General features: G+C 30.2%; 7 protein-coding genes across 8 annotated transcripts; 3 read left to right on the plus strand and 4 right to left on the minus strand.

Moving 5' to 3' along the window:
- The first annotated feature begins 7,001 nt into the window (after positions 1-7,001).
- Positions 7,002-9,091, plus strand: LOC129883137 (transcription factor MYB4-like). The gene is made up of 3 exons (XM_055957730.1): positions 7,002-7,241; positions 7,507-7,636; positions 8,433-9,091. The coding sequence occupies exons 1-3, from the start codon at positions 7,109-7,111 to the stop codon at positions 8,968-8,970; spliced, it is 801 nt and encodes a 266-aa protein (XP_055813705.1). The 5' UTR covers positions 7,002-7,108; the 3' UTR covers positions 8,971-9,091.
- An 8,542-nt stretch (positions 9,092-17,633) lies between these two features.
- LOC129883139 (malate dehydrogenase) lies at positions 17,634-21,499 on the minus strand. Its single transcript, XM_055957731.1, has 7 exons — positions 21,357-21,499; positions 20,300-20,458; positions 20,027-20,202; positions 19,359-19,636; positions 19,129-19,264; positions 18,664-18,775; positions 17,634-17,998 (listed from the first exon to the last, which is right to left on the minus strand). Exons 1-7 carry the CDS (start codon positions 21,397-21,399, stop codon positions 17,904-17,906), a joined length of 999 nt encoding a protein of 332 aa, XP_055813706.1. The 5' UTR covers positions 21,400-21,499; the 3' UTR covers positions 17,634-17,903.
- A 2,966-nt stretch (positions 21,500-24,465) lies between these two features.
- Positions 24,466-25,809, minus strand: LOC129881860 (uncharacterized). Its single transcript, XM_055955970.1, has 2 exons — positions 25,087-25,809; positions 24,466-25,005 (listed from the first exon to the last, which is right to left on the minus strand). The coding sequence occupies exons 1-2, from the start codon at positions 25,565-25,567 to the stop codon at positions 24,881-24,883; spliced, it is 606 nt and encodes a 201-aa protein (XP_055811945.1). The 5' UTR covers positions 25,568-25,809; the 3' UTR covers positions 24,466-24,880.
- A 1,256-nt stretch (positions 25,810-27,065) lies between these two features.
- LOC129881861 (11S globulin seed storage protein Ana o 2.0101-like) lies at positions 27,066-30,458 on the minus strand. The gene is made up of 4 exons (XM_055955971.1): positions 30,109-30,458; positions 29,067-29,350; positions 28,254-28,727; positions 27,066-27,607 (listed from the first exon to the last, which is right to left on the minus strand). The coding sequence occupies exons 1-4, from the start codon at positions 30,440-30,442 to the stop codon at positions 27,179-27,181; spliced, it is 1,521 nt and encodes a 506-aa protein (XP_055811946.1). The 5' UTR covers positions 30,443-30,458; the 3' UTR covers positions 27,066-27,178.
- A 3,830-nt stretch (positions 30,459-34,288) lies between these two features.
- On the plus strand, positions 34,289-42,344 carry LOC129883141 (putative E3 ubiquitin-protein ligase XBAT35). 2 transcript variants are annotated; one of them, XM_055957733.1, is made up of 11 exons: positions 34,289-34,469; positions 35,086-35,200; positions 37,141-37,221; positions 37,321-37,409; positions 37,530-37,621; positions 37,962-38,043; positions 38,666-38,768; positions 38,858-38,932; positions 40,231-40,316; positions 40,518-41,234; positions 42,091-42,344. In XM_055957733.1, exons 1-10 carry the CDS (start codon positions 34,368-34,370, stop codon positions 41,199-41,201), a joined length of 1,509 nt encoding a protein of 502 aa, XP_055813708.1. In that variant the 5' UTR covers positions 34,289-34,367; the 3' UTR covers positions 41,202-41,234; positions 42,091-42,344. The 2 variants fall into 2 exon arrangements, with proteins under 2 accessions (XP_055813708.1, XP_055813709.1); XM_055957734.1 differs by lacking the exon at positions 38,858-38,932.
- Positions 42,345-43,530: 1,186 nt separating this feature from the next.
- On the plus strand, positions 43,531-45,715 carry LOC129883142 (AMSH-like ubiquitin thioesterase 3). Its single transcript, XM_055957736.1, has 5 exons — positions 43,531-43,750; positions 44,510-44,574; positions 44,680-44,755; positions 44,856-45,020; positions 45,198-45,715. Exons 1-5 carry the CDS (start codon positions 43,637-43,639, stop codon positions 45,570-45,572), a joined length of 795 nt encoding a protein of 264 aa, XP_055813711.1. The 5' UTR covers positions 43,531-43,636; the 3' UTR covers positions 45,573-45,715.
- Positions 45,716-57,763: 12,048 nt separating this feature from the next.
- On the minus strand, positions 57,764-59,071 carry LOC129883143 (protein LIGHT-DEPENDENT SHORT HYPOCOTYLS 4-like). The gene has a single exon (XM_055957737.1). The coding sequence runs from the start codon at positions 58,773-58,775 to the stop codon at positions 58,164-58,166; it is 612 nt and encodes a 203-aa protein (XP_055813712.1). The 5' UTR covers positions 58,776-59,071; the 3' UTR covers positions 57,764-58,163.
- Between the last annotated feature and the right edge of the window lie 12,791 nt (positions 59,072-71,862).

The raw sequence follows: 71,862 nt of genomic DNA on the forward strand, positions 1-71,862 counted from the left end.
CCTTAGTCCTCTTGTTTTGTCGTTTGTACTCCTTTTGACATTTGATTTATTTTATTGGTTATGTTTTTTTGTCACATTATTTAAAAAAATTAATTAAAAAGATAATTTAATAAAATTATTTTTATTTATTAGTTGATCTTGATATAATATTACTCTATTCTTTCATTATATTAATCTCTTTATATTTATTGAATAAATAAAGCGAAAATTAATAATTAAATTTATCTTAAGAATGACAATTATTTTAAACCAATTAGCACAACAATTCTTCCAAATAATATCTTACATATATTAAATAAATAGAAGTATAAAAACGTGACAAAAAGGATGTAGACACCTTTCCGCCCATTTCCTTTGATCCTATTCAATATGCTTCGTAAATCGTAATCATTTCGCTTTTGGTTCAAATTTACTTAAAATATATTAATTTCCAATATTGACTGTTGATTTGTTTTCTAAAAATATCGACCCATTTTAGTCTTTTTAACTTAATTTGGTTGTCATTTGACTTTTTTTCTTTCCAATTAACTCTGATTTCACTCTACTTTTATGTATGAATATCCTTTAAATTTAGTTCATATTGTTTTCACACGCACTATTCGATACTCATTTTAAAGCACGGCTAATATCAATAAAGATAATTTAATATATTAAATCAAATCCTTTTTTTTAGAGTATTAACCAAATTAAACACGTTTTACCACTACATAATTTGATTAGACATCAAAAAAATGTTTTGAAAGCAAATAAAAGGGCAATACAACGCAATAAAAGAAATTGAAACAGAGTTTTATAATTACTCTACATAAATATTTTGAATAAATTAACTTACTTTTTATTTTTCACGATCATCTGGAAAATGGAGCTCAAATTGAGAAATAAAAAATGAAACGTAATTTTATTGCACCTTAATAGATTAAAAATGTGCTTAACAATCCACTTCAATCTAACTTAAGTGGTAACATTTCAAGTAAATAAGTAATTAATCTTGCACAATCTTATAAGGATATAAAGACATAAAGTTTATTTTTGAATTTACTTAAATACCCCTAACACGGTGGGGTAGATTTATCCAGGGAGAGATACGCGTGAGTGAAAGAAATATTTAAGTACTCAACTTTTATTATGTATATTTATATGATTAAATCCTAATTAGCCATAAGAAAGGATTAAAAAAAAAAAAGCAAAAGGTATGGATTCAAAGGTGAGAGAAATGGCAATATCTAAGTTGGTTGGTTATTTAATATTCATTTTATTGATAAGACTCGATTTTCGATCGTGTAATTTTCTCCCCTTTTTTCTTTAGTGGAGCAAAAAAAAAAAAATTATGAAAAAAGAAGAAGGTGTATTTGGTACCAAGAGAAATGTTTTCGTGAAAAATATTTATTATTGACCAATAAAAAAAATTCTTACTTATTTCTTGTGTTTGATGAATGAAAAATAAAAAATTATCCAAAAATCCTTACATGTAATTTAACAACACACTATATGAATGGAATGAGGTTGAGAGAGGAGATTCGACGATGGCAAGGGTGGAAGGGTTGAGGGTGAGCTGTGATTGAGTTAAGATTTTTACTAAGAAGATTCAAAATATAAAAAATAAACACATGAAAAAATTAAGAGAGATTCAATGTCTATTATATATACGTGAAAAATAATTTACATACCATATAAATAGTGTGATATTACATTGAAGAAAATGCGAGTCTATCTAACTCTACCTTGGAAATGAGAAGGATGCAATAAACTTGGAATATCACTCTTATAAACTTATTTTTCATACTTCTACCGTAAAATTCATTTACTCATTTCAAAAATAAATTAAATTTTTTTTAATCAATCTGTTAGTGTGAGCATTTTAACATTTTATTAAATTGCAATTTTAGCAATTGTCCATTGATGACATTTAATGTCATCTTTATTATTCTTTCTTTAGTGCATAAAAATGTCTTTCATTATCATCTTTATTTAGTGCAAGACTAAATCATTCCATTATGTATTTTTAATCTAATTATCACTAATAAGTGGTACACTAAATCATATTATTATGTATTTTTAATCTAATTATCACTAATAAGTGGTGCACTAAATCATAATGGTACACTAAATGATGATAATGATGGCATTCTATTATTTTTTTATCTTTGAATGATTTTCTCTCCTATAAATAGAGAGGTCTTCTTTGTTTTGAAATGGAAGATAAGATAAGAAAAAATTGAGAAAGTTAAGTTTATATATAAAAAAAAGAGTTCTTATTAGTTGAAAGGAGGTATTCTTTGTGAAGAGCTTTAAACTCAACTTTTGTCCAGAGTTTGTTGAGTTACATTTTTGTGATAAGGTTGTTGTATCTTGGAGGGGACAAGTCAAGAGGACTACTTCTGAACCAATGAAACGATTTACTGAGTGTGCTTGAATCTCCTTAAAGAGAGCGAGATATCCTCGCCTCAGCCAAGAAGTGAAGTTAATTTCTTCATTTTATTTTTCAATTATAATTTGTAATCTTATAATTTCATTAACACAATCAAATATGAACAAATCGACAAATATTTTAGCACTAAACATACCCTAAATCCAAAAAAAAAAGAAGATGTTTATCGATAGAAGTGAGGAAAACACGTGGTTTGACTCTGATAGGACCATCACGTGCACTATTATTTTAAGAATGTAATTTGCAACTTGGAGCCACTAAAGTCTATCCATTGTTACTTTCAAACAGTATTAGTTTTGCAACTTGGGTTTGTGGTCCCTCTATGTTATTTTAAGGAGAAATTAAGAAATTTTATCCATTTATAAAATAAATAAAAGAAAATAATTTTTAAGTTTTAGTCATTTTTCGAGTTATCGAAGATATAAACTGTGTTTAGTTAGTTTTCACAAGGATGAAAAATTTCTAATAATTGAGAGACCAAAATTATTATCAGACCATCGCTGTTTTATTTTTATTTTTTTCGAAAAAGTAAGAAACTAACACCAATACAACTTCACGTGCCTGTTTGAATGACTTATAGCTTATTATTTATAAGTAATCATAATTTAAAAATTTTAATTTATGACTTTTGATTTTATTTTTATTATTTTGGATTAAAAATAAATATCTAAAAACACTTTGTTAGGGAGTGGTAAGTACTATTTCATCTTTAACTAGTGGTCTCGAGTTCAACTCTCAATGAGTATAGAGTCGTCTTTATTAGGAAGAGTTATACCCCTTAGTGAGACTTTCCAGCATAAATTTAAATTTCGTGGGACTTTGTGACATATATGTATCGGACATCGAATGAAAATCAAGCAAAAGTTATTTTAACTTAAAAACATTCAAAATAAGTCAATTCAAACAAAATAGAGTTAAAACAACTGACATAAAAAATATATTAAGTCGACGAAAGAATTAAAAAGAATATATATAGCTGTTTACCAAATTAATGAACGGAATGGTTGAATTTAATCTTTTTGTTTAATAAATTATCTAGAGGTAATTAATAGGCCAATCAAAGGAGAGGTCTTAATCTTACACAGACATGGCGGCTAATTAAAGCAAAACAGTTGTATTATGTTTGAAAAGACAAGCCTCATCCAATGATGACTTTTCTTGAATTTATAGTCTCGTTTATTTTAATTGTGAAATTTTATTTTATTTTTTCATTTTTTCTAAAACATGAGAAAAAGTTGTCTTCAGATTAATAAGGTGAATTATGCGGATATTAAATTTTGTACTATATTTAGTACCTGGTTTTTTCGCTAAGACTAAAATACAAAGTTAAAAATATTTTTCTTCAAATGTGTTTTGAATTAGGTTGTAGCATATCTCACTTGATGCTCGATATTTATATTGAGTCCAACTAAATTTAAATTTATGCATTATAAGACTCATTTTTGAGAACAACGTTCACCATCTAGATTTTCCGATAATGAATAAATCCTTTTGAAAACGAACATCTCTAATGTTATAAGCTTTTTAAAAAAATAGACCAAGTAGTTTTTGAAAAAAAACTTTGAAAAATATTTGGAAACTTGTATTTGTTCATACAATTTGTCATTACTTGGCAAAATCCCCAAGTTCTAAAAAAAGTAGAATTTGGAAACTTGAAAAGTTTTAAAAATTTAAAAATAACCCTAAACTTTTATATTTTATAAAACACCAATCATTTATTTATTTCAACTAAATATTTATCTACCAATTTACTCCATTAATATGATCAACCAAGAATTTATAAAAGAATAGCTTGGTATTATCTCATCTGGAAAAAAATAGTTTGAGTGATAAGATTTAAAAAAAAATATAATTTATTTTAATTCGATTAATATATTGCTCTAGCCTATAATGCTATTTTGTTGTTCTTGATTGTTATCAATTATATTAGAAGTTTTTTTTTAACGAAACATATTCATTATAAAATGATAACACAAAATTATGGCTTTTTAAAATAATTTTTAGAACTTACTGATACAAAATAATATTTTTTGAAATTTCACCAAACTTGAGAAAACTTGGGCCAAACGCATGATGCAATTTTACCAAAATTTCTCTCAAGAATATGTGGATTCTTGGGGCCAAACGGGGCCTTATTGTCATGTGGTGATGATAAGTTTTGTTTAATTTCTTTCTCTCAAGGCAGAAGCCACCGGTGGCCTAAAATTGGCACCAAATTTAACTTAGACACCTTAACTAAGCTTTATTCATTTTAGACACTTCAAGTAAGATTCCGATGTGTCATTTTGCACTTTGTGCTGACTTTGCATATTGCGTGTGCTGCACCCATTTTGAGTGCGTGAAGATTGTTTTTATTTTTTTTGAAAAAATATTTTTTTATTTTTTTTCTTGTTCTTATTCTTCTCCATTTTCTAGTTATCGTTTTTTATCTATGGTGAAATAGATTTGATAATGTCAAGTATAAAGTAAATTCGAATGCCACGAGATTTCCACAAGCTTAAACACATTTTCTTGTTTTGTTGCCTTCTTCCTCCTCGAAATAATTTGAAAAACATCGACAAAGATTATTAAAATTCTCCAAATTATTTTAAAGCCATATTCATATAATCAATTTATTTTAGTAGATTTAGTAACTTATAGATCTACAAATCATTCTTCACGAATCGTGATTCCTTTGCACATGTGAGAAAAAATAAATAAATTTAGAAGTAAAGAAGAAAAAGTTGTGCTTTTATAAAAAAAAAATTCAAAATAGTTAAAACATCTTTAAAGTGTGTCTCAAGATGATATGAGTAAGGTTGGGGTGGGTGGGGGTTTAGATAAAGGTCTGGTGGGGTGGGGTAGGGGTTGGGGTTGGAGAAAGCGGGAGGGCTGGGTGGGGCTGGAGAGACGACTAGGAAGGTGAGAGGGGGGGGTTAATAGAAGTTATTAAAATTTTTTAATTATTATTTGGATTAAAAAATGAAACATGTTATTAAGTTATTGACCATTTTTTCTACTCAAAAGTTATTATTTGAGAATTATTTTTGATATATATAACGTATCTTCATTTAATTCGTCACTTTGACATAACAAGTGTACTACACATATTTTATATATTTAAGTGATTGTCAAAAAAATATCAAAATGACATATCAAAACCTTGTTCATGTCTAAAATGAATAAAAATTATATGAAATGTCTAAAAAAAAAAAATTGGTGCCAACTTCTGCTTTTCTCAGTCAATACGACGACAAATTTTTCAACTTTGATTAATGACAAAATACGAATATATTCATGAATTTTTCATGCAAAATTAAAATTTGATCCCACGCATTCATTGGGGCCCTACATAAGCATCTCTCGTGTTGTTTTACCAAATCACTTCATGACAGATTCTTATATCAATTTAATTAATTAACACATACTTTCAAAGCAAATTAATCACTTTTACAAAGTCCACACACTTAACGTAAAATATTCAAACATGATTTGTTCAAATTTTTGTCAAACCTATTTTTGGAAACACTTTTGTTCTTGATCAGTTATGATTTATTGAAAATATTTTTTCTATTTTATATAAAGATAAAAGTAAAATTTGCGTATACATTAGTTTTTTTTATAATCCATGTTGGATATATATGTTGTTGTTATTGTTCAAATTATTCTTTTTTGTCTTTTTTTAATTTTGTGAGTTGCGCGATTAATTATATTTTTGTCTAAATTAAATACTTTTGATGATCTAGAATTTGATGTAACATTTTATGTGAAAAAACTTGATTAAACACGAAATTTAAGAAATAAAGAGGAGTTTTTACTTAGAAGTAAATTATATGCAAATTATTAGAATTATTCTTTCAAATGAATAGTAACGAAAGTTTCGTGTGTCTTTTCACTTTGTGATATTTTATAAAGTATGAACTAATTTTATATCAAACAAGTCCAATAAATCATGTCATTAAGGATAAAAATATTAAATTTTTTTTAAAAATATATTATTCTTATTATGATAGACTATAAAAAAATATATCACATAAAATCAGACAACTTGGGTAAAAGTTTTTTTCTTAATTAGCTATCGTTTGACAACAAATAATAGTTCATATTTGAAAATTTATCTCTAAATATTTATTTAACCGTGAAATTTGATCTCAAAATGATCAATTTTGATGAGATATTTACTTTCACTCATAAATCTTTAAAAATTTTCCCTAATAAAATTTATACTCTAACACAATTTAAAATTTTAATATTCAAATTTTAATTTTAAAATCTATGACCAAACATGATCTTGTTTAATATCATACCATTCATTTTGGTAAAGTGAACCGAGTAATTGATTTGGCAAAGTTATTGTCATATACACTTGTCGTACAATTTGCAAAAAAAAATATTAACACCATTCATAATTATTTTCCCTTTTATTATTATTTTCTGAGAGAGAGAAACTAATCCAACTTCGAGGAAATCGCAAGCCATGACTTTTTTGAAAATGAGACGATGGTCTTGGACTTTTTTTTTGTTAAATTATTTTTCCTTTTTCTAAAAATAATAGAGTAACTCAAAAGCATAAATACTCACACATCCACACCATTTGCTTCCACTCATATTGAGAGCCTTTGCCCATTTTCTCTCTAAAAACACATCCAAAACTACAACTTTTGAAGAATATCAAAATTAACTGATTAAAGTAAAAAGAAAATGGTTAGAGCTCCTTGTTGTGAGAAGATGGGGTTGAAGAAAGGGCCATGGACTCCAGAAGAAGATCAAATTCTCATATCTTATATTCAATCAAATGGTCATGGCAATTGGAGAGCCCTCCCTAAACTAGCCGGTAATTAGTTGCTTCAAATTCTGACTCTGCTTCTTTATTTAGTCCTTATTCGGGCCACTCAAAGCCCGTTCAAGAGGAACAGGTTCTTTGTCAGGAGCATTTTTGCTCCTTGGACAATCATTTTGTTTCCATTTTCGGCCTAATAAGTTTGTTTCGGGCTTTGTGAAGCCCGGTAAAAGCAAACGGGCTTTTACTTAATGTGGCATTATTTTTGTTGATTTTTTAAAAAATTAGTAAAAATTAATTATTTTTTATTAATTATCAGGACTATTGAGATGTGGGAAGAGTTGCAGACTCCGTTGGACAAATTATTTGCGTCCAGATATTAAAAGGGGAAATTTCACAAGAGAAGAAGAAGATAGCATTATTCAATTACATGAAATGCTTGGCAATAGGTACATTTTCAATTTTCATTTATTATTTTTTTTAAATGATTATTTTCTAATTTTAGTAAATTGGTTTTCTCGAATATTCTTTTCTTTTAGATCTATCACATTCGTATAATATAATCCCTTTAATTTTTTTTTTCTTATTTAAACAAAACAAAAAGAAGAAATAAATTAAAGGACTTTTAAAAAGAGTGAAACGGCAAGAAGAATAATGATCATAGCTCTAAAAAAAGCTGATTTTTTAAAAGAGTATTGTCTTTATCACATTCAGTAATGCATTGCAGGCTCATAATCATTATTCACAAAAATAACTAATTAATCAAATTTTGTCCTTTTTATTTTAAATTTATTTCCTTTTTTCTAAAGCCTATATTATCAAGCATTCTGTTAAATCATACCTATGGAATTACGTTGAGTATGTATGCCTACTACATTACCTAGCATGTTGATCATTTTGTTCAAAGAGTATTAAGCATTTAATTATTTTGTCTTTTTGTTCAGAACTATTTAAATATCTAATTATTTTGTTTGTATCAAGGAATAATCCAAAGATATGTGTAAAAGATTCCTTTAGACATGTTTTCAGTTGCATTAATAAATCTCATTTGCAAATCTAATTGCATTTAATTACAAGGTAAACAAATCAAGTCATGTGGTGCATATCTCCATAGATTCTTGTGACACAATAATTAAAGTTTTAAGCACCACTATAATGCTTGTCCACTTTTTAATAAATTAAATTACAAAAGATTTGTTTAGATTTGTACTAATTAAATTTTCTTTAATTATTTTTTTTTTCCAGATGGTCTGCAATAGCAGCTAGATTACCTGGACGAACCGACAACGAAATTAAAAATGTATGGCACACTCACTTGAAAAAAAGGCTTAAAGATTATCAGCCTCCTCACAACTCCAAAAGACAATCAAAAAACAACAATGATTCCAAAGCTCCTAGTACTTGTCAAATTACCTTGAAAAGTTCAAACAATTTTAGCAACATCCAAGAAGACGGGCCCGGCCCGAACTCGCCACAATTGTCGTCTAGCGAGATGTCAACTGTCACGGCCGATTCACTAGCCGCGACTATATGCGTCACAAATGATGGTGATCAGATGGACTCGTATGAAAATTTTATCCCGGAGATCGACGAAAGTTTCTGGACAGATGATTTATCCACGGCTACTAATTCGAATTTCGATATGACGGGTGAAGAATTGCAACTTCAATTTCCGCAACAAAGTGTGGAGATGGACGTTGGAGTTAAATTAGAGGATGATATGGACTTTTGGTACAATGTTTTTATAAAGTCTGGGGACTTATTAGAGTTACCAGAATTTTGAGGGGTCAATTTGGATGTACTATAAAACTTGGAAGTAGTGGAATGCCAACTAATTATTGGTATTTTGGGATTTTTCGGAGTCGACAAGTTTGAAAATTCTTGTTTGTTTATTGACTTTAAGTGCTTGAGAGGACCAGCAAAAAGTTCCTAGTAGATCTTTTTTTTTTTTTTTTTAGCTAGGATAAATCTTTTTTCTCTTTTCCTACTTTTATTTTCCTATTTTTATTTTGAACCTTTTAAATTTAATTTAATTAGGGAAAAAGTATAGTAAATGGTGATATGTGAAAAAAGAAGAAGATTGGCAATAAAATTTTTGCTATGCAGAGATTTGCAAAAGGGCCCAACCACAAGAATAGGGAAAAAGAAATATTAGAGAAAAGTATATTCAAGAAACTCTTATTCAGATCCTCCTAACTTAATTAGATTTAATTGTATGTGAAGCATATCCTTTATTCCTTTGTAGCATGACATTACCCAAAAAAAAATTAATAAAAGGAATTTGTTATTCTTCTTATCCTCTAGTCATGGAATGAATTGTTGTATCCTTAATTTACCAATTCATTTTTTCTTTTTATGATCATATATGATAGAAATAAGTATCAAAAATATATTTAAATTATCTCTTTTTTTTATATATGATTATAAGAGATTCACATCGTATCAAATATTTCAATAAAGGTGGATATATGTTTGTTGCTAGAAATACGACTATACGAGATTCACATTGTGTCAAATATTTAGGAGGTATGTTTTTTGTTCGAAATTTTTGATAAAGAATGGAAGAGTCTAGCTGATTTATCCCTTTACACCATTAAATTTGTTCAACTCACTTGTAAATTACCTATGATATATTTGGTTTTCGATTTTTTATCTATCAACATGAGACTACATTCTCTTACATCTTAATTTGAGCTTCACCATATTTCTTTTTTAAATTTGTAATACTTCACCGTGCAATAATTTTAATTTCAACAAGTAATCTATTGATTGTGAATATGAGTTTTTTTTGTTTTTGATTTTTTGAGGGGGTATAGGGGTGGAGGCGGGGTGGGAGAGTGATGTCTACATTAATTCAATTAATTTATTGTGATAGAGGAAAAAAATAGTGCACAAACAAAATATGTCTACATCAAATATGCTCAACACAGAGTGATCACCCAAAGGACAAAGACTGTAGCAAAGATTCTAGTGGTTGAGGGTTATTCTGGAGTTTTCAAAAATATAGATTATATTATATCAATATTTGTTTAAAGAACTTTTGTCGGCTGAAGATCATCTTTTTAAAAAAATAAAAATAAAAAAAAAATGTTGATTGTTGTTTGGTTTTAAACATTGATGTGCAGGTACAAATGATACATCAAAATAATTTTGATGTGTGATTTAATTTTGATCATGAAAGTTTAAATAGATTGCATGTCAATCGAGTGAAAGCAAAATATATGCTATGGTAAAATGACACATCACTTCTTAAATTTGGTGGGTTTGGTACGAAGAAAAATGTTTTTCCTGAAAATATTTTTTTAAAAAATAAGTGTAATTTTTGTGTGTCCACTATATATTAAGCAAAATATATTTATGTATAATTTAGATAAATATTATGAACGGCGGATATTGTAAGGGTGTGGGATGGTAAGGATGAGGGTGAAGATGCCCACTTCTAAGGGTGAGAATGATTCAATCAAGACGGAATCCCATTGTGAAACTTTTTTTTTCTATTACTTTCACTTATTGAGTCATTTTCTTTATTTTCAAGAAATTTGGAGAATTTTTTTAATTTTTTTTTTATCAATCAAACATAAAAAAAAAAAAGGAAAAATTATGCGGTATGGAAAATCTTAATTTTATCAATCAAACATAAAAAAAAGGGGAAATTATGCGGTATGGCAAACCTTACTACTATATTACGCGATTAGGGTATAGTTTAAAATAATTACGGCTTGCAGCAAACATAACTACCTATTTACGCCATGACAATCCTCCCTCTCTCAATCTCGCTCGCCTCTCTCCTCTTCCCTCTCAATCTCGATTGTCATATGTACAAATACATATGTATACCAGTTACATATATATAATTTTCTGACAAAATATACATATACAATTCGCCTCTCTCCTCCCTCTCTCGATCTCGCTCGCCTCTCTCCTCCTCTCTCTCAATCTCGCTTGTCAGATATACAAATACATATGTATATCAGTGTTTGTATATTTTAGTATACAAATAATTCATGGGTATAACGTTTGTATAATTCGCTACAGCGTTTGTATTGCAGATTGGAATGTACGGGCGTAGGTTAGCGTCTCGTCTAGCCTGGGGCAGCCTTTCACTGTTGGAACCTTTGATTTAGATCGAAACCTTGTGGGGTTAGGAGTAAAGCACAGTGAAAGGTGACTAAAATACCAGAAACGGGGACTACCCGAGCTAATGATAGAGGCAAATTCCTTGAATGGATTTCTCTGAGCACGAAATAGAGTGTTTAGTTGAATATTCGTTGGTGTCGAAATGGAGCCCTTTCACTCGTAGTGTGGGGAAGGAGTGGACTCTAGGGGTCCTACTAATTGAGTTAAGGAAGCAAACTAAGACGAAAGAACTCCTTTGCTATCAAAATATCCAATATTTCGAAAAAAATTTCCTAATTACCTATAGTCAGGAATAGAATAATTAAGGGAAAGATATTAGGATGATAAAAAAAAATGACTAACAAAGGATAAATTGGCTAGTTCTCATTATTTAAGTAAGAAATTCAATTGTTGGTCATTAAAGAATACAAAAGAAAGAATTTCAAATTTACAAGATGCGATCTATCGGATCTAAAATGACAAATTTATGTTTGATATTATAAGTAATTAGGGAAACTACACCCATATAAAATAATAATGCTTAAAATGTTTGCCATATTGAAAATTCTCCAAAAAAATTTGAAAAATAATTTTCTCTGCACCGACCCACCCAAATGAACTTAAGACAATTCCAAATCACAGAAAAAATGTGTTTCACACAGTTTTCCTTTTCCACACTGAAAAATTACCAGAGAGTTGATCACGGACGTGGAAGTTATTATTGAGTTTTTTTTAATTTTATTTTTTTATGAAAATAATACTGAAATTTACCATATATGGTTAGGGCGTATCACCTGATATTCCGTATTAGTTTTGACGATTAATTAATTTAGATTCGTGCTAGAAATTCAACTATTAGATTAAAGGTATTTTTTTAATTGAAAATGACTTCTTTTTTAAGACTTGAATCTCAATTTTTAATTAAGAATGAATGAGTATTTAATTAGAGGCGGATTGAGATTTATAAAATTTGCATGAGAAAAACAAGATGACCAGTATTATTGAAAGATAAAGTATATATACTTTGTGAAAAAAGAAATTTGTATGAGAAAAATAAGGTGTACATACATAATATTATTGAAAAACACGCTGTACCAAATTTTCTGACAAATTTCCACATCAAAATTACATTTACTTTAGACCTAATTTATCTACAATAATTATTGCATAACGTTAAGGGGCGGACTCATTCAAATTTGATAGTTTTAGCTCAAATTTTTGTATATATTTTAAAAGTTTATTAAATTAATATTAAAAAAAATAGATTTTCATACCTAATAAATCAACTAAATATATGGTAAAATCTCAAACTTGAACATGTGAAATGATAAATTTTGATCCGCTTTTGTTTGTCCTACCTGAAGATCGATCTTTAAAAGTATAGATTGATGCACTAAGTTTTCGCTATAACAAAATTCAAAAAATGATCGAATTACAGGAGTTTATTACATGCGGTCTTACCTTGTATGTTCCATCTTCTAGTCTATAATTTGTCAAATGATATGTCGCAATTTTGACAGTCAAATGTTTTTTTTTCTTAATTATAATTGTCAAATTGTGATTCGTACTATCGAAAAAGTTTCGGTAACCAGCAAGCAATAGAGTCAACTTATGCGTCGCTGCGTTCCGATCGATAAAATCGTACTCTTTCTATAATTGCTAAAATATATGTAATAAGAAATGGAAAAGGGGGATGATCGATTTGGACTATTATTTTCATATTTATCATAAATCATAATGCATAAAGGAAATTTAGCTCCAAGTTATTCGAGAATAGTAATGTTTAAATTATCATAAGCTCTGAAGTGCCTTTTTATTTGAATTTTTGGAGAGTAAAAGGTTTTATATATAATTACAACGAAATCTTCAATCTCTATCTACCAAAATATCATATTAAATTATGCAAACAACGTACGTTGTATACAAGTGAAGAGTTCGTAGAGATAGGATATAATATGTAAGTTTGACAGAATTTAATAGCGTTAATCTAAATTTTATGTGTTATAAAATCAGTAAATATTTACTCTATCCGTCCCATATTAGATGGACACTTCTAACTTTACACGGTGATTAAGAAATCATTAATATGTTGGAAGATTTTAACATTTTGCCCTTTGTTTATATCAATGCAATATACATAGAGTATAGAAATAGCTAGTATTGAGAATTATTTATATTCAAAAGGTTGAAAATTTTAACTAATTGTATCTTAATTTAGTAAGTTATCAAGTAATATAGAACAAATATTTTTAATAAAATGACATCTAATATGGAACGAAGAGAGTACAAAATTAGATTCAAAAATCAATTAATTACTAGCATTTGTGATTGTCCTAGAATTCAGAACTCAAATTTAATGCCTCGCTCCGTACTAGTCACATGACAACTAACATACTACAAGACAATTTTTTATAACTATATAAGAAATAAAAATTTATTTATACCCGATATTTATATTAATTCTATAAATATATGTACATGATACATCATGCATGCTAGGGTTGTACAGGACAAATTGATAAACCGCACCAAATCGATAAATCGAATCAAATCGGAAAAAAAAACCCGACTAGTGGTTTGGTTTGACTTGATTTGGTATTTGGAAAAAAAACTCAACCATTATAGGGTTGGTTTGGTTTTAACTAAAAAAAGTCAAACCGAACCCATACCGACCCGATTATAGATATACCACTTTTAAATTATGTTATACATAAAAATAATTATTAAATTATAATTTATAAATATTTTTTTAAAAAAATTCATAATTTTTGTGTTCTTTCTTACATTTAGATTTGGACTTGAGAAGCCCATCTAAATAATATACAAAAAAAGTCTATCTTATAAAGTTATATTATAAAGCTAAAACTTCAAACAGTTTTCTGTCTCCATCTTATATGTTGATATTTTGTACTAAAACTCTTTTTAAGAAGCACTCATATGTATTTTTTATTAGATACTTTGAAAAATCCGAGAAACCCAAAAAAAACCCGAAAAACCCGACTTTTATTGGTTTGGTTTGATTTATAGATTTAATAAACCAACACAAATAATTTGATTTGGTTTATAAAAAATTCGAACCAACCCGGTTCATGTACACACTCTTAATGCATGCATTCACATACACTTTAAAGGACAACCTAATTATTATTTTTTCAATATATAGTGTCGGAAAAAGATTTAACATGTGGAAACATAAAGAGAGAAAACCCCATGAAAGGAACAAAGAAAATTATGGTGGAAAAAATGAGGTTTTTACTTGTCAAATGTGATTATAATTTATAATTATAAAAAAAGAAAAAAGAAACAACAATCAAAGACATTAAATCAGGTGAAAATTTCTACTGAAAATGACATGATTTTTTGTTACTATCTGGAAAATAACCGTAAATTCTCAGATAGACCTTTGATGGTCTTCCTAACTAGTCAACATGGAATTAATGAATCATTAATATGTTGAATCTAGAATTTAGAAAAGGTGTCCAAGTTAATTGAATACGAAAAATTTTAAATGAGATATTTTTCTTGTTCGAAATTTCAGCTATGTTTTCTTAATTGAGCTTGTCCTACTCAAATGACTTTTCAGTTTCTTCTTTCTTCAATTCATAGGCACTAGAGAGTCTAAGTTTGGATTGTTGTGATAGTTACCGAAGGAGTCTACTTTATTTTAATTCGATCTAAGAAGAAAAAAAAATTACGAATTTAAACCTATGTCTTGTTTTGGAGACCTATGATTTACGCATATATAGGATTTTCACTAAGTTGGTCTGAAAAGATTCGAAAAAAATAAAAATATATTGCATGAGATTTGAACTTGAAATCTCATGGTAAAATTTAAAACTCTCAAAATTTAAAAACTTATATATGTACAATGTAGTATTTTATCAAGGAGGTTCAGGTGAACACCCTTGCCCCTAATGACAATTTGCATAGTACAATTTATCTCTCTTATATAATTTACAGACTATTACAACTAAATGATCTCCCGTAGAATAATATTGTTCTTAGTATTTTATTTTGTCTTTAATTCTTCATCTATCTCATTAATAATGATTTCGACTACTCTTTCACCGAATTCCACATTATATGGAATCAAAATGACTAGTAGCCTGTTTGGATTCACTTTTTTATTTTTATTTTTTAAACAGCTTATAAGTTGAAAACTGCTTATAAGTTTTCAATAAAAGTAAGTGCAGGCCAATTTATTTATTTTGATTTATAAGCTGTTTTCAACTTATAAACTGCTTAAAATAAGTTCATCCAAATAAATCCAACTATTTATTGAGGCTTATTTTAAGCACAAAATGACTTTAAGTTTGTCAGTCAAACACTCAAAAAAAATTGAAAACAACTTATAAGCAGCTTATAAGTCAATCCAAACGACCTGCAGAAAAAGTAGTTCAAATACCTTTTAGGATTAGTCAAAAGGCAACAACATATAATTTGCTTACTTTTATACTTTTATAATTTTATAATATAATGTAGGATTTTTTTTGTTGTTGTTGGTGTTGTAGTTAGTAAGTTTCTTACCAATTAGTTAGAAACTAGTCATTCAACGTTAATCCCATACATTTTCAGGTTCTTAATGTTCTTTCGAAAACAATAACCTTAAAGGATATAAGAGTACAAATATATAGAAGAGAGATTAAAGAAAAATAATAATTAATACTTGCACTTTTTTTTTATTTCAATTTGTATGATATTATTTTCTTTTTAGTTAATTAATCCTCACTATAAAAATATATTTTAATATTTAATAATAATTATACTCTATACTTTCCATTTTATTTTTAGTTAGATGAATTATACCCACAAATATGTCTATGGCTTGTTGTAGACATGAATTTTCAAAAAACATTCTTTTTTTTTGGTAGAGAAATATGTCTCAAGAGAACTTCTAATAAATTATCTTTCAATTTTAAAAAAGAAAAGGCAAAACGGTAAAACAAATTGGCTTTTTCTCCGATCCTCCAATTCCCCCTTTGTAAGTTTCAAAATATAATATCATTTTAAAGTATTGCTGAGTATGGAATCGTTTTCTTTAGGAAGCGTTTGAGGGTATAACGTGAAACTTACTTTTCGGTTTGAATTTAAAAAATAGCTGGAATCGAATGTGGGTATCAAACATCGGATGAAATTTTTTTAAAAAAATAGAGATCATACTTCTCATTATTTTCACATATAATGGAGCAAATCATGAGTCATTCGAGCAGAAAAAATACTAAATATTATAGTAATTACATTAGAAATTCAATGGATTTCGTCCTTAATTTTTTGCATTTTCTCGTCAACATCTCTTACATTTCCCACCCTCACTTTTTTCTATAATTCTCCAAACTTTGATCTTTTTGCTATCATTTCCTTTTTGCTAACATAATTATGCATTTAGTTTCATTTGCAAATTCCAAGTAACTTCCGTTTAAAATGACTTCCTATGCATTGACTCACTTCGTTGTATTTTTATCTTCCCTTATATATCCGTAATTTATCCCCCATTATATTTTTTGGAACATATTAGGTTGTTTGATCGTAAGATACGCCTAAGAAATATCAAAAATTTCGACGTCAATACTTATGCATCGGCCATAGTTATATTGGAGTCGAACTTGTATAACAGCATACTAAAATATGAAGAAGATTGTTATAACTTTCTAGAAAAGAATGTTTTTTTTTAAAAAAAAACTCTAGAAAAGACAGGAGAGGTAGAGGGCAAAGAAAAATTATGTATTATTCTTGAGGGTCAATTTTTAATAGCTCAATTGCTTGGTTACCTAATTTTTTATCTTGATGGTGAGAGTTTGATTTTCCACCTTGAGATTTGCGTACATCCTACCATCTCCAGTCCCTGAGGATATGTTCTTGTATATATTATTGTTGAAATATTTAGGTTAAAAGATTATACTTAAAAGTAGAATTATCCAAGTATCAAATATATGTTTGGGTTGGCAGAAGCCATTATTCCACAAGCCTTAGCTGTTGCAGAATGTGAACTCAAAGCCTATTAACAAGGCAACTTCCTCTTATTAGAGTTTGTGGTATATTTGAGTTTTATTCTTAAGAACTGTTTCATTTGTTCTATTAGATGAAATACTCCTTCCATTCTATCTAGAGCTGCTATAAAAACACACACAAATTCAACATCTAATTGCAAACAATCAATTAATTGGTTTCAACAAAGATTGGATCGACAAGAATACATTAAAGTTTAGTCCCACTGTCATAAGTTGTCCACGAATAACCAGTTTCGTGCTTGTTTGAAGCACAATATAAAGCACACCAGACATCAAGAGATGTTAGCAATTTAAGGTAAATTTCACAAAACAAGTAGCCAAATTGGTGGGCAAGAACAAAAGCTCACTCATGAAGGAAAAATATAATCCAAGGACGAACAAAAGATGCCAATTATTCGCAAAAAACATCAGTTCTAGCTCGAACATTTTGAATAAAACAGAGTACATTAAGAGTAAACAATTGACAAAGCAATATCCCCATCATCACTTTCCTCAAGAATCAACAATGGCCTTATTCAAAACTGAAGCCACTTCTATTTTACCACATACACTCCCCATATGTTGAAAGGGCAATTTATGAAATACTGGTAATTTAAGAAAGGCAGGAGTAAGCCAATGCTTTTTCCTCGGTTAGTTCCTCAGCTGTCAAGTCCAACTTCTTTCTTGAGAACTCGTCAATTGGAAGACCTGGGGACACGAACAAACAAAATACTTAAGACCCTGGTTGACAGGCAACTTAAGCAAATTTATCTACATAAATGTTATCTTAAGAGAAAAGGAGAGCAAAGAGGAACATTCAGACCAATGTTCACCACCGACAAAAAAAGATACCGATAAAAGAAAGAGAAGTGATGCAACATTATAAAATATAAAAAAGGAGGCAGGCGAGTAATATCTACATTGCAAGATTCAACATGCACTATATTGGGAGAGAAAATTTTCAGATAAATCATTAGGTAACATCTAAAGCTAATATGCAGTCAAGTGTTGGCATCTTTTCTTAAGCCGTACAGATAAATGGCTTTTTTCTGATAATATGCAAGGCAAATAGACGTCTTAGTAGGTAATATTTTCCTCAAATGCCCTCTTTCCACATGCATGGTACGACAATCATTGAGGCTAAAGACGGCTAACATAAGGAATCTGATTCCTGAAATCCTACAGCATGATTTATGACTCAGATTAATCCACTTTTCCCAACCATCCCAATCTAACAATTTAATTTGACTAATTGTATTTAACGTGTGGAGCTGCCTGCAAAAAATAACATAATAGGAGCCTAACATGGAAAGCACAAGTAATTGATTAAAATAACGGACAACATCTGAAGGCAACTAAATATATTTACTAACCTTGAACAATGGACCATTCTCCATTTTTGCATGTAACTGGGAAGGAATAAATAAGCCCAGCCGGGACATTGTATGACCCATCAGAGTAAACACCCATAGAAACAAAAGTGCCCTGCAACATTTCATTAGGAAAAAAAATTGAGATAAGAACTACTATAGATTTAAGAGCCCGTTTGGACTAGCTTAAAAGTTGGTCAAACTAACTTTAAGTCATTTTTAGCTTATGAGAGTGTTTGTCAAATTTTAAAATGACTTAAAATAAGTTAAAATTGAATTAAAATAAGTAAAAAAATCATAAGTAGGACTCTCCCTACTTTTTATTTTTTAACTTATGACTTTTTATTTTTTGACTTAAAAACTACTTTTTTTCAGCCAATCCAAACGGGGCTCTAAATCTACCAACAATATGCATAAATAATTACTGTTTTATATTAATACAACAACGTTCCAAGTTAAGAGATCTACCTCTGGAGTTCCAAGGACCCAATCACGTATGTGATCACAAGCAGAACTAGCAGCAGAAAGGGCACTAGAGAGCTTTCTAGCCTTGATAATGGCAGCACCCCTCTGCTGTACAGTAGAAATGAACTCACCATTCAACCTATATACAGAGAATATAGTTTATCAGTTAATCGGTAAAATTGAAAACCAAAAACTAGATATTCAATTAACAAGAAGTCACTGATTCATTATACCATGCATCATCGGCCACAAGTTCACGGACTGGCTTATCTCCAGCTGGTGTTTTAACTGTTGCATGGTTGACATCAGGATACTGTGATGATGAGTGGTTTCCCCAAATGATGACATTTTTAACATCACTCACTTGGACACTCAATCTCTCTGAGATTTGGCCAAGGGCCCTGTTATGGTCCAACCTTGTGAGACAGGTAATGTTCTTCTCAGGAATGGATGGTGCAAATTCTTTTAAGATCAATGCATTTGTATTGGCAGGGTTAGCAACAACCAACACCTGGAAGAGGCACAAGGCAAATTTTAATACCACAAATGAAATGAAGGTGCATCACATGCACAACCAAAACCTAAAACCGGTTTAATGATGCTTCCATGGACACAAACAGAAGGGAATAAATAACAAAGACATTAGAGTTTATGGAAGAAAGAACTTGTCAAAGTAACACACAAGACATTAAAAGTTGGCAATAAACATCTTGCAACTATTCTCACCGACTTAGATGATCTATTCATCAGCCAAGTAATCAATTACCTCCACAGTCAAAATAGAAGAATAATCTAATCAAAAGATGGAAGTATATCATGCAGTGCTGGACACTAGGTGCAATTTACAAGACACAAAAGTTAAAATTAAGGAATCAACAAAGATCTATATACTTTGCCTGACCTTGCAGTTGGGAGCTGCGTGCTTCTCAAGAGCAGAAGCCTGGGACTTGTAAATAGAAACATTCTTTGACATCACATCTTTCCTTTCCATGCCTTCTTTCCTTGGGAAACCTCCAACCATGACCGCAATGTTGACACCAGTGCATGCCTCAACAGCATCAGTTGTGGCAACAACACCTAACTCATACACAGAAGAACATACCATTTAACCCAAGTTTATTTTCAAAAAGTGATAAAATGGCATAACGTTAAGATAATAAGCAACTGCACCAACCCTTGAGAAGAGGGAAGGCAGCATCCACCAACTCCATCTTCACTCCATTCAGTGCCTCAGCAGCAGGTGGAATATCCAACATGTGGAGAATTACAGGCTGGTCTGCACCCAACATCACTCCCCTGGCAATCATTGGCACCAAGGCATATCCAATTTGTCCTGGAAAACAAAACAACATTACCCTGTTAGCATGACCTTCCAACCAACTGAATAATTTTGAAACCAATAAAACATTAATCTCATAATCAACTTATTCCAACTACAGAAAAGAAGTCGTTAAACCTCGAAACAGATTGCAAAGACACTAACAAGCGAATGTTCATACTTATAGAGCTTAACTAACACATGAGAAGTTCTCCAAATCAAGAATCCGCAAATCTAAATCAAGACATCATAGTTGTTAGTACAACATGTTCATTCTCGACTTCCGACTCAAAAGGCATAACAAACACATCAACTCAATCATGCTAATAACAACTAAACCTCAATCCTATAGTAGTTTATCTTATCAATAAATCAAATAAGAAGAATATCTGATAGGAAATCAAAGCAAACAACATCATTTTAATTTTTTGGTTACAAATAAGAGTAATATAGGGCTGAATCTCCACCTTGCAAGCCAACACAGTTAATACTAACTGATGAAACAACAAATATATCAAGCAAACATGCTCGAACAACCTCAAGTACCGCAAACAAAATAACACTACGTCTCTCTCATTTTAAATACTTTTTCACTCTTAATAGCTGTAGTTTATAGTACTTTTTAGTCATGTAAATAATCAAATAACATTTTATAAGCAAATCCGAACTCTATGTCCGATTTCATTCTGCAAACTAATTTCAGATCAAAGTCTCATTTCAGTTATCAGGATCAGGAACTAAATCCAAAGACTTAACAGTAAACAAGTAGATCTAACGCTAAATCCGATAAGCATCGGTTCTAAAAAAAATCAATCAAACTTCAAGTCAAAATGAAGTAAAACAACAGATCTAAGTTGATTTAAAAAACCACAAAAAAATAAGCTATTTGAAGTTCATAGAACAGATCGATTACCTGCAGCACCAGTAACGAGAACGCGAACTGGATCTTTCGCCATATTTGTTGAAGATCTAGAAGTTAACGAGAGCGATGAAAACTATGATCGAGAATGAGAGTGAGATATGCAGGACTCAGGAGGAGAGTGAGGCGATATTTATTGGCTCAAGATAAGTGGTCAGTACGGTGTCGTTGTGACTATTGGGTTCGTTAGGCTACATTCAAAAATGCAAGATTCCTTATAAATAAATTATTAAAATAATTTTTATGATTTAAAATTTATTTAAAAACATACTCCTCTATTCTATATTAACTGAAATTGTGAGGTAGTGCACATATATTAAGAAAAATATTTAATAATATAATTTAAACCATATTTTTCGTTATTATCCTTTGTAAAATCATAAATATAACTTTTTAAATAGTGTGACTTATCTTCTAAAAAAATATAAAACTTCAATTAATTAAAGGGCAAATATGAAAAAAGTTTCAAACATCCATATTGAATTTTGAACAAGTTAATTATTTTAAATAATAAAAAAATTCTCAAAAATTCAATTAATATAAAATAGAGGGAGTAGCATTTAAATTTTTGCTATATTTGATAAATTTTGATTATTTAATTTTATGAAAGATCATGAAAAGTGTCTTCAAGCTTCAAAAATTTCACCAAACACAAAAATGACTTTAAGAAAAGCATAAACTACATATCAAAGCATTCCAAAAATAAATTACAAACATTACTCATCCAAATATGATAAATTTTGTTTTTCACAATTATTATTAAATTTAACAATAAGAATTTGTTGGATATTCAATAGAGATTAAAACTGTAAAACTAAAATCGTTATAGAAGTACTTTCTCCGTTTTAATCTGTTTGTTTTATTTTCATTTTAAATCTTTTTTCAAAATCAATATCTCTTTCCGTCTATGACAATTTTTTTATTTCAATTTTTACATAGAATATTTAAGATTACAAAATTAAAGAATATTTTGATATATTTTACATATTTTTAATTTAAAATTATAATATTTTTAAATCTTTTTTATTTTATTAAATTTTGTATTAAATTAAAATCGAATAAACAAATTCAAATGAATAGAGTATATTTAAAGGATATTTTTGGAATTATAATTATTGTGAAGATAGCCTCGGGTTGTGAGATTTTTGTTTGGGTCCCAAGAGTGTGACGCGCAATATAGGGCATTATTTGAAATTGTGGTGTAGGAAAAATGAAACTGTCATGTTTCTAACTAAAGGGTTGGTCCATGCCTCAGGCCTACGTGGTATTAAACAAGTCAAAATGTATTTATTTATTTGCGACTTTTCCCGAACGAAAGAGAGGGGTTGTTTTATGTTGGCCTTTTGAAATAGAAATTTCATATAATTTATTATATATATAGTGATTTTTTAATGAAAAATACTAACTTGACCCCTTTTTATTATATATTGTTAAGGGTGTTCACGGATTGATTTGAGTTGATTATTGATTAAAATTAAAATTAAATTAATTTAATCTATTTTAAAATTATTAAAATCAAATCAATTAAAATATACATTCATCTTTGGTTGTTATCGATTTCTGTTCGATTTGGTTTGATTATTAATCATATACAAAAATTAAAAAAATGATTCATTCAAAAAAGAAGAAAAGACAAAAATTCATTCAAAAAAAATAAATTATCTTCGTGCTATTTTGGATCTTATAATTCTTATACCATAACTTTAATTATGTTTAATTACATTCCTACTTATATTGTTGGCTAATCCAATATTCTAAATAACATAAACTTACTAAATAATGCATAAGCTAATGAAAAGGCTGTACAAATAAAAGACTCATCATACCTTACAATTTTAAATCAGTGTGCGGTATTTTTTTCATAAAAACTTGTTCATAAAAAATAATATATTATGTATATATAATTATAAAAAAAAGTATGTATATAATAGTCAGTTCGATTTGGTTATTTCTTCAATTTTTTTGAACAAAACCAAAACCAAACCAAATATTATGAGATTTAAAAAATGTAAAGCCAAACTAAACCAAACCAAATAAAAAATTGATTTATTTGATCGATTTGATTTGATTTTTCGATTTGAATCGATTTTTTTACCTAAATCGTAAACATCATTACATGTGGCTATGTTACTAGAAGCATCTAACTATGATTTCGTTTAGATGAGCTTAACAACAACGACCCAGTGAAATTCCACATCGTGGGGTCTGGGGAGGGTAGAGTGTACACAGACCTGACTCCTATTAATGTAGGACGGCTGTTTCCGAAAGACCCTCGACTCAATATAAGCATAGAAAAAGGTCCGACAAGAATATTAGAGTAAATAAGTAGATGACGAAAACGGACCAAACAATAGTATAATCAAAGCACACAAAAAACAGTAGATATTATTAGATAATAACATAAATACCATAAATAAGATAAATCAGAGTACAAGAAATCATAGATGAGCTTATAATTTATAATTAATTTTTTTATTTTTTTGATATAAAAATAAGTTTAAAAGTATTTTTTTTAACTTTATTCAAATATTATACAACAAGCTCTATGTTTTTTCTTCACCGGGGTGATATTGGCCCACAAAAAATTAGGAGATGAAGAAAATCACTCAAGCCATCAATTGTTTTTCTATTTTTAAGGACATATTAAAGGTCCTATTAAAGGTTTGGAACAGAACATAAATAAAGTAATAAAAAACTTAAAGGACAACAATAAATTTTGTGTCGAAGTGTTAAAATATTCCTCTATTTTTAATCAAAAATTATAGATTGGACCACGGAATATGAATTCGCTTCTTCCCAACCGAAGATAAGATGAAAAATTGATTGAGTTTGTACTTTTTAAATACTAAGATCTCTTTTATATCTTTATTCTTTGGCAGAATGCATAAAGACTCGCCTAAACCTAGCGCATTTTATTCAAATCACCCTTAAACTATACATGATCCTAATTAGGAGGGAAAAAAGGGTATTAATTAAACAACTCTAGTTTCAAGTATATCAAAAACTGGGAAACTGTTTCATATAAATTGTGCTTATAGAGATTTCAACTTCAGAATGGATTAAGAAAATTAAATGATCTAAAAGCTCTGGTCTGAAAGAAAAATTAGTACAAAGTTTTATCATATTTATAACAACCAAGAAAAACAATCAATGTTTACTGATATACAATTCTTGAAATTAAAAATAAAACATAAAAAATACAATCCCACGCAACCTAAATTTCTTATCCACACTTTAAATACTTTGTCATACCAAATCAAAGAGAAAATTGATCTATTAACAAGCGAGGCTTGCTCAAGTGGTTGAACACCTCCATCATCAGAATTCGAGTCATGCTGAAAGATAAGAAAAACACTAAAGAAGAGGATAAAATCAATTCAATTTCTTTTCTTCCTTTTTAAAAGTTGGGAAATAAGGAATTGAACAGAAAATCAAAACCTGTACTTCAATTTTTGAAATATTCCAACATTAATTGTGACCAAGAAAAAAACTTATTTAATTTCTTTTTATTTTTATATTTAAGCACCTCTAGCCAACATTTCTTGAAAATCAAGAATGGATTGTTGTCTTTCAAGCTCCATATCTTCACGAAACTTAGAGATAAATTCTTCAGCTCTTCTATCCACTCCATTTATATGTGGCACTGAAGGAGTTCTCCATTCATCAATATTAATATTATCACACGTTTTATAAATATAATTAATACCACTATCAATGGCCTTACCTTTTTTCAATACACTATTTACCTCAATAGCCTTCACAATTATATCTTGCTCTTCTTGATCTAGTTTGCTTCTACAATTAACATCACCATCGCTACTCGAAGCAACAAATTCTTCAGTCTGAGGTGTGGATATCTTACAGCTATGGTCTTGACATGCTGGTCGTTTCAGTATAGGTTCAGGGAAGAGATGATCCACGTATATAGGTGAAGTATTTTTATGACATTGTTGGTACTGATAGTAATTATGATAAAAATTGCGATGAGTACGTGGTGGTGATGAAGAACGATTGATCAACGAGTAGAAATTTCGAGTAATAATAGGGAAAATGTAATTGTAAGCTCTAATGCAAAGGTTTTTGGAACTTTTGATAGCTTTTGAAAGCTTGAGTTTGTGTAATCTTGATTGTAATTTGTTGGTGAAGCTCTTCCATGCCTTTTTAGTTGGTAGAATAAGTTTTTTTCCTAAGTTGAAATTTGACATTCAATTTAGGATTTTGAGTGGAAATTAAATGGTGGGATTTGTATTCTCTTTGAGAAGAAAAGAACTGAGACTTGAGAGGAAGAGAAGTTGAAGGTTTGGATTTTATTTTGGAGTAATTGTGTGTGTGTGCAAATGCATGTCATAAATGTTAGGCTGGATGGTTCCTTGAACCTTTTGGTCATGTCTCATTCTTTTCTTCACATGATTTCTTTTATCAGCTTTTTTGATATTTTTTCTAAGAAAGGGATTTATAGACTGAAAACCTAAATATAAAGAAAGCAAAAGATGTCCTTTTTTGAAGAAAAAAAAGATTATGTTTAGGTATATATCTAACTTTCGGTTTTTTCTTTGAAGTTCATGGCTGGAGAAATCTTGAGTCTTAAGTTTGTGCTTAATGTATTGAGAAAATTTTAAAGAAATTAAAAAAAAAAGAGAAAAAAGTGTAAATTGATTTGGAGGTTTTGGTGGATTTCTTTGGTGGCAGGTCAATACAGTTGGCCACTTTTTGCCCACCACAAAATGCCACTTTCACTAAGGAAAGAAAGGTGCACATTTGAAGCTGGTTGATGATATATAACAATTAGGCACCAGCAAGGATTATTAATAGGAGATATCGACCTTTGAGTATTAAAAAATTAAGATAATTAATATTTTGTTATGTGTCCACATCTTAGTAATTAAATTTGTGTACAAGATGCATGTGACAATTAGTTCAATTCCTATTGTAAAGATGAAAATCGTAAAATGTGCAATGCGATCATATATTAAAATGACTTTAGTTTATGATCATAATAAAAAAATTAAAACAAGGGGGGGGGGAGGGGGGAGGGGGGTAGTATCATAGTTCATATCGAAAAATAAAGATTGTATCTAAAATCTTACAATTGGGCGAAGGATATTCATAATATTTAAAGATTTATGTTCATTCACTTCGTTCCTTCCCATTAAGATTTTGAGATATGTGACCACATGTTTTCCTCAAATCTAATGTCTCTGTCTATTCCGTTCTTCTTTAATGAAATGGATATAATTGTAATTTGTAGGAGAGATTGAGAAGGAGTTAGGGACTTCACTAAAAATGATGTGTCTGTGTGCAATCAATTTTTATCTTCATTAATTATTTAATAAAGGCCCCCATTAAGATGGAAACCAACACAAAACTAACAAGCTAGCTTTTTAAAACAAGTTTCTTTCATCCTCCCTGTCTATGACTTATACCAATTAGTCTTTATTCAAATGAGTTTGCATTTTATTTTCCTTGTTAAGGGACATGATGCTTCATAATTATTCTCCATCAATTATATAAGAAGTCTTTTATGTCAAACACTAATGATATACCTTACTTCACCATGAAGATTTTTCATTACCTAACTTAATTGGCCACCAACTCAAATGGTCCCCAAATTTCTTTTGTTCTTAAGAAAGGAATTAACTATGTAATTTATCGATAATGTCAAGCAACTTCGTCTCTAAAATGCTTGACTAGCATCATCTTATTAAAGAGTCACTACTCAACTCATTTATTTTAATAATAACTTCATCAAAACTCATAAACTTTACGTTCTTGACTACTATTATTATTATTATTATTCAAAATACAACTTTAATTAATTAGGCTTTTAAGAAAGCCTCAACAGCAGTCAATGCATACTCCATTGACTTTCTTCCTGTTGACTTTCTTCCCGCAAAAACACTAGCTTCTTCCCTATTATACTTCAAGCTCCTAGCTTCTTGCCTGGAAATTTGATAAGAGTTCATCAACACTTCCTCCGGCATGGCCCGGATAGCCGATAAACGCCCAGCTAATGAGCTGGTCATGGCTTGATCGTTGGTCTTGAAGGCGATGTACTCGAGTCCTTCGTTGCCTGCTTTTTTAACTATCGCGAAATTTTGTGGCACGACTATCATTTGTCCCTCCCTGACCTCATCGTCGAAGACAGAGTTTCCAGTGTCCCCGACCACCTGAATCCGTCCGGTCCCTCGGAGGATGTAGATGATACTGTGGGCATTCATGTTCCAATATGGTGCCATAACTGCATTCTGCAAAACTCAAATGTAATATATAGTGTCAATAATAAGAGTCTGAATTAATGTTTGTGACTAAAGCAATTTAAGTGAACGACATACATGCCACTAATTTTGACTAGAGTTGGGCCTACCTACAGAAAAATATTTGAAATAATTACTATGCAAATGTTACACATAAGTGGAATCAATATGACATCTTACCATAAAAAGTTCCAAATACAACACTTTTCAACTCACAATAGAAAATTAACCACCATGACAAGATTTCAAATTCTACAGGTAAAAACTTCAGAAAATTGACTGGTGAATATTTTTTAAATACATAATTGAAAAAAGATATATTATTTTGCTTTATTTTATTTGAGAAAATTTGAAATCCCAATATTTTTCATCTAATACTTATAAATATCAAAATTTTAATTTAAGAAGTTATAAAACAACTCTCAATAAACACCAACAAAGAATGTGGTACAACGTATATGGTTGTTCCTCCCTCAATTAGAAATTTCGATTTCAAATTCTGAATACGAAAAAATATCTTTGATTGGGAGCGTTTACCTGAATGGATCCTACATACAACAAATTCAAATCCAAATTAATTGGGCTTTACCATGAATATCGAATACTGAATTAAAAAAATCATCAATAAATGACGTGCCTGGTAAAGGACTCCTTTCTCAGCACTGAGCTGTAGCCAATTGAGGATTGGAAGCTTATGGCTGTTGAGGGTGCTGATGCGTCCTCCACGTGGATTGTACACGTCAGCACGGGATGGGCGGCCCAAGTTCTCTCTAAACCTCATGGTGCAAAAAGTTTCTTCAAGCCCATTGGGCTGTGATCCTCTTCCGGGCCTGTGAGGTTGCTCTTCCTCTTCGAATTTCGGGCTGAGAACATCGAAATTCTCAGCCCGAATAATTTGGCCCCTTTGATCTTCTCGGCCCTTTAAGTTCTTGACCAAATCACGATCCACATTGAAAACATCAGCGAGGAGATCTTGATCGAATCCGTCGAATAGGTTGACGGATTGATGTTGTTGTTCGCCTTGTTCATGTTCTTTTCGACTTCGGATTTCTTCTTCATACCCACTTCCACTTAATCCTTTGGGATTTAGACTTCCAGCTAGCAAGAAATGCTGTAAAAATATTGAAAACTATATTGTTAATGCTACACATCAACCAAAATAAATCATACAAAATTTCGCGATAATAATAAGTACGACTTTAATATAACATTATAAGGGCTAGTATACACATGTATGTAGTAAAATTTTGCTTAAGATGGTTTAAATTTAGCCCGGCCCAATGATTTGCCAATAGATATAACCTCTTTATACTTCATAAATACTTGCTATATAATATGTTTAATATCGCACACTTCAAAAGTTTTTATAATCACACAAACGAGATGACTGTATAAATATTTGTTACAACGTAAACGAGTAGTATAGTAACAAAATTTGAGTATTTCATACCCTGAATTGGAGATCGAGTTGGTTAATAGGGTTGCTAATATCAAGCAATGCGACAGTAACAAGTCTTTCTTGTCCATTGTTATAAAACCAAAGTGTGATACCGGCAGGCAATGCAAGTACATCGCCTTGTCGGAATTGCCTGATTTTCTGGTGGCGATCACCGCCGGTTCTGAATTGGCTTTCTCCCTCTGATCTGCTTTGTTCTTCTCTCATGCTTTTCTCTCTTTGTGGTGATTCATATGTTTCAGCACATCCGGGTATCACTGTCCCCAAAATTCCGCTTCCTTCATTTCACCCAAATAAATAAATTAGTTAATGCTACGTGCGCTTACTCAAACTGACAAACATAAAATAAAATAAAATAATGAAAGCTAGGGAGGGAGGGAGTACTAAATTGTTTGGGGTATTTCATTTTTTCTATTTTTTTTAAAAAAAATTGATAAATATGCACTAAAGGTATCGAACTCAATTTAGGGTTCTATCGAGAATCAATTTGAATAACTTTTGAAATTTAATTGGATTATGTGAACGTAATATTTTTGAAAGTAAAATTTAAAAACTATATGAAGTCTTACAGGTTACAAATTTTCTTATGTCAATATAATGAAAAAATATTTTAAAATGTTAAGTAAAAGTTTTACCTGTATAACAAAACGTCATAGCTTAATTATGAATCTCAAAATTTGGGGCGTGAGAATCCTTTTTTTTTCTTGAATTTCCTCATATAAATTTATAATTTCATTTCCAATTAAATTGCTGAAATACCTTAAAAATAATTCAGTAACAATAAATCAAGAATAATGATTGATGAATCATTTCTTTTCATTTTTTTGGGAATGGAATCAATAAATTGTAAGATCATATATATAGACATATATGTAGAAAAAATAAATAAAAAATCATATAGCTAATAAAAGGTAGAATGCAAGAAAAAGTTGTTCAAATAGTAATCCGTCTTCACCTCGACTTCAATTTTAAGGTCGTAAATTCGAATCGAGAAAAAAAAGTGTAAAAAATAACAATAAAGAGGTAAAATGCAAACCTTGGACAATGTAGAGGAGTTGAGGGGCATTATTGTAATGTGGCAAGAGCAACCCCTTAGGTTGAATATCATTTCTCACAGCAGCAACTCCCGCGCATTCAAATTCCTCCGAGTTCTGATCCCAGAACTTGATGGTCCCGGCCTCCGAGTTATACTTTAAAGTCGGTTCTCGAGCATTAATGCTCGAGATCCGACAATCAGTTTTAGCTCGGCCGCGCCGATGTTGCTGTTGTTGTTGAAGCTTCTGCCATAAGAAGCTTTGTTGTTGCTCTATTTGAGAGAAACAACAATTAAAGAGAAGAAATAAACAAAGGCTTAATTTTATTATTTCCATAATTTTGAGTAGTGGTGATTGTTGCTGTGTGAAGAGATTTGGGAAATTGGTGTTTGGTATTTGTAGGAGAAGAAAGGGTGATTTGGATTCGACACGTAAAATGTTGTGGTGAGACATTTGGCTTTGATTTTTTTGCATGGACATGCACTAAAATTATAAAGTTTGTTGACACCTAGCTAATAAGTTAATAATTTGCTATGTGGCGAATATTCGCAGAAGAAAGTTGTTGAATTTGTGTTTGTGTTTGCATGGATTTTTGTTTTGATATAGAGCACGCAGAAGGAGATGGGTTGTATATGCATTTATATTCTTTTGAGGAATTTATATATATAGATATATAAATAAATTCCATTTAAAATTTCATTTAAGATTTTTAGTATTGAATTTATCATAATTTAAAAATTGTGAATGCATATATACTACTTTATCTTACTCTCCTTTTCTTTTAGGGGTGTCAAAAGAATATGAAAAATCGATCGAACCTAACCGTATTGAATCGATTTATATCATTTTTTCAATATAATCGTGAACTTTTATTTAAGTGTATAACCGTTCCGAACAATTGAGATGGTCTTTTTAATTTATAAAAAAATCAAAAAAAAAATCGAACCGAACCGAATAACCTTCCATGTATGTAAATATATTTATATATTAACAATATGTTAAATTTAATATTATATTTTATAACATTTTTCAAATATAAATATAGCCTAGGTCTTAGGCCTCTGATGACCGAACGACTTTAGGTCTTTACTCTTTAATTATACTTTAATTTATTAGATTTAAAATTAAAATATACTATAATAGATACTCCATCAAATAATCGGTGAAATCTATGCAAACACTACTATTAAATGTTTAAGATCAAACAATACGGCAATAAGTTTTTTTTACATTCTTGACTTCTTGATGGAGAATTGAAGTGCTTTGAACAAAATAAACCAAAAATTAACTGAACTGTACCGATACCGAAGAGAAACTGATATGAGCAGAATGGTTTTAAAAAATCTAATTTTGCTTATACATTATAAAATACCCGAAAAATGGGACGATATAATTTTTTCATTAACACCCCTACTTTCTTTAGTCTATTTTAGAAAAGTTTTTTTTGACAATTTTTTAATTATAACTTTTTACATATAATCGTGATTTAAATCTCTAATTTTACGGCGACACAATATCAATTCTTATATTTATGTCTGAGTGATTTGCCATGAGTCATGAGATAAATTGAGAAAAAACCCGCAAACATAAATGTTGTTTTGAGAGGAACTAAGGTATCATTTGGTGGTTAGGAAGGAGTATATATAAATTCATTCATATCTAATTTGATCTGCTCCTATCTAATCTAAGCCGCCCAACCCTCAGTTGTCAGTACTATTAGCTTGCTTACATTTTTTTTGGAACTCCATGATGGAAATTTTGCCTTCAACATTGTGTGTGAATCAAAATTGTGTCAAGTAAAGTTATTCAGACGGAGTTTTAGTTTAAAATCATAAATTTCAGAAGTTTTTTTTATTTTCTAAAATTTTACGTTAAATAAAATTATACGAACAAATTAAAGTAAAGAAAGTAATACTTTTGTGTTTTTTTACACATTACATTTATGCATCACATAAAAAATACTAAATTCAAATAAATCATATCCCAAAAGACTACATTCACCTCCATGTAAATCTATATACACAACACAATTCGATGCGCTCGATACAATATAGCTGAAACAATATTGCATTCAGGAAAAAATTAATTAAGTACACTCCTCCCCAGTTTTTATTCTTTTGGTACAACTTATTATCCAAAAGAATAGTACTATAGAGTATTAAGTATCAATTTATATTTCACTACATTTTAATTTAGGCAGATATTTTAGGAACTTTTTTTTTTTCCTTCTAAAAACATTTTGGCTATTGCTAATAACTAGGGTAAAAACTTATTCGCATAAAATATCTACACCAAATCAATAAATATTTGATCCAAATAAGTATTTACAGCTAATTTAGTCTCTTTTGCATCAAACTCTGTTCACTTCACCTTCTCATTTAACGTTAAAATATATATTTACACTAGTGTACTGCATTAATTTGATTCTACAAAAACTCTATTTTGAATTTTGTATCGAATCAAAAAATTAAAATTAAAATCAAGGGATAGTATTATATCTACGCTAGTGTGCTTTTGATTCAACAAAACACATAATTAGCATGTAGAAGAAGAATTAATATGGGTTGTGGCATGTAGTGGTGGACTGCTTCGCCATTAATTAGAAATCTCGAATTCGAATCTTGGATATAATAAAAAAATTATGTTGAAAATGTCATCCTTGAATCGACCCTGCATGTTCGAATAGACCTAAAAGAAGAATACAAATACATGCAAAACTATTGCGTGTCAAATCTCAAATCCTCTTTCCCCCCCTATAAATTCCGTCAATTTTCATCTCCACTTCCCCTATACATCCTCTTTTTGGTAAATTTTAATTAATTTTTGAAGGAAAATATTTTATTTATAAACTCAGTATCCTCGTGTAAGTAAATAGTAAATACCAAATTCTAAAGAACTTAGGATTTCTATTCCAACTTTGAATTATTATTCCAACAATTTTTTTAAGGCCAAAGTAAAAAATGAAAAATAAATTGAAATAGAGGGGAGTATGAATTTATCTCATAATTAAGTTAATTAATTCTTTGATTGATGAGTGTATTAAATATTTTTTGGAATTATTGTGTATAATGTAGAGCTTCTTCCTAGCTGGAAACCCACAACGCGGAATACAAGAAGTTGTAGGAAGGCACCAAGAAACAACCATGCAAGAGAGGAGATCCGAACAGGAGAAATCATCCCGGATGAAATGCCACATTTTCAACGGCTTCGATACTGATAGTTTATCAAAAGTATTCAACGTGGATAAAGTATTAGCATCGAAACTGCAATAACTTTACCAGTTACTTCAAGGCTCCCCTTTGAACATTATAATATTGTCAAGAAAATATATCACCAAAAAAAAAATATCGATATATTCTTTGTTTGTCAAAGAACTACTTAATAAAAAAAATGAGAGTGTCCATTCAAAGTCTTCAGTTAACATTAATTAAATTTAAAATAAATTGAAAAACATAAGCATTTTATAACCTGTAATTAGTCATAGTGTTTGAACAATTCAAACGAATCGATTCGGATTTCAAAAATTTGACCAGTTGAATATGAAAAATTTAACTCATTTTTTAAGAAAATATTTTATTCTGTACTAAACACACTTATATTAGACTGATGATATACCTATTTCCTTAGGACCCCAGGATTATTTTATCCACCTCTTAATGAAATAAAATGATATTAAATTTGATATATAAATTTAATTTCAAATTTAATTCTAAAATATCTTATTTTATTCCATGAGTTTTAATAATAAAGAATACTCTTAATAAATATTAGTCAAGAAGTATAACAGACGGAGTTGACAAAAAATGAATATAGATAATCTTAGACAAAAACCAAGGAAATCTATTAAACTAATAAAGATACTAAGGTCAAAGGTAATTTTAAAACATAATTAAAGTAGATTTTTATATTCAATCATTTTTGTTAAAAAAAATTGACATATAAAATTGAAAAAATTTCATAAATAGTTCTAAGTATAACTCTCAATTTAATATTTGAAATTTCGATGAATTTGAAGTAAAATTATTTTAGTTAACGCACTCTCTTTCTAGAAGTATTAGTTTATCTACTTGTCCAAATCCTTGTTAATTAAGCAAGCCCCTACATTTCCTCCTATTTACTACTTCGACCCCACAAATTTCCAACACACACCGCGTAATTTAAAGTCCGAAAACCTTTCATTTCTCTTTCCTCAATAATTTTCCCCCAAAATACAAAAGAGAGGAATTTTCTTTGCCAATTTTCTTTAATTTTTTCTTCTTCAATGGGGCAGCAGCAATCCAAAGGCGAGCTTCTGTATCAGCAAGTTAATTATGGAAACGTTGAAGGTATCAAATCTCTCCACCGCGAAGGCGCTGGCCTTGAGGTATCCTCGTTTTTTTTTTTTGAATTTTTATGTAATTGAAATGTATATGTTATCTGAATGTTTTTGTTTGAATTAATATGATTTTTGATTTTTTTTTCTATTTTTGAAGATTTTTTTTACATTTTTGAGTTTTTTTTAGGGAAATAAGTGGAAAAAGTTCTGAATTTGATGAGATTGAGTTGCTATAGTTATGAAAGACTGTAAATTTAGTTAATATTGATTGACTGAAGTTAGTTTTGGATTTTAGAAGCTTAATTATGGTTTATTTGATTGATTGTGGTGGACTGCTGACCGCTGATAATTTCTGCTTTATTGTGGTAAAGATGTGAACTTGAAGCTTAATTATGTCAATCAATGAACTATGACTCAATCGAACTAGTTAGGGTGCGCGGTATGAATCGTTGGATATTTTATCCGCTATATTCAGACTGAGTTCTATTCCATAAATTCTGTGTGCAGAGGATTCATCATGATTACACTAGTTTTACGCTCTCAGTCAATGTACCCAAACTCTCCTGCTTAATTTGGGTTTAGGACTAGTTATGCTTTGTGAAGCTTATGTAGATAGTGTTTCTGTTTATAATGATCAAGAATATTTTAAATGGATTGGTTTCAGTGGATAGATAAGGAAGGGAAGACGCCGTTGATGGTGGCGTGCATGAATCCCGGGCTTTACAATGTTGCAAAAACTTTGATAGAATTGGGTGCCAATGTCGATGCTTACCGTCCAGGTAATGATCTTCTCTGTTTTTATATGCTAAGATGGTAAATTGTGGTGGTGATTTAACTGGGGAAATTTCTGTGTAATAATGGAGTGAATTAAAGGAGAGAAAACTCATTGGGGCTGATTGACAGGTATTTCTTTTGTGTCATACCTGGGGACATGAGCGTTTCGACATGAGTTTTTAGATTTCATATTAAGTCACTTGATTCTTGCATCTATTGTATAAGAAAATTATCAATGCTTCTGTATTATGGGAATGATAACAGTATGATCAATTCTAGTGTTATGAAATGGTAATAGATTTGTATAAGACATACTCCCCAACCTCAACATATTTTACATGCTTTCATTTCATTCATCATAGCATACTCCTCCTTTTCTCTTAACCAGGATGTTTGTTCCCACCAGCATATAAAGTAGTGGTAGTTGTTATTTTATTTTAGTGGTGATATTATCTTTTCAGCTAACTCTTTTACCTGCTGACATTTGAATTTACCGTTTAGAAATTTGAACAACTTATTTAACTGTGAAGTAGAGCTTGTTTGTCCAAGCGGTGGGAGGCAAAAACACCTCTTTTGAAAAATTGAGGTGTTTGGCCAATCAGTAGAATTGCTTTTAAATAGAAGAAGTAGTCTTTCTGCGGTTGAGATGAAGCTAAAAATTTTGGCTTCTTAAGAAAAGCAGAAGCAGAAAATTATTATTTTCAAGAAAAAAATATCCCTCCCAATTATACATGTTTACCAATATATCCCTCTCATTAATTAATCAGCATATCTCTTAAGTTTTGTTAAGTTCCATTGTTCTTCCTTTTTACACTATAATTTTCTTTATTTTATTTTACGTTTTATATATATTATTTTACATTTCTATTGGTTAAACATTGAAAATTTATAGTGTTTACTTTTTAATTAAACAAAAATTTCATTATAGATATTTAAAATAATTTCTTGCTATAAAATAATTTTAATAGTAAAGGTGCATTGATATTTGCCCTTTTTTGTAATTTGACTCTCAAAAGCACTTTTTGAAAAGATTAATCAAAGACAATCTACTTATCAAAAAACTTTTCAAATGAATTAGCCAAACACAAATTGTTTTTTTTTTCAAAAGTACTTTTCTAAAAAGTTATTTTCACAAAAGTGCTTCTCAAAATAAACAGTTTTTAACTGATTGGCCAAATATGCTCATAGTTAGTTGGCAATAAATGATAATTCAATATTTGCAATTACTAAAATTGAGTATTTGCAAATACTAGTTTGTCCACTAAAATTTGCAAATACTGAACTTCAGTCTTCGAAAACACTGGTGATGTATTGAAAAACTTGTTTAAGAAGTATCTGCAGTTAAAAAACGGTTCACTCGTGATTCTTCCAACTTTTTTCCAAGTGAAATCATGTTCAAACACATTGTCAACTTTTTTCCAGGTACAGTTTTTCAACTTCAGTTTCAATACTCTTATTTCAACCTTAGCCAATATTGTCCAAACGCCCTACCTCCAGTTTCAAACTTTTTATGTTAATCTGTTGCTAATGAAAGTATCTCATCTACTTGGAAGAAATGGATGAGGTAACAATTTGGAAGCCAAATCATGCACATATTAATATCTCTCAATGTCGACATAGATTAATCTTTTCTTTTTTCTTTTAATTCATTCAACCAATTGAGCATTTGTTTGATCAAACATAGGTTATTACTAGTAAATTAAAATGCTTTGACTTTCCAGCCTCTATTTTCATCTAGATTCAGATGAAGTGTCCTGAATTAATCAGGATACTTGTATTACATTTGTTCTAAATTTCCAAATTTATTTCGTCTCACCAAATAATGTGCATTCAGCTCTTATGTAGGAAACAAGGTTTGTATTGACATAATTAGTGCTGTTCAACTCTTCTATATATCATGGATATCTTTTTGATCCTTCTTTAACACCTTTATGTACATCTTTAGGTCGTCATGCGGGGACTCCTCTACATCATGCAGCAAAAAGAGGTCTTGAGCAGACGGTTAAGTTACTCCTTTCACATAGAGGTATATCTACTCAAACTGGTACATTTATTGACAGATTTTTTTATGCTATCAGCCCCTTTTTGACTTGTTTGATTTCCTTCTTGTCTCATATTTCTTAAGCAAATGCTTTGATAATGAATGATGACTGCCAAACTCCCCTTGATGTTGCCAGAATTAAAGGTTTCAGCAATGTTGTCCGTGCAATTGAGGTATATGTTCACACTTCAGTTTTATGTTTTTAATTCAACCCTTCAACTTATGCGAGGAGAATGTTCTAAAACTTTTTTTTCTCACACAATGTCATCCTTCTTTTTCATGTATGTGTTTAGAGCCATATTTGCTTATTTTCTGGTTGGCTACGGGAACTTTATGGCCCTGGATTCCTTGAACTATTGGCACCACAGTTGCTTAGTCGGAAAGTGTGAGTATAATGTTCATTTTATTTTCAATATAAAATTGTTTTAAGCTGGGCCATTTGTAGGGTGTTTTTGACTAATGCATATTCAAGTGGTTATATTTAATGGAGATGGCAGACTATGGTGTGTGGCTTCTTAGATTGGTCTCGTACCTTTGGATATAGTTTTACCCTTCTTTTGGCTTGTTATCCAACGAATTGCATCATTGTTGCTTGGTGTTGATTTGTGTATCTTATTTCTGCTGCTACCAATTCTTTTTACAGCTCAATAATTTGCTCTTGCCTTTTATTCAAGTTCTTACCATTATTATCAAAATGGACTTATGATGATTCTACATTTTTATAGCTGGGTGGTCGTCTTACCATGCGGTTCCCGTATTCTCAGAAAGCCTTTCAGGTTGGAGCTTGCTATATATTCAGCTGTCGAGGTACGTTTTGTTTTCTAATCTTTTACAATGTTAAAGGTGGGAACGCAAGACTTAATTTTTTTGATGACGGGGTACTTAACCTGTTTCTTACTTGTCATAGACCTATACAGAGAAGCATATACTAACGTACTATATCTAAATTTTAAATAATGACCATAGGTAATACTGCATTGACAAACTAGATTCATATACTTGGCTTCTTGTGTGAAGCAATGAGCTGAATTTATATTTTTACCTTTTAGTTCTAGTCCTGGATGGTTTCCTTCGAATGCTCTAAAAAACTTAAGAAATTTATCATCTCTACTCATAAAAGTGTACTTGATAAACCATACCATTTGTAAAAGAACAAAATTTGATCATTGTCTTTGGGCAAAACCTTCAGGTGGACTTTCTACGTTGCGAGTCTTTAGATTCTTTGTTTTTCTAGTAGATTACATTCTTCCCTGTCTGTGGGTTCTTTTTGGTTAGAAAAGTCAAAATCCCACTGTTATTCATGTATTCTTTCCTGATTACTTCCCATATCATATGCTTCTCATATGGGCCAGGGAAAGCAATTTGTTTGTTATTCTGAAAAGTCATATGGTTCATGCTATTAACTTATGTAGAGCTATATCTTGACCAGGATGCTCAGCCCCGCACAATAGTTGCTCTGTGGAAGGCCAATATGGAAGAACCAAATTTCAGCCAGCCTGATTCAGCAGTTATCATATCCAATATTTCTAACAGTAATTTCCTACGTTCTATAACCAGAGTTGTATAGCTACAATGAAATATTTCCATTTGAAAATGATTATTTGTTAATTTTCATGCATAGTCCCGAGGCGCTGGAGGCGAAGGCGAGGGATAATGCCCTCCCAATTGATAAAGAGTAGTCTCCGAGGAGCTAGGCGTAAGTACATTGTATTCTGATATAGTAGAAGTCCCCCAGAAGAATTGGGGTGAAATAGTTCGTAACCAGGGAAAGGGCTAAGCAATTGTTATTAAGTTTGAAAGTCACAATAAGGCAGTTCTATTACTTAAATATACTGGTAACGTAGTGCTCTAACCACAGTATGTACTAGTGTCTATACATAGTTAAATATGTATGTGTGTCTCTGTGTGTGTGTACACGGTGTGTGTGTACACACACACACACACACACACACTATATATATATATATATATATATATATATATATATATATATGGGGCTTCCCCCCACTTGTGGGGACACACTGGGTATGTTGTTGTTGGGGCTTGAAAACTAGTTATAGGAGGACTATGCAATATTTTGCTGAGAGCTTATTCATGTCGGTTAGAAGTTTTGCCAGCTGTTCTAATCAGTTGCAAAGTTCTCTCTCCAAGCTTGTGCGTGACATTTAGGCTTAAATCTTATTGGTCAAATTTACTCCGAGTGCAGGAAATGATAATACTTTTGCATCTGATTCTCATACTATTTGTTTACATACTTACGCATCTGAGATCCATATTGCGTGTTGCTTGTGCTATACCTTCACCTCAAAATTGAAAACATTATTCAAAAACTTGAATCTTAACCAAAACTGTCCCTTTTGTTTATGGTAGGGCTATTTTCATTCTTTGAACATACACATGAGCTCATATCATCCCTCAAGTTTCGTAAAGTTTAGCAATTTAGTCCAGCTAGCGGAATGATACTTACTGGACCAAAGAACTACTAACTGTGAAACCATTTCCCACTCACACGAGCATGGTCTAAACTGAAGGCCATCCTGAGTCTTCTTCCCCAATTCTGCCCCTTCTATGATGGCATGTGGTTTCATCATTACTTGTTAGTTTTAAGGGTCAATTGGGCCAAAAATGCTCATTTTTAGCATAACTTAAACGATGAATGTGTTTCAACAACAACAACAACAAACCCAGTGTATTCCCACAAGAAGGGGTCTGATGAATGTGTTCATATGTATATTTAAATGATGAAAATTGACCTACCCCAAACATAAGAAAAAAATATTGGTTAAAAACTCTCAGAAACTCCATCTGCTAGTTTAAAGATTCGAAATGATTGTTCCATTTTGAAGAAATGAATATATTGGCTTTGGGAACACAGGACACAAACAATTATCTGTCTGTCGCATGATTCCATTGTTTTAAATCAAAGAACTCATTATTTACATTATGCGACTTTAATACTGAATCACTTCCCCACTTTCAAAATGTTGATTGCAGGAGCAAGGATTAAACTTACAGCAGTCCAGGAAAGCGAAAAGCAGCAATTGCAGTCTTTCTGCAATGCATGCAAGGGAATTCCTCAGGTGAAATATCAAACATCCTTCTCTTCAAAAGCTAAATTTGCAGTCATGGCTAGATCGCTTGTTGCTTTCCAACTGATCATTAATTTGTTATTATCATGAATTTGTAACAAGGACTATGCTACCAGTGAACTCATTGAAGTGTGCTTTTTCAAGTCATTGGCTAGTTAAAAATGTGATTTAGCTGCTGTACCATATTTTCAGGTCATGCATCCAGCATTTCCATTCAGTTCTCAAATCCCTGTGGTCCCTGCAACTGTTCCATCAACCACAGAGGACGTGGAATTAGCAATGGCGATTAATGCCTCTCTTCAGTCTGCTTCACAACCGAGACCAACCTATCATGAGAATCACCCAGGATCAGGAACAGAAACATTAATGGGTTTGATTAACCCTGTTGAGGTTGCTAGTCATGGTGATAGCTCTTTTACAGGGGCTTCTTCACAAAAAGCTAGTAGTAGTGGCTGTCAAGTTGAGGAAGCCAGTTCAAGTGGCACTCAAGTAGAGCAAGTCCAGATTTTGAGTGATACATCTACTGTAGTCCAAGCAATGCCAGAGAATCCAGTTACTGCATCTGTCCCAACAGCTCCTCCTCTTACGGATGACGTAATAGACAATGGGCCAATTAATTATCCATCAATCGACTCCAGTCCAATTGACTTGTCTTCTGCAACTGTTCAGAACTCTGGAGCACACAATAGCAATAATCCTGATGTTGCTTCTTCATCTTGTGTGATATGCTTAGATGCTCCCTTGGAAGGGGCTTGCATCCCTTGTGGCCATATGGCTGGATGCATGTCTTGTTTGAATGAAATCAAGGGAAAGAAGTGGGGATGCCCTGTCTGTCGTGCCAAGATAGATCAGGTGATACGGGTATATGCTGTTTAACAGTTGAAGCTGCAAATGATTGAAGTAGTCAATGTAAGCAATTCGGGAACCTCATGTCCTCTTATTTGCTTTTGTTTCACTAGATATAAAAACAAAGTAAATATGTTGAATAATGTCATTCTCCCCCAGTAACATTTCTACTCGCTTTCTGAAATATAACCAAGTTTTGGGGTATTCCAATTTTTGACTAATTGGCTCTTGTTTAAGTAGATTTTGGGTTCTGCTGTCAAGTGTATAGCACTTGTGTTTGTTAGCAAAGGCAATATACTTTTATTATTTAGGGCCTTCTCCAGTTGGTAAAAGACACTGTTGGATTGCTTTCCCATGAGTTGGCATCTTGTTTAGACATTAAACTGGAAGAAATTTGAGAGGGATGATAACTGGAGCCACGCCCTGGTTGCCTATCAACCTATGAATTTTTCTGAACAGTCTGTATTTAAGTCCTGATTAAACTCATTGCTCTCCAGGTAACTAAGAAAAGGGAGGAAAATGTGCTTGCTTTTGGTAAAAGAAGTTTTAGATCTACAGTTGTCATTATAAAAGTTCTTGCTGTCATTATCAAAAGCATCTCAGGAAATACTACCAATTTTGGAACTGATAGGTGTTTCCACTGGTCTGCTCAAAATTAGTTTTATTTCGTAGACCTGTTGACTGTCCTGAGAAGATAGCTTTTAAAGCTAATGTCGAATGCTACTAGATGTTCTGATTTTGCTGAATGCATTTTCAATTTTTGATTGTTCTTGAATGATCCCCTTTGACCATGAATTGAATTAAACTGATTTCACTGATTGAGATGAATATGATTGTTGTTCATATGAGAATGCAGTAGAATCATATTACAAGATTTCTTACTAGCAGCTGACTAGCTATATACTTTTTCACTTTGCAGGCATACACAGAAGTTTTGCGTTATTGAAAAATTGTGAGTTTTGTATACATATATATATGCTACTAGTTGTGTTCAAGGTTTCCGAAAGGAAGCAAAATGCTACGGTTGTCTTCATGGTTTTCCATCCCCGATAAGAATGTAAATTTCTTGTGCGGAGAAGTGAAACTGTTGCTGGGATTACAGATATATTGATATGAACCTGTGAATAATGTTTATTTTTATTGAGACCTTTATGTGCAACTGCAACTTGGTTATTGTGTTACTAGTATGCTGGTCTTCAGTGCAGCATAAATTGTCTGCTTAGGTACTATAAATTTATGATGCATTCAAAGATTCCTCTTTGTAAAGGTCAAATGTTTCTCATTGTCATGGGGGGGATTATGTTTGTGGAAAAATGTTGTATATAATATTGTTTTATATCACCTTTTAAAAAAAAAAGGTTACAATAACGTACTATGATGGACTTGTCATTTGGTATTCAGGATAAGGTAGGTTATTTCAGGATTCAGATTAATATTAAAATTATACTTTCAAGGATAAATTTAATTTCAACAATAATTCTAGGTATCTGACCCAATTTGGTATTATTCTATCTCATCATTCATGTGGAATAAGTTGGTCTCAAGATTATAATTTTAGACCTATGATTTTGGGATAATTTTGTTGAATCTTATTTCTTAGTTCGAAATCAATCCAATTAGGTCAATTTTGTTTGATGACACAAGTTTCAAAAAAAATCCTAAATTATCCCATTTTGTATACTAAAAAAAGTATTTCTCAAAAGAATTATTTCCAAATTATTTTACGACTGAAAAATCACATTTCAAAACAATCGTAACAAGAAGTTCCAATCTATTCATCTGAACCCCTTTTGCTCTTTGTTGACTAGAAATACCAAGTTTATTCCCCTAAACTACCGGCCACCTTTTATTTTTTATCAGTCCCAAAAGAATATAATTTTTTTATAATTAAAAATAATTTAATTTTAAATTTCCTCTTTTATTTTAATGAAATAATTTCTTTTGGAACTCCATTGAAAAATCTACGATCGTTACTTTTTAGATATGTTTTGGATAAATTTGATCTTGTGTGATAGCTCGCAAATCGCAAAAAAAAACAACATAAACCTTAATAAACAAATTCAGTGCCACAAGCTAGACTAGAAAGAAGTTGAAAGGGGATGAAATGATTTATAACTATATATATTTAATAAAAAAGAGATTAAAATGCCCTCGAACTATTGAAAATGGTATAAAAATATCTCTTATCCATCTATTAGGCCTAAAATGTCATTGACATTCACCTTTAGGTCCAAAAATGACCTTTTCTTTAAAAATTCTTTTTAATTTTTTTTTTTATGTAAGTCAAACGATGTCAAATAAATTGATAGTTGAGAATATTTTATTAAAAATTGGCAACTAAATAAAAGAGAATTGATAGGATGTTGCCACTCCCTCCAAAAGTAAAAAGATTAGTTGATGAGAATTTCACCAAATCGTTGACTCACCGGAACTTGAAATTTTAATCGGTCTCCGGCGCCGGAGAAATGAGTTCTGGGAAGAAGCCGATCAACATAAGAGAAGCTACTAGAAAGATCGAAGTTGATGATAGAATTCCTCTCCAGTATTACTATAAGATTGCTGATAATATCCTCAAACAGGTCCTATCATTCTCTCTCGATATTAATTGCTAGATAGCACTCCACTAATTGTTATTATTTTAGAAAGTCATTTTCTTCGCTGAAGAAAATAAGAGATGCTAATAAATTTTGTTAGTTGAGTGGCCGTTTGAGAAATCTAAATCTTCTTATGTATACATGTTAATTGACCATACAAAATTGTATATGTGCTAATCACAGTCATATAAATCTGGATTAAGAAGGATTAGATAGATTTGCCAATATAATTATGATGATTATAGATAAAGATGGATTTAGAATTTGAAGTTTATGAGTTCCTACATAAATTTCAGGTTATATTAACTAGGTTCATTTATTAAATTTTATAACAAGGATTGAGCAAAGGCTATTGAATTCATGTGAAATCATAAGTAACTATCTACATCCGCCTCTGATTATTTACAAGCTAGCGATTTATATACTCGACCACAACTACACGATTTATATAGTCGACCTCAACTAGATTGACATTGAGTCACAATTATGGTGAATTAATATTTGTGATAAACCTCCAATACTTCAATTGTATAGTTTGAATCATGTGTTGATTCCATGTGACCAAAAGGTCGGGGGTTCAACCCGAGGAAACAACCTCTCGTAGATACGAGATGCAGGGTAAAACTATGTACAATAGATTATTGTGATCCAGTCCTTCCAGGGAGCCTTAGTGCATCAGGCTAGCTTTTAATTTGCTACGACTTTGTTCTTGACTCTGAGTTGGTGTACTTCATTTTCCTCTAGGCAAACGCTTATCGGCAGGAGAACAATATCATAGATCTGTACATTCTGCTTCTAAGATATGCAGGGTAAAGAAGCATTTTTTCCATATTGATAGATAACTTCTTGAGGCGTTTTAACGCCTATATATATGATCGAGTAATTTCTTGAATACCTCTCTTCTTGCTTTCCAGTCTTGTAACAGAAACTATACCTTTACACCAAGACTACAGTACTACAAATCATAGAGAAAAGATATCTTACAAAAAGGTAATTTAAGTTGTGTATTTAATTAGTGTAACTTGCACTAGTTCGTTTTTTTTTTAATCCTCGTGGATGTTGATTAATTTGTACTATGATGTGATTTAAGAAATTAATGGATGTACTGCACGAGCTGGAATGTTTAAGACCAGAAGTTAAACAAGAAATTAGTAAAGTGAACGTAGAACATACATTGAAGGAATTGTATCGACAAAACAATATTGCAACATCGTCTAGACAGCCAATGGCTTCCTCATGGCCAGACAATAATCAGGTAACAAATGCATTTGTTTTATATTTTCATTCTTGTCAAATGTATCTATCCTATGTTGTTCGGACTCTCCAAAATGTTAGTTTGTTAGTCTGACACACATATTAGGACATACCCAATTCAAACATATATGTCGATTTATGTACAAAACATTGGTCATTGACTACATATTGTTCACAGACAGGGCATTATTCAACGCTGAGTCTAAATATCCGCGTTGTTACCCCTGAAGTTGTCGTACCTTCAGCACCACCACTTGAAAATTTGGTCATAGATGATGATGTCCCATTGCAATCTGGTTCAACTGAATCTAGTTTTGCAGATTCATCTTCTTCAACAACGGAGAATTTATCAAAGAAAACACACAATGAAGAGAGTTCGAGTGGTGCTTCATCGTGTATCATATGCTATGAAGCCCCAATTGAGGGTGCTTGTGTACCATGTGGACATATGGCTGGATGTATGTCTTGTTTGAATGAGATTAAAGCTAAAAGCTGGGGATGCCCTGTCTGTCGCGCGAAAATCGAGCTTGTTTTACGTTTATATGCTGTTTAAAAAATGAAGAACTATGCATCTTGATGTAAAAATGTGTTTAGAATGACCACTTATTTGCTGTGTTATGTAAATTATAAAGCAATAACAAATGTCAGTGTCCAAATTCTGGAGTATGGAATGATGATATTTTTTTTGAGACGAAATAGAAAAATAAAATGGGTCACATTAATTAAAACAAAGAAAATATAATTGTGTTTAATACGGATTATTTTACATCTAAAAGTAAGACTTTTCGACGTAAATTTAAATTACTAAACGCATAGCGAAAAACAAAAAGAGAACACTTATCAATGGGTAATAATTTTTGGGCTTCCATACATTCCCCACACAGGATTTGGTCCAAAAGTAGAAGAATTGGAGCGGTGCAACACTAAGTATTATGATCTAATGGCTTTTAATATATTAAATGAAAAAGGAATAAAAATGTGTCTCTAACGTATTAAAATGATTTAGGGTGTTTTGGTACGACGGAAAATATTTTTACGGAAAACAATTATCTAGAAAGTATTTTTTTATAGTGTAAGGTAAGCAAGAAAAGAGAGATAAGTGTCAAAAACACACTTAAATTATTCCTTTTTTTTGAGTTTCATATCTAAACTATTGAGAGTGTAAGTTTCATATCTAAACTATCACTTAATAATTTGAGAAACACATCTCTCTCTTTTATTCCACTCTCTCCATGGTGTGTGTGCCACACTCTCTCTTTCATTTTAAAAAATTTGCCACATCACACTCCACATAAATAAAATATTTTACCTAGATAAAAATTAAATAAATTCTTAGAATTAGTTAAAATTTTCCTAATACTAAATATTGGTAAAAGAAAAAAAAAACTTATAACGAATAGAACAAAAAAAAATTACTATTACATCTGTAAGTGCCAAGGCAGAGGCAGAATGAACATGACAAAAAGCGTCGAGAAAAATAATATTTTAAAATTACTTCAATCAAATATCTACAAAAAATAAAGCTTAGTATTCCAACTATTCCTTGGCCAAAATTATCTATGCCAAAATGACAAAAGGGGATGAGAAAATAAATTACACTAATTCAGAGGGAGATTCAGAATTTAAATTTATGAATTCAATTTTTAAGTTCGTTAAATTATTTTATTTTTGATATTATAAATTCATATCAACTATTAATTATAATTTTAAAGAGTCTTTAAATATAAATTTATTGTCTACACAAAAAATAATGTGTTCAAATGAATTCAATACCATATATAGAGCCCGTTTGGATTGACTTAAAAAAAGTAACTTTTATGTATGAAGTGCTTTTAGAACTTTGAAGTGCTGAAAGTTATTTTTATAAATAAGCAGTTGAGTATTTGGATAAAAGTGCTTATGATGTGAATTTTAGGGTTAAAAGAATAAAAAAAAGTAGTTTGAGAATTTAGTTAAAATACAAGGGATATAAAAGTAATTTCCATTGTCAAAGAAAATGACTTTAAGCACTTTGGAAAAAAAAAGTTAGAAATCCTATCTTTTCATTTTTGACTGACTTTAAGAACTTTATGGCTTAAAGTCAGCATTAGGCAAACACGTCCAAAAGCTAAAAAGGGGCTTTAAGTTGGTTTTGACCAAATTAAAGCCAATTCAAACGGGCTCATAATGGCGAGATCCACCCTTGCTTCAATCATGTACAATAATATTAACATATTCAATATAAATAAGTCTGAAAAAATAATGTATATGCAAATTTTATTCTTATCTTGAATTGTAAAGAAATTATTCTCAATAGAATTTTGAGTCGAGAAAATAAAATGGGTGACAAAACCAAGACAAAATATTCCGCATGACATGAAAGCATACTTAGAAAGAAACAGTAAATACAACATAATATGATAAATGAATTACAAAGGACAATAACTAGTCACAAAAAATCCGAGAAACAAGAACCAACAAAAGTAACAATACTACTACTAGTATTTTAAGATAAACAAGATTTCACTCAACTATCTGCGTATCGGTTTGTTCGGTTCGATTATGAAGTTTATCGATTTGACTTATCGATAATTGTTTCATACACATGTCAAACCGTTATAGAATCATTAAAATATTGAGTTATTGATGATTAATTTATCAGTTATTGATCACTATTAGTTCGGTTATCGATTTAACCGTTGAAATTTGATACAAAAAAAAATCATGGAAAATTACTTAAAAACAAGGTGACAAACTAAATGAGCCATTCACATTAGTTGATAAATTGTGTCTTACTCAGAAGCAAATGTAAAACATTGCATAATAACCAAAAGTTTGAGACAACAAGAAATAAAAGTATGAAAACTAAACTCTGAGTGAAGAATTTTATATATCGAATGGTAATAAATATAAATTATTAAGTTACTATCAGGTTATTTGGTAATCCGTTAAGAAAAAACCTTAAACTATTAAGAATCGATAACCCGATAATAAAAAAATTAAAATCATGATCGAAATCACTAAATCAATAACTCATTATCGATAAACCAATAACTTTATTTTTGGTTTGATTTTAAACAACCCTAGTTTGTATCCTTCATAATCTCCTATTTAAATCATGTCTTTGATAAGATAAATTAATATGACTCGTGTCTTATCTAATCACGTCACTCAAATATTTTCATTTCTAATCTCATCTCTCAAATATCTTTACGCATCTAATTCAATATTTTTATCCTCTCGACTTTTATTTTTTAAAATATAATTTTTTTTAACTGATCAACACTCTGCTCTACGCAACATAACTGAATTCACCTCTGCTTCAATCAAATATTTTAAAATAATAGATCTTAGTATTATTCCAAATATTCCTTGACCAAAATAACAAATAGGTATGAGCAAAAAATAATGACGAAAAAGGATACGTAAGAAATTACCAAAAAAAAAAAAAAAAAAAAAAGAGGAAACAGAAGCAAAGAAAACTGACCCAGACAAGACAAGACATTAGGTTAATGGGCCCACAAATGACACAGACTATACAACAACCTTCTACGGCCCACATATCGTGGGCCCATGATCGTGAACAACACGCATTGGACCGGACCAATCACAAGCGGGTACCTAAATGGGCCGACAGCAAACACAGATACCCACATGCATTCGACAGGTAACGTGGGCCCATTATTGGACTTTATGTCAAATCATATTGGTTAGTTCAGTGGAAGTTACTGCCTCTAATTAACTAGGGGTACTACAAGTTATCTGAGGGAAAAAAAATGAATGATTACGATGATATGGTTATTCAGTCATTTTAATTATTAAAAAAAATAATTATTTAATATATTCATATATATTTGATATATATTTATGAATATTTAATATATATTTTATATATAAAATATATCATAATATATATACAAAGTATAATTTATATATAAATAATCTATACTGTATAAATTACCCTCTTCAGACTCCATGTTATGAAATTTTACTGGGTTGTTGTTATTATTGTTGTATAGTTAATTTATGTTTTTTGTGAGTATTGCAGGTTATATTATATAGTCAATGTATATTTTCTATATTTTTTAATTATTTTTTGTGTAAATAAAACTTGATTATATTTGTTGTAAACTAATTAATTTATCGTATATAAATATTTGAAATTATCCATGAAAAAGGGCAGAAATTTCGCAAATAACCACTTTAATAAAATTAATTAGACTCCTTAGCTATAATTTGCATATTTACTGCGTGTAACTTTAGTTTAAGCTGTCTCAATTGTATAATTATCGAATTTGTATAATTCGCAGATAATTAAGCTATTTTTCTATAATCACGAAATAATAAATTTATACAAAAACATAAGCATCTGAATTTTATACAGCTATACAAATTATATTATACAAAACTACATTATTCAAAAGTTATACAAATTTCAAATTATTCAAACGTGCGAATTATAGAAATTCGAACCTTAATTAACATTAAATATAAGTGGCGAATTGAAATTAGCTAAATTATAGCTGCATTAACCAATTAACTAATATATGTTTATTTATTCACGTAATTTTATCCAAAAAGGGTGATATTTCCTCTGTTTCAATTTATGTGATATTATTTGAGTTAATATAAAATTTATGAAATTAAAGAAAAAACATTCTAAAATTTACAGTATAAAATAAATACTAACTCCCTCCATTTCATTTTATGTGGCATTCTTTAACTTACCACAGTATTTAGGAAAAAAATGTAGACTTTTAAAAATTTGTGATCTAAAATAATTGTTAGATATTTATGTAGTTGTAAATAATTTATTTAAGTATACAAGAGGATTTTAATTTATTTTTTTTAATTATAATAAAGTGACATTGTTTTTAACGGAATAAAAATGAAAGAATTTCACATAAAATGAGACGAAAGAAGTTTATTTATGTGACCAAAAATTATTTTATTAAGAATATAAGAAATAGTTTTAAATTAATTTATTTCTATGTGTAGAAAAGTGACATTTTTTTCAAAATATATTAAAAGAAAATGTTATCATATAAATTGAGTTTGGGAGAGCATATGATACTATTGACTAGACAAAATTTTATTTAAAAAAAGTCATTTTAAAATTATAGTTTTATCAATAGATTATTTTACATATAAAAATAAATGTATTTTGAAGAAACTAATTAGAAGAATGTACTTTTTCTATTTTAATTTTTTTTTATTTCACATGAAATTTAAGAAAGTAATGAAGAATTTTGATAAAAAAAAATTTAGTAATTGATGTCTTACTCCTTTTTATAGACTTATTTTGAATAAATTCATATTAGATGAATAATGAATTTTGAATATCAAATAATTAAAAGGAAAATAAAATCTATATTTTTTCGGAATAATATTTTTAAAATTAGTTTTTGACTGATCTTAGTATGTAGAACAGGAGGGATTCTCGTACCAGTTTCCTTTTAGACCAAATATGTAGTAATAGTAATAATAGTAGTAATAGAATATTTGAGATTCTTTTTGTGTATAGGAAGCTGAAAAGTAAATGAAAACGACAGGATTCACCTGTGGATATATTGCCTTCTCTTGGTCCTATTTCCTTTCTTCATTTTGAGTTAATTTCTTTTCACTTTATTATACTTTACGAGGTCGAGTTGATTTATCATATGATTATTTAATTAATAGTTATTATTTTTTTAAAAAAATTATAGGTTAAGAAAATTGAGGTTTTAAAATAATAAATGGAGAAAATATCCAAAATAGTCTCTTATCTTTGGGTTAAGACTCAAAGTCAAACTTGAGTTTTTACATAGAGCACTAATAGTCCCTCATGTTTGTTATATTGGTGCATTTTTGGTGCTCTTCCAAACTTTTGCCTATTTTTAAAAATTAATTTTGTCCTTAATTTTATGTATGGAATGTTTAATCATCTTTATTTATATATATAGTAGTAATAATAACTCTATGTGAGAGAAGGTGAGAAGAACACCTTATTCTGTTCAGGAATATTATTGTAGCTAAACTAAGAAAACCTTGACATATGATGTGGCAAGAAAATAAAAAATTGTACTATTGCGTGTGAAATCAGCGTGATGAACCTCTCGAATTATAACTTCAATAATATTTCTACTAAAAAGAACAAGTTATTTCTATAAAAAGACAATTGAACATTTCATACATGAAATTGTGGACAAAATCAATATTAAAAAATAGGCAAGAGTTTGGGGGAGGACTAAAAGTGCACCAATATTACAAATATAAGGAATTATTAGTGCTCTATATGAAAACTCAAGAATGACTTTGAGTCTTAACCCAAAGATAAAGAACAATTTCAAGCTAATTAATCTCAAAAATTTCAAGCTAACTAAACAGCAAAAATTTCAAGATAACTAATCTCATATATTAAGGCAGTAGCAACGGATTATAAGAAAATTTAATTCGTTAGAAATATTTTAGTGGCAGATTAATTATTTAGGAAAAACTAATAAATTCGATAGCTAATTTCATATTTTGTTATAGTGAATTGATCTAGAGATAAAACACAAAAATAACAAAGGTGCCTTATTCAAAGCTCTTCTCCTGAAGCGTTCTAAAGAGAACAAGATTAAAATTGAAGTAAAATTATTGTATTATATTATAAATCCCGTATATCCTAATTTTTGTCCAATAAACTAAACATGTATCAATAAAAGTATTATTACTAAATATTCTCTTTATTATTTAATTTTTATATAATATTAATACTAGAATTTTTTAGTATAACTTGTCCAACACCAAACGACCCGATGAGTAGTATTATTCTCTCTTCATCTTTCAAGAGGATATATGTACCTATTGTATATTGTACCATCGTACATTGCAACTTTTTCACTTTTTTGATAGTAGGTAACAATGAAAATATATAATTGAGGTAAAAGAAGAAGAAGATAATGTTAATTAATTCACATTAATCAAGATTTATTTGTTTAGGGTGGACGGTACAACTATATATATATATATTCTTTTGCAAACTCTAACAAACGTGCTTGTATCGACAAGATTTTTTTTGGAATTATTTGATTTGGTAGAGAAATTGATGAAACATAACATTGTTTATTTAAAGATCTGTATTATGAGGGTATCATAAATAGTGAAGGAATCAATTGTATATAAATATATAGCAAAAAGACCACAAATATTTATTGTTTTATAATCGAGTTTCAAACTTAGAACTCAACTTAAATACATGTTGCAACACTTGAGCTCTGATTTTGTTGGAGGGTAACCAACTCATCAAAAAACTTAAGGTAAAAATATATATTTATTTATTAAAATTTAATTTTTTAATGCGTTTCTTTACATGTGAATTTAATTTTTTTTCATGAACCAAGTATGTGGATTTTTTTTAATAACCGGTGAAAGTAAAACTCATAACTAAGACCTTCGCATGGTTACCAAAATTTGACACATATCACAAATCAACCTAAAAATGATTACTAGAACTTTGGTGACCCTCAAGAGAAACCACCATCTTTATTTGGGTTAATTAGACCATGAAACATCAAATTTCAATGATTAAATTGTTTTTTTAAAAAAAAAAAATTGATATTCATTGGTCCGATTAGTTCATATTTGCGTTATATATGACCTATTAAAAAAAAATACTTTTTACTTGATATTATTTTAATTCTAAAGCTCGAACCTAAAACCTTTTACGAGATTAAAGGAATCTCCTCCGAACCATTCCACTACGTCACACAGTGATAGTAAATTGGTGTATAGTTACTGCCAAAAAAAATTGGATTTGGACCATAGTCCATTTCATTGGTTGGTTCCTCTTGTTTTTTTGTTTTTTTTTTACCTTTTTAAAATCGAGATATTTGGTGCTATTTTTCGGGTATACATTGGATAAACTTGTTTCTGCGTAATAGTCAACAAATTACATTAGAGATGTAAACTGCACTAGATAAATCAGATACAACGGACTCGACTTAGAAGGGGTTGGCAGGAAAAATCAAACCCTAGACCTGCTGCACCAATTCAAGCGTCGTTACGTGTTTTTTTTTTTTTTCTAATTTACAACTGAAATCACTTTTCTTTCTATATGTTCAACTTCGATGGAGAAGAATGAGATCTCATCGATCATCTTATTTTAATTATGATGATAATTGTCTTATGATCCTTGGAATTAAGAAAGATTGCCTGCTTAAAGCCACAATAAAAAATTTATTAAATAATTCGGAAAATATTTTTATTATTTTGGTTTACAACATTTTTGACAAAATTCTAGACCTTTTCCAAACAAAAAATTTCATGATAAAGTTGTTATAAGTCACATGAAATTATCTGTGTAGTTATATATCAAATCAAATATTACTCCACTTTCTAGTTTCTACTAGCTATTTCTATTTCACATGATTTATTTACTTTGCGTACCCTCTCTCAATTTCATAGGATACTATGAAAAATAAGGACATTTTAGTAACTCTTGGAGGTCAGTTTGGTTGTTAGTTAATCATTAATTCATATCTTAACATTAACATAATTAGTATTATGTTTGGTGATATTTTAGGTGCTATGTATAAAAATGATATAATAAGTACGGTGGTTGGTTATTATTAGTAGCGAAGTCAGAATTTTAACTAAAGGGTTTAAAATCTGAAGAAATAGACATACAAACTAGTCGAATAAAGATCGACATCTGTTATATATACATAAAATATTATTTTAATCATATATAAATAGTATAATTTTCTACTGAAGGGGGTTCGGATGAACCCCTTAACTACAAGGTGGCTCCGCCACTGGTTACTATATAGTTTAAAATCACGTGTAATTAATACATGTATAATTTATGTACTATTATTTTATGTAAGGTAAAAGATGGAATAGGTAAATGATCCATAACAAATTCTTACATTATCAATACCCACATAAATAATTTCTATATTACAAATACATATATAACTCTATCAAATAACCAAACGATCCCTTAACGTCGTTTATTATTTTATGCCGGATAAAAAATGATAATTATTGGTTTGAGCCAAATTATCTTAAATTTTGAGAAATTAATTTTCATTTGGATGCATGTTTTCTCTCTTGAAGCACTAATCATATATGTTGAGAATGTTCCAAATCAATTTTACTGTTGTTCCCTAATGCTTTTACAACTTTTAATATTTTAGCGCAAGTTTTTATGCAACTTGGTGTGCTTTAGGCAGACAAGAAATCATGTTTTATCATGGTAGGTCTAAGACAAAGAAAAAAAGGTAATAAAACATACATTAAGAAAATATAATAAAGAGCATCAATAAACAAATACTCCTTTAGCAAGATAACTAATTAATTGGAAAAGTTATCGAGGTTCATTACTTTGGAATAAATTGCGTGCTAAATAGCAACATCTTCATAGTTGCTGTAAATTAATATTGAAATTTTGTAGGTCTCTATAAGTCGAGTAAACATCCATACAATTTGCTTGATAGTCGATACAAGTCAGAAAATAAATATAGTAAATAGTGCAAGTGATTTAACCAAACAATTTCTCAAGAAGGTCAACATCATCCTAAATCGAGAAATATGTCTCTAACGATCCTTGAATCACAGAGCATTCTTAGGAGAGAAGAATTAAGGAAACAAATAAATTTATACCCATATTGTTTCTCAATAAAATTATTTTTTCATATTTTAATTGTGATTGCATTTTTTTTTACAATCTCTTCAAAATTTGTTACAAACAGTTGCAATTTGTCCCTAAGTTCAAAACATTCAGCAACACTGGAAAAAAAAACATGCAAGATGTAAAGTAATATAGTTGTTGGGTAGATGTTGGACCCTTCGTTTCTATATATTGTGAATTTCCTTAACGAAAAATCGAATTTTGCTACTAATCTGAATCCAAGAGGTAACAACCATATATATATATCCTCTACAGTCTCATATGACTGCTAATTAGTTCTATTTACTTTTGGCATAAAATGCTCGATTAGTGAGCTATTAGACACTCTTTTAAAGACGACGGCTTCTAGACAGACCTCCTGGTTGCAAAACACTTCATAGAATAAATGACTTCTTTGACTTATCTCACTAGTCTTTAGATTGAGGTTTTGTCAAGTCTTATATATAACATTTCTATATAGTCAATTAGGTTCTAACTAGTCATGCCAATAATTTAAGCAATATTATTTATGACGAATTAAAAACTAGCTAGGCATAATCAGATATCTATGAGACCATCATGACATGTTAACAGCACTTAACATTTCATTTGACAAACAAAATTCATGAGACAAACATCATTGGCTACTATGTAGAGACTTATAAGAAGAAACAACATGAGTATCACTACATTAAGTAAATGTTTCTCAAACCCATGAGGCATTGAAAGACAATATTTCAATTAATCCTAATTGCTCCTAATTAAACTGAAAGAAAAGTCAATTGAACTGTTTGGTCATACAACAAAAGAATTGATTGATGTATCATAACAACTATAGTAGATCTAACATACCTATCTATTGTAGTTCACTGAAAAAAAACAAGGGATTAGTAAGGAATTACCAAATATAATCATAGCTAATTCCATATTTTCTAATGGTGGTTCTTGAGTAATTTAGCTAAAAGTGATCACAATTACCAATATATATCATAGCTAATTCCATATTTTTTAGTAGTGGTTCTTGAGTAATCTAGCCAAAGGCGATCACAATTATGCTATGTTGCTTATATTATTCGAAAATACTTCTGAATGTGTGTGATCCTTCAAAAGCTAAATATTTTGTGGAGGATGCAACAGAATGTAGAAGCATTTTTTGTGAGGTTCATGTAACATAGTTGGTAGGCTATAAATATTGCTCGGACCATTTAAAAACATTGTCGGGTGTGCATACGAGTGTGACAATACGAAGGTCCAAACAACATAATTAGTAGGTATCTTATGCTCAATTTTCAACCAATAACACGAAAAAACTGATAAATTAAAATACTTAATTCAGCATCCCCTTTACTTAAGAGTGTTCCTATAGTTGCACTACCAGAAATTTGTACCAACTTTGGATTTCTCCCTATATATTATAGAATATAATATAAACAACACATAACAAACAAATTGAAAATAGGTTATAATAATTAGGATATGTATAATGTTACATTTTAAACCAAAAATGGACTATAGGTTTTTGCCATAACTTGAGGGAGCAACCATATCTAGTGAGTATTTTGTAGGTAAGTTTTGTCTTTTTTTGTGGTCAAGGCTAAATGGTCATAAATGTGCAAATATCTAACTATAGAATATAATATTTTTGGAGTAACCTTTTGGATGGTGAATTGTACATCTCTAATTTAATGCCCCTCTACTCTTTAGGGAACATTTTGATAAGATAGAGATGACATAATGGAGCAATGGGAGATGGATTTGGTTTAATAAATGATGTCATATGATCTTACTGACGAACACCCTGAAACATTTTCTCTCCCACACAAAAATAATATAATATCGTCATTCTCAGCACAATGTCATAGATTTAATTTGAAAAAGATAAATTAAACGTAGATCTTATATTTACTTATAAAAATAGAAAGATTGTCTCTGAAAGATCTTCAATTCAAGTAATGAAAGAAAAAATATAAGAACAAAAAAAAAATTAAAAAAAAATCATCAACTAAAATTGATCTTTTCATAACAAACATAATAAAGTAACCTAAAAATTAGGTAAAAATCTGCTCTAACCAATAGACTTTTATATATAGTTTATGCTCATTCCCAATATGATTTAAGTTAAACTATACATTGATAGTGTATATAATAGTTTATATTATCAGTATAATTTAACTTGCTATAATATATATTGGCTATTTAATATACTTTTCCTCACTATCGGGTAAAATTGACTGATAGCAATAGATAATGAACTCCTTATATCAAGTTTGATTTGATAATTGATAACCTAGAAAAAAAGGAATAACCTGCTGCAGCCATTTATATTTTATTAACAGTGTGAAAATTGAACATAAAATCTTTAAATAAAAACTACATATTTAAAAATTGCATAAAAAATAATACAACTTACAATAATTAACAATTCAAAATATTAACTAAGAACATTTGAAAGAAGATAATTAAAGAAAAACTCACAATATAACTCTCCAAATAATATAACAATATCCATAAAATTGAACAAGAAAAACAATAAATTATTTTAAATAAACCCAATCATGTAAATAAGTTTATCAGTGCACATTACATAAACTCTTCGATATATATAGGTTACTTCCAACAGATTTCATCTATATGATGAACTAACATATATATCGACCGACATGTAAGTTCTACTGGCCGGAGAGGAAATAATATAAAATTCAAACTTAGGTGTATATATTTTTTTTAAAATCATATATAGGTAAGCCAATTATGCATATCATCAGTTTCCAAAAAAATACCCAATTAAGTATGAAAAAAAGATGATTGATGATGAAACTGTGTCTATATTTTGCAGTGTCTAAAACAGACCAGTCCTAGACAAAGCTGACGTGATATCTTGCTAAAGTCTACTAATTACACAAAATTTGCAAAAGAACAAAAAGGCATGAAACATGATATAACAAGCAAATCTATGAAATATACCAAGTCATAAATAAGGTTTATTCTCAGCTAAGACAGAAAAAAATATCCATAGCAAATGTTGAAAGATCTATAGCAAACAAGTAAGGTTTGCTCAAATGATTTGAGTCTGATAAGTGAAAGTACTATTGATCCTCAAAATAATTAAAAAAATAATCTATAACAGATAAATATGACTCGTTCAAATGATTGAGCACCTGAATCACACTGGAAAAGGAAAACACTATTGATCCAATTTGACAAATAAAAAAAGAAAGATCTATAGCACAAAAAATATTTCACCTAGATCTTAATAATTAGTTATGTATTTATTTTAATTAATAACAGCCACTTTCACTGCCACTTCCATTAATACCACTACCACTTCTAAAGTTGTCATCATTTGCATAATAATTAGTTTTAAAAAAAAGTACTGAACAAGATCAATGTTTTAATACCCATAAATAGTAATACTAGGGAAAAAAGGGTTCCAATTTTCTTTTAAACAACTACTAGAAAATAGACATACCATACAATACTGAAAAATATGCTAGTAAATAAGATTTGTTCATTTAAAAACAAATCTTATTATTAGCTTGAATTTCCTGTTGGTGGTGGCAACGACGATGACGATTGTTGTTGAGGATTCGGTTTTTTGCGTTTCTTTTTTTCATAACTTATACCCCTAGCTTTAGCTTGAGAATCACGAACTTCGCGAAGGTAAAGCCTAACGGCCCTTGCACCGAAAGGGTTAGTTTCGGGTTTTCCACCGTTTTCTTCATAAGCAGCTCGGAGCCGTCCGATGAGTGCATCGAGACTGCCCCAAGCTTGGCGTAAAGGACAAGGGCAAGGAGCTGGCGGATTAGGATGTCCGAAAAATGGACATAGTTGAGTGTGAACCTTAGTCTTTCCGAACTGGTCAAGGTATCGAAGGAATTCAAGAACGTGTGCCCCACTACAACGAGTAAGAGAGAGTGGTGGCCTATGGTTTCTTAGGTACTGACCGAACGTATTCCAATCTCGACGTTTTTGATTCTCGTATCGACTTAGGGTTGTTGGAGAATTCGATGACGATGAAGCAAGGTAATTATTATTATTATTATTACTACTTGCTATCGTCATCGTATTGTTATTGTGATTGTGATGATGATGATGGTGAATGATGACCGAGTTTGGAGAATCCACTTCTTGGTTATGTTCCATTAGTTTTGATCTTGGTGGGGGTGTTTTTTTCTTTCTTTTTTTTGGCGGGGAGGGGGGGGGGGGTGATTAGATGATCTTTTGTTTCTTGGAAGAGAAAGAAAGAAGGGGGTGAAGAACAAGATGGATAAGAAACTTTTTAGGGTAATAGAGGAGCTAGGAAGTAGGCTATAAGAACCAATAGATTTATAGTGAATTAGGGTTTTTTTATGCTTGCTTATGATGACCATGTGAGGTCTGCTAGCTACATGATGGAATAAAATAGAGTGAATTTAGAGAGATGGATGATAAGCTAAGATTGGGGAAAGGGGAAAGGGGAAAGGAGTGGGGGTGGAGGGGTGAACTTTGATTTCTCCTGTCTTTTCCACTTAATTTACGTGACACTTTTTTTTTAATTTACTTTTAAAAAATAAAATTAAAAAAGATTATAAAAATTTCATAATGTTAAAAGTTAATTATATAATATTTCTATTTTTTTTAAAATTATATAAAAAAATTAATTTGATGAAATTCGAATACATCTCATAATATACTGATACATCATGTAAAGTGATGTATTCGATCGATATATCGCGTAAAATGTTGTATCCGACCGAGACATCATGTAAAATGATGTATCCGACGTTTTGATACGTAACTTATGTATACGCCGATAGATCGCGTAAAGTGATCTATCTGAAAATAGGAGAGAATAAAGATTTTTGTAATTTTTTCGGATGATAGAGAATTTTAGAGAATATAATAAAATAATTTATGTATTTAGGTAATTTTCCATTAAATTACTCAATGTGTTTTATTTATTTCATTTCAATTTATTTATCTTGTTTTGACATAGCACGAAGTTTAAAAAAGTAAACAAAAAAAACTTTTAAATTTTATGGTCTTAAATTAAAGATATGTATAATATACTAAAAGACTTTTTAATCTTTTTGTCTTAAACATAATACGTGAAAAATTAAAATTAAAAAGTTTTCAAAAAAAGCAAAGAAATCCTTTTTTAATCAAACTTGAAAAGAAAATAGGGCAAACAAATTGAAACAGAGAGAACGATTTACTTGTTTTTTGTTTTGATTTGATATGGAGTTTAAATTTTGTAGACTTAAGTTAAAGTAATGCTGAATATACCAAAATATTCTTTACTCTTTTGGTCTTAAATATGTAATGTAAAAGGTAAAACTAAAGAGATGTCAAAAAAAAAAAAAATCAAACAAGCTAAAAAAAAAAAATAAAAAAATTAAAACCGATAGATTGTATCTTACCTTTAAATTTCTTATTTTATCTTTTATAACCACATAAAGTTCTGGGACTTGTTTTATATCATAAATTTTTGAGGAGTTCTTAATTAATTTCTTGAATTTTGCATGTACAATCAGTTAATGTCATATAAATTGAGATGATAAGAATAACTTTCTTTAATTTTATTTCAAGAAGGTTCTATATCTGAATTCTCCGTTGAAAATTAAATAATTTAATCTTTATACTTCATGTCATGTCGCATAAAGTAGGACGAAAGGATTAAGCATTTCTTTGGTTTTTAGTCAATAATTTGATCAATCCTAGTCCTAGATAAAAAAAAAAAGAAAAAAGAAAACCTTTGATGTTTGGGTGATGGCTTTTATGAGCTTTGATTTCTGAAAATGTATGCATAGATTGGCTGATATATTTTTTTTCCTAGAAAAGGGCTTCACTAGTGAAAGATTGTTGAGAGGGGGTAGGAGGGTAGTAATGGTAATTTGGTAAGTGTAAAGGGACCTAGTTAGGGCTTTTATGGAAATGAAAAGAGATTGACAGTAAGATTGGAAATGATAGATGTAGACAGGAAAAAGCTTATACTATTTGGAGTTAAAAAAAAGAAAATATTTGAAGGAGGGAATAATATGATTTTGTTTCCTTTAACTAGTGAACCTTTTTGTGGCAGTGATTGACAATACCTTGATTAAAATGACCAAAATGGCCTAACTTTTCTTGTTTTTATTCTTGCAGTATAATTGGACTATACTCTGCATGAAAAAAGTTTTTTACATTTTCAATTTATTTGATCTCTCTTCATGACTTTCCATTTGGCAAAAGGTTAGGTATCTACCATCAAATCTGCAGGTCACATTTCTTTGAAAAAAGTTTAATTATGAGGGACATGAAATTCTTGCTCATTCAATTAATTTGAATTTGGATTGCATAATAATTAACGATTTTGAGTTTATGATTCTAATTTTTTTTTAAAGGCAACTTACAAGATTATGAATAAGTTATTTAACACAAATATAGGGTTTTAGGGTGAGGAGTGAAGCTAGCGTTTCAATTGGGAATACGGTCGAATTTAGTAATTTTAGTCTAAAGTAATCTAAACTCTGTATTTTTAGTGAAAGCCTACAGAATATGTATAATTTAAAGAATCAAAATTTTAAATTAATAAATTTTAAATTCTTACTCCGTCTCTATAGTGTTTGGGTCATAATTATTGAATTTTGTAGGAAATTAGTAAGAAGAATTGTAGCTCTAACCTTAGCGCAAAGTTTAAAAGAGGAGAATCATTCTCAATATATTAAAAGCATTTTTACTCTCAAAATTTGAATTTAAAATTTCTGATGAAAGGTGAGCGGAGATGTGAAAGAGAAAATGATCAACTATATATAGAGCTTGTCAATTGTTTTTTTAGATTATTTAATTAAAAGAATAGTGTTAAACAGTAAAATTAACGTAAAGATATTCAGAGGTAGTTTAAGATCCAATGGGCTGAATGGTTGTATTAGTAGAGATGTGTATCTTTGAGTCACGGTTTCTTAAATCTTCATTTTATAAAATATACGGCAATAGGGCTATTAAATTGACTTATTTTTATTGCCTTTTTTTTAATAGTCCATTTTTTCTTTATATGTCTTTTAAGAAATTATAAATGAAAGGGTAAAATGAAAAAATTTAATTAATTTTATTTTGATTTTATAAATTGACAAATAATTTAGGATAACTATTTATAGTAAGGTGGACAATTCATAAGAAAGTGTGTTATAAACTCTAATAATATATGTCATTGCCCTATTGGTTGTTATTTCGACTACAACTTGGAAGTTTTTTCCCAGAGACAAAACATTAGTTAGACAGTAAGTTGAATGTTATAAATGTTAAGCCAACTTTGAATAGCTTGATGATATTATACATAGTGTTTAATTGGTAATCCTCTATACTTATATTTTTAATTATATATATATAAATATAGGTTATGCTAGGAAAATTGTTGATGTATTTCTTAGTCAAAGTTCTATGTTCGAACAAGCCAAATTACTGGTGAGGTTCGATATTGCTATAGAGAAATCAATTAAGTCGTAGATGTTTTAGCAAAATAGAATATTAAAAATGAAGATTTGAATATTTTTGCACATGCTCATCTTCCGTCGAGGGCTATTAGACCTTATCGACTTGATCTTATACAAATGAGTCCCTTTGGCATAAACATAGGAAGAATTATTTTGCATAGAAATGTTCCAATTGAGATGCTAAAAATTATTTGATGCATTTTATACAATTAAAGAACTCTTGGACTAACTTTGTATTTAGCTTTTTTGGGATAGAAAAGTGGGAATCTGTAACAATAAATTTAATGTCCAATTATATTTTAGAAATGAATATGAAACTTGAAAATGGGAAGCTGTGTACATTCATCATTTAGATATTAAAAAAAAGTATTTATAGTAATAAAATCATAACCAATTCATAAAGCTTGACTTTAGAATGCCAAATTTAGACAATTGCCTATTTATGCAACTCTAACAACCTTGACCAAAAAGGAGATGATGATTAAGGCTTAAAAAAATAATCACACACCTAGCAGTAACTTTTTGCAATTGTGTCAGAGTATATTTAATATACAATATATACACAATAAGTATACACAAATTATAAATGATTATACATAAATTATACGCGGCATAGTGGCTAGAAACTAGGGTAGGATTATGTTGTGGATTTTATTGAGCTATTTGTGTAGGGTAAAAAATTCTTTTTGGGGGTAAAAGATCACAACATGAATAAATAAGATTTTACGGCTTGACATGCCACAAATTCTCATGAAAAAGAAGAGAAACTTTCAAAACGCGAACATAAGTGGTGCATGATTATCGTCGGCTTGTGTCATAAGGTGTTGAGTTAAGTCCCACAACAAGCGCAGCCTTCGTGTTTAGTTGCTATTGTTGAGTTTGGAACTCTGAATTCGTTGTTGATGATACATTGTAATCTATGTATTTTAACATGCTATATAAAATATTATTTACTTAACTTTTTAGGCTAGTTAATTGGATTTTTAAAACAGAAAAGGGTTAGAAATATTTTTAAACTATGTGAACTTGAAAAAAAAATTGTCATTCATTATTATTTAGTCCAAAAATATCCTTATCGTTAATACTTTGATCCAAAAATATTCTTATCGTGAAAATTTCTTTATTGTTACTTACTAGGGTCCAGAATATCATTTTCCTAATAAACATCAATACAGCAAATGCATTTTAAAATTAAATTATTAACGGATGATATTTTTATTTAATTTCGCAAAGTTTAAATGTATATTTTATCCTTTTTTTGTTCTTAAAACAACATTACAACATATACATAAACTCTAATAGATGCAAAATTGTAATAATCCAATTGATTGCTTATCCGATCTTTCGCTTTAACTTATTGGTAAAATATCCTATTTCTCATTTTGTGATCCCCTTCCTCTTTCCCTGTCCCTGTATATAATAAAAAAAATTAGAAAAAATGTCTAACAGATTAAAGATTAATGTTAATTAATATCCACTGTATAAGATGCTATATTGTTTTTTATATTTTTTTCTTTATTAAAATATAATTATCTTTTCTATGTTGGATCTATTTCGACATTAAAAAGAAAAGGGGGGGAACAGGAAAATATTGTGTAACCGACAATGTCCCAAGTACCCACAGTCTACAAGCATGAATTCATATCAATCTGTCTTGCAACTTCTCTGTATATATAGTGAACAATCTTAATTACTATCTCTTTTCTTCTTTGGTTTTTCAACCAATCTCCGCTATTTGATTTGGGACTCGATTAATTTAAATTCAAGTTGAAATATCGTTGTTTAGAAATTAAACCACTCCCTACGCATCAAAGGCGTCTAAGACATCTAGTTAAAAATGTCAAGGGTTTCGGATCCAAAGTTTTGACTATATTTTATATTTATATTATTAAATCCACTTAATATATTTATTCAAAACTCAATAAATTTCATTTTCTAGAATTTAGAACCTATAAAGTTAAAATTATTTATTACTTTATCACAATTATTGATGATCGTGTTCTTTGAGTCATAATCCGACATTATTATGGTCCTAAAAAGCAGTCTACTCTAGTAATCTAATATCTTGTGCTTACCCTTACAAGTTACAACTTTGCAATTTTTACAGGAAAAAAAATAAACGCTTAGCCCCATTTAATTTCACTAGTGACCACAGTGACATACGTAATATATAGGACTTTTAAATTTCACATTTTGAAACATGACGTTACTGTGATAGTGATGTACCAGAAATAAGTTTCCTGAACAATATTCAATTATTTATTTCACAACATGTGTTAACGTTATGTTTCTTGAAAATAATTAAATTAAGGCGCAACAGTTGACTAGATATCTTAAGATAACATATATTATTAAACTTATCTTTCGCGACACTTGCAACAATCGACAAATGCTATGAAACTTAAGTTACAACCACTTAGAACAGTATTCAATTATTCTTGCATAGACGATGTTAACTTGCGTCTTCGGAGAATCATTTAAACCGAAATAGTTAATTAGACATCTAGAGATAACGTCCTATTAAATTTATTTTTCTGATTCATGTAACTATCGATAAATACTATGAAACTTAAGTTACAGGTACTTCGGCCCAATTAGTTAGGTTTCGCATCAAAAAACTTACTTTAGAACTATTCTGAGGACTTGAACCCGGGATATAAATGATTTTATTATTGGAGTCATACTCAAAGAAATTTAAGGTGGAGTCATCATACTCAAACAAATTTAAGACGTTTCTCTAGTGATCACAGTGACATACTATATATAGGAATATTTTAAAATTCTCAATTTTCAAATTTTGAAATATGCATGATGTTACTGTAAAGTAATGTACTAGAAATGAATTTTTCTAGAACAATATTCAATTAATCTTTGCACAAACGATGTTAATGTTCATCTTTCTTAGGAATACGTTAAGACACAACAGTAGGCTAGACATCTAAAGATAACGTACTGTTACACTTATTATCTCACCCGACACTAGCAACAATTGATAAATGTTTACGAAACTTAAGTTACAACCACTTAGGCCTAAACAATTTTGAACTTCTAGTACACAAGTCTTATTCAATTATCCCTTTTTATATGGTGACATTTTTGGTGTTATTCATATTCATCTCAACCTGAAAATAGTAACCATAATATTGATCAGTCATGTCGGCTTAAAGATTCTTTTTTTTTTCTTTTTCTAAATCATATAAAAATAAATTGTGGAATGATTTTTTTTTTTCCATTGAAATCTCACATCTTTTTTGAAGAATCTTGTCGTGTTGCTTTCTAGATCTTGAGTGGATGAAGCAGATAGTCTTCACTGAATGAAAGAGACTTAATTCCAACTATTTTTAATTTTTACTAAAACTTTATATTATATTGTATGTCATTTTCCTACAGTATTAGCACTAATTCAAGATTTTTTTAATTATACGACCTCCTCATTCAATGGATTTAAAAAACTATTTGTCGTGTAGTAGGAAAAGAAAAAGGAGTGAAAGATTGGATTCTTCAGTAATACCATCCGTCCGTAGCTACCTGAGAAAACGACTCCAGTAATTTCATCGGCGCTTTAGAGAATTTTAGAAGCATTTTATTGGGGATGCAATAAGAATTATGCGATTTTGCTAATTTTTCGTGTGTGTTAGCTTATGAATTTTTTAGTTGTCGGTGGTCCAGGTCGAATTTTCTTGGATTCTTCCATAATAGCGTCCGTAAAGACCTAGAAAACGACTCCAGTAGCTCCGACGACGCTTTAGAGAGATTTAAAAATATTTTATTGACGACACAACAGGAATTAGGCGATTTTGCTAGTTTTTCAGATGTGTTACCGCATGGATTTTTTAAGTGTCGGGGGTACGTTTCAAATTTTTTGAATTCTTCCCTAGTAGCATCCGTAACGATCTGGAGAACAACTCCAGTAGCCCCGGCGGCACTTTAGAGAGGGTTTAGGAGCATTCAATTAGCGATACAACAGGAACTACGTGATTTTGGTATATTAAGTGGAAGAATCTAAGAAACCTCATCCCGATCCTCGACACCTAAAAAATCTGTGGGGTAACACATACGAAAAACTGATAAAATTGTCTAATATCTGTTGTGTCGCCAATAAAATGCTCTTAAACCCCTCTAAAGCGCTGACGGGGTTACTGCAATCGTTTCCCAAGTCATTATAGACGCTACTATGGAACAATCCAAGAATATTCGATCCGAACCCCCGGCACCTAAAAAATTGTGAGCTAACACACACGAAAAACTAGTAAAATTGTCTAATTCCTGTTGCGTCGCCAATAAAATGGTCTTAATCCCCTCTAAAGCGTCGTCGGGGCTACTGGAGTCGTTCTACAAGCCGTTACGGACGCCAGTACGGAAGAATATAAGAAAAATCGATCCGGACCCCCGGCACCTAAAAATCTGTGGGCTAACACACAAAAATACTGGCAAAATTGCCTAATTCTTGTTGCATCGCACATAAAATGCTCCTAAACCCCTTTAACGCGTCGTCGGGGCTACTGGAGTTGTTTCCTAGGTCACTACGAATGCTACTATTGAAGAATCCAAGAAAATTCGACCTGAACCCCCGGCACCTAAAAAATTTGTGGGCTAACACACATGAAAAAACTATTAAAATCACCAAATTCTTGTTGCGTCGCTAATAAAATCCTCCTAAACTCCTCTAAAGCGTCGTCGAGGCTACTTGAGTTGTTCCCTAGGTCGTTACGGACGCTACTAGGGAAAAATCCAAAAAAATTGAACTGTACCCCGACACCTAAAAAAATTTGTTAGGTAACACACATGAAAAACTAGCAAAATCGCCTATTTTTTGTTGTGTCGCCAATAAAATGTTATTAAATGCCTCTAAAGCGTCGTCGGAGCTACTAGAGTCGTTCTCAAGGTCGGTACGGACGCTACTATGAAAGAATCTAAGAAAATTCAACTCGGTCCACCGACACCTAAAAAATATGTTGGCTAACACAAAAAAAATTGACAAAATCGCCTAATTCATATTGCATCCCCAATAAAATACTTCTAAAACCCTCTAAAGTGTTGCCGAGGCAACTGAAGTCGTTCCTAGGTTGTTACGGACGCTACTGTGGAAAATTCAATAAAATTCGAGAAATGCCCCCCGGCACAAAAAAAACCTATGGGCTAAAAAACACGAAAAACTTGTAAAATCGCATAATTTTTGTTGCGTTACCAATAAAATTCTTCTAAACCCCTCTAAAGTGTCGCTGGCGCTACTAGAGTCAATCCACATCTCGTTATGGACGTTACTATGTAAGAATCCAAGAAAATTCAACACGGTCTCCGATATCTAAAAAATCTGTGGGCTAACACATACGAAAAATAGGCAAAATTGTCTAATTTCTGTTCCGTCACCAATAAAATACTCTTAAACCCCTCTATAGTGCTGCCGGGGCTATTGGAGTTGTTTCTCATGTCGTTACAGACGATACTATGGAAGAATCCGAGAAAATTCGACCCGAACCCCTGGCATCTAAATATTCCTTGGGCTATAACACACACAAAAAACTACTAAAATCACTTAATTCCTGTTGCGTCGCCAATAAAATGCTCTTACTCCCCTCTAAAGTGCCGTCAGGGCTACTCGAGTCGTTTCCCAGGTCGTTACGAACGCTATTATGGAAGAATCCAAGAAAAATTCAACTTGGTCCCCGACACCTAAAAAATCTGTAGGCTAACACATACGAAAAACTAGCAAAATTGTCTTATTTCTGTTGCGTCGCCAATAAAATATTTTTAAATCCCTCTAAAGCACCGCTGGGGCTACTGGAGTCGTTCGTCAGGTCGTTATAGACGCTACTATTTAAGAATTTAAGAAAATTCGACTCGAATCACCGACAACTAAAAATTTGTGAGCTAACACACGAAAAATTGGCAAAATCGCCTAATTACTATTGCATCCCCAATAAAATGCTCTTAAAACCCTCTAAAGTGATGCCGAGACAACTGGAGTCGTTCCCAGGTTGTTACGGATGCTACTGTGGAAAATCAAATAAAATTCGACCAGGACCGTCGGCACAAAAAAAATCATAGGCTAACACACACGAAAATCTTGTAAAATCGCTTAATTTTCATTGTGATTCTAATAAAATTCTCCTAAACCCTCTAAAGCGCCGCTGGCGCTACGGGATTCTCCAGGTTGTTACGGACACTACTATAGAAGAATCCAAGAAAATTCAACTCGGTCCCAACACGTAAAAAGTTTGTGGGCTAATATATACGAAAAAATGACAAAATTACCTAATTTCTATTGCGTCGCCAATAAAATGCTTCTAAACCCCTCTAAAGTGTTGTCGGGGCTACTGCAGTCGTTTCTCAGGTCTTTACAGACGCTACTATAAAAAAATCCACGAAACTTTGACCCGAACCTCGGGCACCTAAAACATTTGTGAGCTAACACTCACAAAAAACTAGCAAAAATTGTCTAATCCTGTTGCGTCACCAATAAAATGCTCTTAATCCCCTTTAAAGCGCCACGGGGCTACTGTAGTCGTTCCCCAAGTCTTTACGAATGCTACTATGGAAGAATCTAAGAAAATTCAACTCGGTCCCCGGCACCTAAAAAATTTTGGGCTAACACATGCGAAAAACAGGCAAAATTATCTAATTTCTGTTGCGTCGCCAATAAAATGCTCTTGGAATCGTTTTCCAGGTCGTTACAGATGCTATTATGAAAAAAATCCAAGAAAATTCTACACGAACCCTGGCACTTAAAAAAATCGTGAGTTAACACTTAACACAAATGAAAAACTACTAATATCACTTAATTTCTGTTGCGTCGATAATAAAATGCTCCTAAACCCTTCTAAATCGCCGCCGGAGATACTGAAGTCGTTCCCCAGGTCGTTACAGACGCTAATAGGGAAGAATCCAAAAAATTTGAACCGTACCTCCGACACCTAAAAAATCAGTGGGGTAACAAATGAAAAACTAGCAAAATCACTTAATTTCTGTTGTGTCGACAATAAAATATTTTTAAATCCTTCTAAATCGACGTCAGAGTTACTGGAGTCGTTCTCCAGGTTGATACGAACGCTAATATGGAAGAATCCAAGAAAATTCAACCCAAACCACCGGCAACTAAAAAATCTGTAGCTAACACACATGAAAAATTGACAAAATAGCCTAAATTCTATTGGATCACTAATAAAAAGCTTCTAAAACCCTTTGAAGCGCTCCCGGGGCTACTGGAGTCGTTCCCAGGTCGCTACAAATGGTATTACGGAAGATGCTATCTTTTCTTTAATTTATTTTTTTACTAAAGAATTTTATCTTAGTTTTTTCGAGAATATTCAAGAAGGTGCGTTCTCAATTCAATCACAAGTAAGGGTCACGTCAACAAGGATTCAACATAATGTGAAACTTTCAATCAAACCACCGTTATCTAAAGAGACAGCTTTTGTCATCTAATTTTGTCCTGACTTTGTAAAATTAATACTTTTAATTTTTATTTTATTTTTTTAGTGAAAAGTGCATTTTTACAATTCTTGTTTGAGTCATTTTTAGTTAATTTGGACGTCTTTAATGTTATTCTTTTACCTTAATTTTGTTTGTTTCCTTTTTAAATTGTTTGCAGGTCCCATGGCCAATGAAAAAATTTCTCCGTCGATTTTTGAGGCCTCCCCATTTTATAAAATAAAAATTTAGTTTAAGTTTATATATGTTATATTGTTTGAACGGACTACTTTATGTTTTCATTTAGTTAGAACTTTTGCTAATAAACTGATTTTAGATTTTCTTCTTTTTCTAATAAATTGTCGAGTTATAGAACATTAGTTTTGTTTTGTTTTATGTAAAGTGATATATGTAGTGGTAAAATTATTAATTAATTTATATTTCACATATATGATATTTTATTTGATACGCGTTTATTATATCATTGTTTGTTATTAATGTTTTTATACTTACTGCTATTACTTTCAATATTGTTAGATTATTTATTAAAGGGTTTTAAATTATTATTATTTTTGTTGTCCTACCATTAATGGCATATGTATATTTTATTGCTATGATTAATTTTGGGTTGACCCACTTTGGTTATTGCTTTGTATTTAGGGAATTATTTACCATTTAGAATTTTTATTTAAATCAATCGTGAATATATATTATATTTTTGTAAGTTAAAATTGACCAATGAAAAAATTTCTCCGTCGATTTTCGAGACATCTCCATTTTAAAAGATGAAAATTAAAGTTTAAGTTTACATTACATATTATATATTACAAGTTCAAATTGACCGATGAAGAAATTACCGTCGATTTCCAAGGACTCCCTGTTCATAAGATGGATTTTATTTTTGTATTACTATTATTATTAACACATTTACTAAGTGTCTTTACAGGTGTTGGAACACAAATCGACTGATATACAGTTCATGTATATCTGATATACAAGAAAACTGGTGGATGTATACACTGAAATACGATGTATATACAGCTGTGATATATAAAACAGAATTGGGTCAAAAAGCTCAAAATATAGTCCAGTCTTACAGAAGTTAAATGTCGGACAATATTTTTTTATGTTATTTATTATTTATTTATATTGATTCGGGTTATAATAATTTATTATTTATGTTATTTATGCTTGTTTAGTTATTAATTTTAATTTATTTTAACTTAATTAGATTTCTCTAAAGATAAACCAATTCATGTTAATTATTCTTTAAATAATTTTCTACATTTACTTAGTCATTTGATAAACTTTTTACTTTTTTATACACATGTATATTATTTTCAAAAAAATAATTCTAAAGTTTTCGTTTCTTTTTAAATTAATATTTTCAAAAGTTAGTCAAAAAAAATTTTAAATCGTCGGATAACCGCCCGTTAGCGGCCATTTTGAATGCTTAACACCTTCTCAAAGTGGAAATAAGAAACTCGTACCTTGTTCTCTGAATTTTTAAGACTTAAATCTGTTAGGGTCTTTTAAATTAAGTTTTCTTAATTTCTTTAAAAAATTAAGTGGCGACTCTTCTTTTCTAAAGTTAATTTTTTCTCTAAAAAGTTGAAATTAATTTGAAATCGTCTTTTTTCGACATAACAATTACCACTCATATTAATTATTCATTATAAAATACGGTGATCGGATATCCATCAATTGAACTCTCCTTAAACTAGGTAAGAATGCATGGTTGGTATGAAGAAAAATATATTTGAAAAATATTATGTTTGGTATGAAGAAAATTATATTTGAAAAATATTTTTAATTTTCTCATATTTAATTGACTTATATGTTTTGAAAAAAAAAAATCAAACGCATTTATTTTCCGCAATTTTTAAAAAAATAACTTTCATGCATAAAACAAGGAGGGGTGGAGGACGGGGGAGGGGGATCCAAAACTTTCCTTAAAAATAAGAAAGATATTATTTTTAAAAACTTTCCTAAAATCTCACCATACGATCAGATTCAAACCTGGGATCCAACTCTCGCTCCGACTTCTAACCATGATTCGAGATCTAAGATCTAAATTTTGACCCCACACGCACCTTAACTCAGGATCACTCATTTTTTTAGAATTTTTTTTTTAAGGAAAACATGAAACTATCTTCATACCAAACAGATTTAAAAGGAAAAAAGAATAAGAATAACAAATTGTGATATGGAAGTACTTGTTTTTTTATACAACAACAACAACAACAACAACAACAACAACAACAATAATAATAATAATAATAATAAGAAGAAGAAGAAGAAGAAGAAGAAGAAAAAGAAGAAGAGGAATATTCATACTATTTATTGGGTTTACCCCATTTTTATCGATA

Source organism: Solanum dulcamara, chromosome 3 (assembly GCF_947179165.1).
Source record: "Solanum dulcamara chromosome 3, daSolDulc1.2, whole genome shotgun sequence".
NCBI lineage: Eukaryota > Viridiplantae > Streptophyta > Magnoliopsida > Solanales > Solanaceae > Solanum > Solanum dulcamara.

What these genes read in the sequence shown, in the direction of transcription:
- LOC129881861 (XM_055955971.1), bottom strand. Translation starts at nt 30,442, where the DNA reads ATGGAAATAATAAAATTAAGCCTTTGTTTATTTCTTCTCTTTAATTGT. An exon ending in ACTCCTCTACATTGTCCAAG is followed by an intron (nt 29,351 to 30,108) that starts GTTTGCATTTTA and finishes GGTGAAATGAAG; the next exon opens with GAAGCGGAATTTTGGGGACA. An exon ending in AGAAAGGAGTCCTTTACCAG is followed by an intron (nt 27,608 to 28,253) that starts GCACGTCATTTA and finishes TGAGTTTTGCAG; the next exon opens with AATGCAGTTATGGCACCATA.
- LOC129883141 (XM_055957733.1), top strand. Translation starts at nt 34,368, where the DNA reads ATGGGGCAGCAGCAATCCAAAGGCGAGCTTCTGTATCAGCAAGTTAAT. An exon ending in ATGTTGTCCGTGCAATTGAG is followed by an intron (nt 37,410 to 37,529) that starts GTATATGTTCAC and finishes GTATGTGTTTAG; the next exon opens with AGCCATATTTGCTTATTTTC. An exon ending in CATATCCAATATTTCTAACA is followed by an intron (nt 38,769 to 38,857) that starts GTAATTTCCTAC and finishes TTTCATGCATAG; the next exon opens with TCCCGAGGCGCTGGAGGCGA.
- LOC129881860 (XM_055955970.1), bottom strand. Translation starts at nt 25,567, where the DNA reads ATGTCAAATTTCAACTTAGGAAAAAAACTTATTCTACCAACTAAAAAG. An exon ending in AAATAGTGTATTGAAAAAAG is followed by an intron (nt 25,006 to 25,086) that starts GTAAGGCCATTG and finishes GAACTCCTTCAG; the next exon opens with TGCCACATATAAATGGAGTG.
- LOC129883143 (XM_055957737.1), bottom strand. Translation starts at nt 58,775, where the DNA reads ATGGAACATAACCAAGAAGTGGATTCTCCAAACTCGGTCATCATTCAC.
- LOC129883139 (XM_055957731.1), bottom strand. Translation starts at nt 21,399, where the DNA reads ATGGCGAAAGATCCAGTTCGCGTTCTCGTTACTGGTGCTGCAG. An exon ending in TCTCGTTACTGGTGCTGCAG is followed by an intron (nt 20,459 to 21,356) that starts GTAATCGATCTG and finishes TTTGTTTTCCAG; the next exon opens with GACAAATTGGATATGCCTTG. An exon ending in AGAATGGTCCATTGTTCAAG is followed by an intron (nt 17,999 to 18,663) that starts GTTAGTAAATAT and finishes TCGTGTCCCCAG; the next exon opens with GTCTTCCAATTGACGAGTTC.
- LOC129883137 (XM_055957730.1), top strand. Translation starts at nt 7,109, where the DNA reads ATGGTTAGAGCTCCTTGTTGTGAGAAGATGGGGTTGAAGAAAGGGCCA. An exon ending in AGCCCTCCCTAAACTAGCCG is followed by an intron (nt 7,242 to 7,506) that starts GTAATTAGTTGC and finishes ATTAATTATCAG; the next exon opens with GACTATTGAGATGTGGGAAG. An exon ending in CATGAAATGCTTGGCAATAG is followed by an intron (nt 7,637 to 8,432) that starts GTACATTTTCAA and finishes TTTTTTTTCCAG; the next exon opens with ATGGTCTGCAATAGCAGCTA.
- LOC129883142 (XM_055957736.1), top strand. Translation starts at nt 43,637, where the DNA reads ATGAGTTCTGGGAAGAAGCCGATCAACATAAGAGAAGCTACTAGAAAG. An exon ending in CTGCTTCTAAGATATGCAGG is followed by an intron (nt 44,575 to 44,679) that starts GTAAAGAAGCAT and finishes CTTGCTTTCCAG; the next exon opens with TCTTGTAACAGAAACTATAC. An exon ending in AAAAGATATCTTACAAAAAG is followed by an intron (nt 44,756 to 44,855) that starts GTAATTTAAGTT and finishes ATGTGATTTAAG; the next exon opens with AAATTAATGGATGTACTGCA.